Source organism: Physella acuta, unplaced genomic scaffold, assembly GCF_028476545.2.
Source record: "Physella acuta isolate Inbredline_101_S28 unplaced genomic scaffold, ASM2847654v3 ptg000451l, whole genome shotgun sequence".
In the NCBI taxonomy this organism is placed as follows: Eukaryota; Metazoa; Mollusca; class Gastropoda; family Physidae; genus Physella; species Physella acuta.
The window spans coordinates 153896-225984 of NW_026731970.1; the positions used below are offsets into that span (position 1 = coordinate 153896).

Consider the following 72089-nt stretch of genomic DNA (forward strand, 5'->3'; position numbering starts at 1 on the left):
AGTTGATTCAGACTATTATTGTGAAGCATTCCTTTTGATTCATTATATTATTGTGATGCATTTCTTTGATTCATGTAATAAAAGGATCAATAGCGAACCTGCATCTTCGAGTATCTATACTGTGGTCGATGTTGTGTAGAATGAGTGGTTAGACTCGGTAACATTTGGCGTTGTCGAGCAGAACTCGTTAACATTTGGTACTACAGGCAAATAGTCTCGTTACATATATATATATATATAAAGAGCTATAAATAATGCTATTATCTGCTGTGATGAAAGAAACCACTGATCTATGCCTGTCCTGAAATCAGATTTGCCACAAGGCTGCTCACAGAGAGATATGAACACATATGAAAGCCATATGTCCCATACAGATGGCTGGCCATCTCATGACGTCAGCAGATGGCCATTTGTTTTCTTACCTCGGCCATCAATCAAACCCTGATGTATCCTAGTCTTGACAGCCATTTGCTAGAAATTTTTGGCTGAATTTTTTTTTTTCATTTTACATATCGTAATCTGGCATTTAAAAATGTATCCACTCCATACGTCTCAATAATTTATTATCTTTTTAGGTTACATTTCAATGAAAAAAATCTTTATTACAAACATTTTTTCTTATTAAAATTTTTAAAGCTTTAAATTGTAGCTCATTTCTATTTGGAAAAATACTTAGCTTTTAAATTGAATAAAAAATTACAACCGTGTCCTAAACAGCCTAGTAGGCTGAAAGAGTGAGGTATTATGTCATACACTGCTATATCGGTCGAAAGTTACGTCCCTTGAGGTTGCGTTGAATGCCTGTTGTCTGCATTTTGACGAACACGATATTAAAATAATTTTCCTGCATTAACCTGATAAATAAAATTTTAATACAAGATGCCGGTAGTATGACAACAAAGCTCGAACACAAGTTGTATTTAAAGGAAGTCTGGTTCTCCTTGTTAAGATTATCCCTGAGCACACACAAAAAAAAAGTACAGAAATAGGTAAGGGAGACAAGTAGTGTGCATTGTCACAAAGTTACATCACAAGTAAAATAACAGGGTAAAGAATACACCCTGTTAGTATTAACTGACAAAATTTTAAAACACTGTCAGGAATTAGTTTTAATTTTTAAATTTAGAAATGTGTTCGCTTTTTATCTCAGAAAGTTAGACAAGAAACGTGAAATTTGTATCCATACTTAAATTAATGTTGTTGTTTAAGTGTAAAATATTTCTTTGAAAAAACAAAATCACCAAAATTCTAGTTTATATTAATAAGAGGGTCATTTGTTTTGCTTTGTGACTGAAGTACAGTAAAATATAGGCCTAACTCTCGACCCAGCATAACTATTAGCGAGAGGCGTGGGGGAGGGGGGGGGTGTTAAGTTTTGTTTTTAAAGTGTAGGGGAGGGGGGGCTCAATGAGCTCCCTTCTTTGACCTAGGATTGACTTGACAAGTGAGAAAGTCAATGAGTAATAAAACAAAAGTAGCCTCGGGGGGGGGGGAGGGGGGGGGGGAGAGAGAGAGAAACATAAAAAGGGAAGTAACCGAAAACAAGGAAAATAACTATTGCAAAAGTGAAATTGCTTTATTTTAAATGCATTCTCCAAACGTGTAGCAGGGCGTCTACAAACGCCGACACTTGAAACAGTCGACAGAGCGTAGAGCCGGTTTATTTTCGCGGCCAAACACCGACATGAAGAAAGATGACAGATGCTCTCAAAGTCGAGGCCGCTGGGTCAACATTGAGTAGATTTTAAGTGAGCAATGGGGCAATAAAGGGAAGCGACTCACGTAACGATGTTGCCTCCCTTTACTAAATAAATACAGAGTTGGCTGCTATTATAATACGACACACCAAAGTTACAGCGCGAGAGTATTTATTTAGCGGAGATGTGCTCTACTTAGAAGGTTCCCAGTACTGTGTTGGCCCTAGCTACAAGTCAAAGTTAGAATTTTGTTGATCATTTTACAATTTTAGAGTTGGGTTTAGGTTTGGGTTAGTCTTGGGGTTAACTTGGATCAGAGACGACATTTAGGTCAAGTTATGAAATCAAGTAGAATTACGTAACTCATTGCCATTTTTTCTATATGCTCATAACTGATCCCATGTTCGGCCGCCGAACCCACCCCCCTCCCACCCTCCCGTCCTCATCATCCTCCCATCCTCATCATCCTCCCATCCACATCATCACCCTTCCATTCCCCCCCCCCCCTCTGATCGCCCCGCCCCCACCCCAATCCCCTGCGCCACCACCCTCCCACACACACCAACACAAATCACTACCACCAAAACCCCAACCATTCACCCAACACATACCTCACCTCACGGACCGCAACCAACCGCAGACATTAACCACAGTTTTGGTGTTACATTGCTGAGGAAGACCGCAGTCTGCAACACTCCATCCAGCAAGAACTAAAGACCGCGGCAGATAACATCTAGAACCTTCTTTGTCTTGTGCCTGTTCTTTTTGTTTACGGCTACTACACTACGTTTTTTTTTTTTTGAAAAATGGGTGTGGGATAGCAGGGGAGAGAATAAAAGTACTCGTTTCTGAATCCTACTTAGATCTGTCAGTTTCATAACGCTGAGGACTAAAGGGAGAGAAGAAGAAAAAAAATGATCACAAAGGGGGATAATTCAGAATGACTTTGTCTCGACGCGACCAAAATAAATGTTTGAATTTTTTTCAAGGGGAGGTAACACTTTGTCGCGGTTTTTCTTTTATCTTGACGAGAAGCGTGCGTGGCGTAACGATTAATAACTGGCGCTGCTACAGCAGACGTCACAGGCGATGTCAGACTTAAGGAAGGACGGACAGATAATATTCTATCTGAGGAACTATCTGACGGGGTATCTGCCATGACGTCACGACACGAGTCTCCCAAAGCACCAGCCACGTTCAGACGTCACGGGGAAGTTGATCTGGCAGTTCTCCGACACACCGACACGACACAGCAACACACCGACACACCGACACACTGACACACCGACACACCTACACAGCAACACCACGACATCCACAAATTGGTACAACATCACACGGAAACTACTACACACCATCACAAACGACACACCGACACGACACAGCAACATCACGACAACCACACATTGGTACAACATCACACGGAAACTACGCACCATCACAAACGACACACCGACGCGACACAGCAACACCACGACAACCACACATTGGTACAACATCACAGGAAAACTATTACGCACCATCACAAACGACACACCGACACGAAACAACAGCATCACAACATTACGCCGACACAATAGCAACACCCAAACAGCAACACCTCAATACAACATCCCAAGGAAACTACTACACACAATCACAAACGAAGCATCAACACAACACGACACAGCAACACCACAACATTACGCTGACTCACCAACAACACCAGAACAGCCACACTTCGATACGACATCACAAGGAAACTACTACACACCATCACAAACGACACACCGACATCTCACCGACACACCATAATAAACGACACATCGACTAACAGAACAATGACACACCTAACACCAATCTGACATAGCAAACAACTTTCAATTTTTAACTATATTTTAACTAACTAGGAACATAGTAAACAACTAGCTCGTGTGTTGTCACGATTACCTCCCCCTTTTTAAAAACCCCAAGACTACGCTATGGACCGATACAAAAGAAAATCGTTATTTTTGTATGTGGTCAATATGATCTCCATTTGTATTAGTACTGAGCCAGGTTATTATATGTCTGGTGAAACAGTCAATATGTTAGCGTGTAGATGATATATGAATTACGTGCTGGTGATAAGTGCCCTAATTATTCTGTCACCAAACATTCACACAACAGTCACAACCACAACATTTTCAACATGTAAAGCATCTCTAACGACAACACACCACAAGTGCGACAACTCCTCCAGTTTACCACAGTTTTCAATTACATCACTCAGCACACACCCGACTGTACAATTACATCACTCAGCACACACCCGACTGTATTTCATACACGGATCCAACAATGTTTTATTTGAAAACCTACAAAAAATTGCCTGTCAACATTTTATCGTAACTCCCCTCACCCCCCCCCCCCCCCCACCCCATACTTTAAACGACAATCTCTCCTTCTTCTATCACCCACCTAAAGGTTCGTACATATCACCACCCGTGGGTTGTTTTTTCCAGACATCCCCCTCCCCCCAATGCTGGTCTAACGCCTTTTCTCCAAAGGGCAAAATAGTCAAAATATAATATTTAAATAAAATTACTATTCTTTATTCCCCACCCAAGAAGTTTCAACCACCCCCCCCCCCCCCTACCAGCTGGAGCAAAATATCTGAAAAGTAGCAACCTTCCCTCAAGTTGTATCAGACTCTTCCTTCTTCCCCCCCCCCCCCCCCATCCCCAACAGCCTGTAGGTGGCGCTCAACTCTATCCCCCCGTCATCTACCTACCCTCTCCCCTCCCCTCCTCACCCCACCCCCAACCCGTTTTGCCAGATTTCTTACGTAAAATGACAACAATAGCGGCTGTACCGGGCCGGCAGATATCAGGGTCGGGTGTCAGACAGCAGATAATGACACGGCTCTGGTTCCGGCAAGTTTCTCACACAGCCGCCGCTGTCGGAACTTGTTTCAATCCTTGTCTTAGTGGGGGCGCTCGGGGGGGGGGGGGGGGTAGACCACAGCCAACCTACAGTGAGAACACAACCTGCCCACCACACGACCTGACCACAACCACCCCTCAACCAGCCCTCAACCAGCCCACAACCAGCCCACAACCAGCCCACAACCGGCCCACAACCAGCCCACAACCACCACACAACCAGCCCATAGCTAGCCCACAACCACCCCTCAACCAGCCCACAACCTGACCACAACCAGCCCACAAATAGCCCACAACCAGCCCACAACCACCACACAACCAGCCCATAGCTAGCCGACAACCACGCCACAACCAGCCCACAACCAAAGCCCTTTAACCGCCCCTCATCAAATCAAACAACCTGAACCAACAGAAGTGTAGAAGAATATTTCCTTAAACCCTGCCCAAACCATTTCCGTTTAACCCCCCCCCCCCCCCCCCACTCCACCACCCCCATAAAACGATCATTGTTTTAATTTGATTATTTGAAAAGCGGAAGTCCCGTGGATTTTATTTTCTCCTTCATGGACGAGACTGGCGGTTTAAAATTCCAAAGGGAAATAACCAACAATAAAGGCGGCTCGTCACTGTGACTGAAAACATCGTAAGTCATGTAGGTGGCGCTACCACACACGTCAAACAGTCATTACCTCAACTCCCCCTCTTATGCTTTACTTAAAAACATATTTCATTCTCTACTTCTACAAGAGCTGTTTTTTTTTCTGTTTTTTTTTTGTTTGTTTTTTTTTTTGACGTAGTGATTTTTGTAATTTGTAATTTTTTTAACGTGTTTTTGATATAGAATTTCGCCTAAAACAATCTTAAACTCAATCATAAACAGAGCACATATGGACAGCAACTCATTGGAAGAGAAGAATCAAACATCAATTAACTACAACCTTGCATATTGTTCTTGAGTCAACAAAGACTATGCAGGTAAATTTGAAAGAGATCCATGCAAAAATAGTAACCAATGGCCTATATAGCATATAACACGTAAAACTTAATTATATTGGGGATGTCCTTAAATATATTATAACTAAGAACGACGAAGAAGAATACAGTGCTATTGTATATTGCAATCTTGGACGTCGCAAAATGTCCACAAAAACAATATAAAACACAAACAACACTTTTACAAAAACGACTGTGAAAATATTTCATGATGTATTATTCACCTTAAATATCATACATTTTTAGAGGTTTGTAGATAAAAGTTTGGTTAACTATACGGTATTTTTAATATGAATTAATCGTAAATATTATATATATATATATATATATATATATATATATATATATATATATATATGTTTATGGGATTACATGACAGTCCGTATGATCAGGATTAATCCCACTTTACACAAACAACCTATCGAGTCTGAATGTTTAAACTCTACCACCCAGACAGCTATTTTTCGTACAACTATTTGAATATTCATACGACGTATGGAAAAGATTTTTTTTTTCCTTTCCCAGCCCCCACATTTTGCTTCATTATTTCTTAGTTTGATACACAGAAGCTCTCATGTCCGATAACTCGCCCTGATGCGGTATAACAAAACAAGGGACAGAACCGCATAGAAACGACCATCTAAAAACGGGTTGCGAATTAATAGACAATTCCCTGTGTCGTGTTTATGACGAGATTAGGGGCTTGGTATAGAAAAACAAAAATGCTGACGGGCAATTTTTTCCGGCTGGTTTATCCAACTATCGTTAGTCAACTAACGTTGTGGGGACGAGATTAGGAGACCGAGACAGTCGCTCTAGACATAGGCTTAACGCAGATCAGAACGTGTGATAAGACTGGGAGGAATTACATTGGGAAATGAGGTAACATTTGCATAATTATTCTCTTCATAATAAACATACATCGATGTCTTTAGTATAACATACAAAATTTTAGTTCAGCTTGCCATTTTTTTTTCTCAAAATTCTTTTAAAAATATGTATTTATGCTTTTAATGCTCATTTGACATCTTCAAATTGTAGCAGCCTTAGACCCAACAACCCTCAAAGAATAATACGACTCCTATTTTGTGTGGCCAAATTAAGGCAATAAATTGAGGCATAAAAAACAGGACATTAACATAAGCAGACCAATAGGATCTGATAATAGGGTTCTTAGCTGCCCAAAATAGACATGACGTAAGTCGTACTTTTGTCATCTTTACAAATGTAAGGAACATGGAACGATGTGGTTGGATGATAGAGCGTAAGATTGCTAATTAGAAAGTTCCAAGTTCAAATCCTAGGGTTGAGTCCGTAGAACGTCCTTGAGTCCACTAAGCTATAATGAGTACCTGGCTCAATAGAGGCGACTGAAACTCTACTTTACCTGTCCATAAACTGCCAAGTTAGAAAGGGTAAAATAACGATTAATACGTTTAAAAAATTAACATAGATTGGTAATCTAATAAAAAACATCTTCAGACCCTCAGGCCTAGCCTGTAACTCTGCACCAACTGCCGTGGCTATTGTTGCTAGACACAACACTTGTTATTCTCTCCTACAAATGTTAACACTGCGCCTACTATTCTCGCAAGTTTCAACACTAACTCAATGTTCATTACGAACGTCGCCTACGAAAAACTTCAGTCAAATTTTATTTTTTCTAAAATTCTCTGAGCCAAAAAAAAAAAAAAAACTATCGAAGCCAAAACAAAAAAAAAACAACACTTTCTTGAGATCAACAAAGCAATTCTTGAAATTGTCAGCTTGAAGGAAACACCACCACCGTGTAAGAGAAGACAATTTCTATAATTAAACAACAGACAAAAAACGGGCGACCCTTTAGAAAACGTCTGGTTTCTTGACTAACAAGAAATGCCACTCACACTTATGGCACCCCTGTTATTTTGACATCAACAGTTACAATTTTTTTTTTTTTTTTTTTTTTTTTTTGTTTACGGTGATAGCCAACCAACACGGGGGCGCAGCTAGGATCCTCGCGCCACGAAAACAAATGGCCATAATTTGTGTTAATTCATGCCGATGATAATCGTTCTGTCTTCTCGGTTTATCCTTGACTTGACCCACGCTGGCCTGCTTAAACCCGGGTCCACCCGAGATTTCGTGTTGGTTCCACTCTGGCTTAGGGAGGCTTAAGACGTCTGGAACCCTGCCAGATAGGATAACTTCTTGGGTAGTTCAGCCGGTCAAGATGACCACGGACTAAGTCATATTTTTTTTAGCTCGCGGGGTTTTAGTCTAAAAAGGTTTTTGTCAGAAGATTTTTGTTGCGGTGGGTGGGTGTGGGAGGAGAAAGGAGCAGTGTTTCTTACAGACTTTTTTCTCCGGGGGGGGGGGGGCACTTGAAATTTTCGGGGGGGGGGGGGCGGGGCGGGGCGGGTAGATTATCTTCGGGGGCGGACACTGTTAAAAGTATATATTTTCTATATAAATTATATAAATTTCATTTCGTTCGGGGGGGGGGGGGGCGGTAGATTTTTCTCGGGGGGGGGGGGGGAGCAAAGAGATGCCTGGAAGAAACTCTGGAGAGGAGGGAGGAGTTTTGGGTGAATGGTGGTGGGGGGGGTGTATTTCAGGCTGCTTATGGCAAGGTTTATTTTTGGTGGGTGTTTTAAGAGAGGGTTTGAGAGTTCTTGTCGAGATGGAGAGGGGGTAAACGGGATTTTTAAAGGTGGGTGGGGTGGGTTAGCTAAAGTTGTTAATGTTGGGGTCATCCAGGGAACGTCAAAAGTTTATTTTTAGTGTGACTTCGTGACATAAATGGGTCGGGTTACAGCGGGCGCTTAAAAGTATACACGTTAGATCAAAGCAATTACGGACAAAGACATGTCAGCCTGACCTACTCAACAACAGAAGCTCCGGTTTCCTCGTTATAAACAGAACGGACTAAGTCAGCAGTAGCTGGGTTTATACTTTTAACAATATAAATATGTCAGAAATCAGTTTTTTTCTTTTTCACAAAACTTCTAGAAATCTACTGCTTAGGTGTTTGAATAAGGTAAAGCTGAAAAGTAAACATCTCCTAACTTACAGGATACAGTTTTTTAACACTTCCGTGACTCGCGAATCAGTCTGACACTACTGACAGTAGCGTCTTGGTAAATGTAGAGCCTGCTCAGTTTTGACTAGTGGTAAAACAAGCATTAGACGAAGACAGGGGCCCCAGGTAGACGAAGACAGGGGACCTCGGGACTAAAACAAACACACAATGATCGCACATTTAACAAAACAGGCAAATCCACGCTAACAAAAACAACAGATGTTTTTGCGGGTAAGACTGAGGGTAAGATATGATAACTCTTGTATGACCTTTTAAAAAAAACAGTTTTAAAAGTCTGTAAGACATTCTAGCAATGCAAGTAAATTATAAATTAAAATTGATAACGTATTTAAAAAAAAAAAAAAGATTTGAACCAACAGCCAACTAGGAAAGTAAAAAAAAAAAATTACTATTTTGTTATGCCCCTCTCTTGGTTGAGAACCTCGACAAAAATATACAGAGGAGCGGTGGAGTTTAGCTGTGGTGACAAGTGATGTGCAAGTTTGTTTTAAAATAGCGTCGTTTGTTAATAAAGCATTATGAAATAAGTTCTGGCTATAAATAACGTGAACAAACTTTTTCAAATATTCTTACAGCGGTATCTGATTCCCCCTCCTCGCCCTCATAAGATTTAAAATAAATAGCACATCAGTCTATAACGCCATGAGTGGTCTACATTTTATCTGAACAGCAGTAGAAAAGAAATGATTAATCAAAGAATGCATTAGACATGAAATTTAGATGTGAAAACAACTAGACCACATTTATAAAAATTAACAGATAATTAGCCAATTATGGCTAGTTATAAATATAAATGGACTATTCGTGAGATTACCAAAATCAAATTTTAAAATTAGTTTTTTACGTTAATTTAATAATATATCTCACTCTGTCAAATCACTATTTTTATTTTCTTTTAAATCCATTGAGAATTAATGTAAGATAATTTAGTTTAAATATTTTGCGATGTAAGGGAAACAACCATTAAATTTTGTTAAACAATAGTTATTCCCTTTGGCCTCCCTTTAACTTTTATTCATTTCTCTAAGTCGAGAACCGTAATTCATGTTATTAATAATATTGTCTATTCTGCATTGCTTTAATTCTGAAAGACTTGGAAAAAAGAATGTCAATTGAAATACCGTTTTCAAACAGTGCCACTACCTATATTAACTAGCCAGACTTGGAAATCAAAGTGAAAGTACTGAAAGCTCATAATACTAATACTCATATTGACTGAACGCATAATCGTAGCTTTAGTATTAATCTGTAGGATGTAGGCTACCTACCATATTGTGTAAGTGACCTAAGTTTTTTGGACAGAGATCAAATGAGCAAAGTACTGGCTACACAATCCAATTTGGAGTTCGATAAACACGACTTTATTCACTTTTTCTATTACAGTTACCAAAACGTCTTTTACTAGGTAAAGTTATATTTTATATGAATGAAATTATACTAAATATAAATGTTATTGCAAAGAGTAAAAAATTATGGTCCTACATGATAACAGCATAAAAAAACAAATACTTAAGATTACTTTATAATTTAATTCAGAAATAACAAAACATTTAATACACAAAAAATATGTTACAATTCATGTTTATGACAATTGAAAAAGTTGAACATTTTAAATTAACCAAATGCCTAAACTTCACTTTTATCTCAGTGAAGAACTTTATGTTGTTTAACATTAAATAACTTCACAATGAGAAAAAGATTTAAGATCACAGAAATAGCTTTTATCATTTGTGCATAACTTAATATGCAGCATTTATCAATAAAGTACATTGCAAAGATAACAACAAACATAAGAGATAATTAAACTGTTAGAACATATTTATAATATAACACATCAGAGGGTGACAGTTGTATAAAAAACGTAACATTGGTCTTGTTCAAGCATCTTTTGGGAAAACAATTGGTCTTGGAATAGATCTAAGAAAGAACAAAAAGTAGCCTTATTAAATGAAACAAAAGATAATTAAAAACATATGTTATGTACATGTTTACGACAAATTATGTATACATTATGTTAATTTGTACAATTAGAAAAAAAAGCTACTTACAGGGGTGTTATAGAAGATCCCTTCCTATCTAATCCAGTAGGTGTAAAGTGCATTCCTCCAACAGTACCTTTATTGGAAAGAAAGAAAAAATATTTTTTAAGAGCTGTTACGAATGGCAATGATGTTGTGATGTGGCAATACAGAACTGTATGTGGGTTTTTCAGTAGTTCAGATCACTGTAATCATTAATGTCAGGCTTTAGTTTGGATTAAGTTTCAGATAAAGTTAAAGATACTACAAAGAATAGCTAAGTACTACCTGTGTTAAGTAAATATTAATAGTAAGTGTTAAAAATTAGTCAAAAATATAAAATGATACAATGAAATTGGCACAGATTGACTCACCAGCATGACCACCAGAGGGTGGTGTCCTCATTAGAAGTCTGCCTGGTTGATTGAGTATATTTGATGATATTCCATACTGGGAAAAAATTGTTAATATTGATAAATAATTTTAAGTAAAAATAGTGAATACACAATATCTCAAAAGCTCAATTAACTGATAAAAATATAAGTTTTAAGTAAAAAATCAAATTCAAGTATTTGAAATATTTTTAAACAAATTTAAATAATTAGATATTATCCATAACTGATTTGAAAGAACCCACTTACATTTCTTGAATTACTCGAACCAAAACTGCTGAAAACACAAAAGTTTAAGAATTTTATGTCTATATATATATATTAAAACTACAAAGATAAAGCATCTATTTTATCTTTAACTATAGATTAAAAGTATTAGAACAAAACAATAAATGGAAAAGCCCCCTCTGTCCACTATTCATTGATATTGAACAGGCTTTTGATAGCCTAGACAGAAACAACCTCTGGAAAATTTTACAATGGCATTGTTTTCCAGAACAAATCATAAATGCAGTCAAAATCGTATATGAAGGGTTCCAATGCAAAGTTATATGTGGTAGCCATATCACAGACCCATTTATGGTTCAGACTGGAGTCAAACAAGGGTGTGTTCTGTCCCCACTGTTTTTTTACTTAGTAATGATTGGCTGATGACACAAACTATAGACAAAGTAAGTGGCTCAGGTGAACACTAATAACCAGCCTAGAAAACCAGGATTTTGCAGATGACATAACTCTGCCAGCCAGCAGTCAAAAAGATATGCAAGAAAAACTAAATAAACTTATTTATTTTGCAAAATGGATATGAGCTCAAACTAAACATTAACAAAAACAAAGTTATTAATAAGAAAAATACATCTAGTCAAGAACCTATTAAAATAAACAACACACAAGTAGAGGAAGTAAAAGATTTCACATATTTAGGCAGCATTGTCAATTATGAAGGTGACTGCTAAAACACGTATCTCTAAAACCAGACAAACATTTGCAACCAGGCAAAAACATGGGGATAGAAGAAAATCTCCTCTAAGACCAAATGCAGACTTTTCAAAAGTAATATCCTTAGAGCCCTACTGTATGACAGTGAGTGCTGGAAAGTAACAACTGCCACCAGCAGATCTCTGGACTCTTTCCAAACTAAGTGCTTGTGAAGGATAAAAAGCATACACTGGCCTTACACCATCCGAAATGATAAATTACTAGGAGAGATAGAAATGGAAACAGTTTCCAAATAAATTAAAAAAGAAGATGGCAATAGATGTGGCACATCCTCAGAATGAATCCAGAAGACATTGTAGGATTGCAGGGAAGCAGCTAGCAGAGGCAAGGCTGTCATGGGGAACTGCCAGGAAAACTGCCTGTGACCAACAAAAGTGGAGGGAGCTTTCTCAGTTCTGTGGTGGACACATGTGTCTTGGGCACATAAAGGAAAAGATAATGAGATGATGATAGATTAACTTACTGTGTGCTTCCAAATGGTGATCTATTGGGCGAGGCTGAAAATAATTTTATCAGAATAGATTTACCAATGAGATATTTTAAAATATAAAAATTTGTAAACAAAATATTATAACAGTAAGGGAGAGACTTAAAATAATGTGTTAAGAATACTCTTGCCTATGGGATATCTTACAATATAAAGTTGTGTAAGTAAAATAAACATCAAAGTATTCAAAGGAGAGGTTGAAAATGATGTTTTATAAATAAGCTTGCCTATAAGATATTGTTAAATTTAAGATTTTAATTTAAATAACAAACTATAAACAGTAAACAAACCTGAAAATGCTACAGGAGAAGCACCACTTTTACTTCTGAAAATTAAAGACACTGTATGCATTTAAACAAAAAATTTGTAAATGCATGTACAGTGTAATGTAATAGAATTAAGGCATCAATCAAATCAAAAGTAAGTTTCTTTTAAATGTTTCTTTTTAAAATAAAAATAACTGACAAATCTTTACCTTGGGTGAGAATCCTGAAAAAAAAAATAAAACATTTATAATAATGTATTCATAACAAAATTATTTTTTAAAAAGACTATTATAAAAATATTGAGTTGCTGATTAAATGTTTACTTCCAAAGTGTATCCTATAGATAAATTTTTTTAAAACGCAATATACATAATAAAACAATTACCCGTTTAGATAAGAGAAGTTTGAGATACTCATTTTCAGATTTTAACTTCATGGATTCTCTGTTTAAAAAAGTATATTAATTACACAGGGAAAAGGTTTTCAAGACATAACAAAAATATACAGAAAATTAAAGCATAACTATGTGCTGTGACTGAGCATAACAAAAATAAGTAAATAAGATCAATAAGCTGTTAATTTCATAAAGAGATAATTAGAGTCTACCAGATACCTGAGCTTCTAAAATAACAGGGTTATAAAGTGTACATACCTCTCTATAGTTTGTGCTTGAGCTATAACATTTTTCACTTCATTTATTTGAGATCCCAGAATTTTTAACTGTTAGAAGGGAAGGTGCAGTAATAATTAATAAGGGATAGACTTGTAATCTACAAGTTATTCTTACATACCATAGCCAATAACAACAAACAGCACACCAACATTTGTTCGGTAGTAGTGAATTAGTGATAGTGAATGTGTCTACTCTACTTTAGGCATAATTTTTCTACACTTAGAAATATATATATACTATCTAAAAGTGAATAGCATATGAACAATTTTATAATTACCTTTTCTCTAAGCTGTCTTACAAGCCTTCTCTGGTGACTCTTTTGGAATTCAAGAGTCTGAAAATATATTTAGTATAAATTTAAAAATTTACAATGAATTGTTCTAAGTTACACTTTCTATTTAGTCTATTGACAATGAAAAGCTAATTATTACATTATATAAAGAAAACTCATATAGTTTGGCCATACACAGAAAGCTTACAATTCATCTAATATTCCTAAATAGTGAAAAGACAAACGGTGAGAAAACCTGCTGAGCAAATTCTGGAAATCACAACTGCAATAATCAGTTGTTGCACTAGACCCAAATAAATGATGCTTAGAAAGTTGTTGTCTGGGACTTATTCCCTAGTTAACATTTTGCAGCAATAATTGAGACGAGGCCAGACGTAACAGAAAACCAGTATGGAACACAAATAGAATGATGCAGTAACCATCTTAATAGTCATAAATGCTAAAAAATTCTACAACTTGACACAACTTTAAACGTATTAATAAAAATTTGAAATTGAGAATAATTTTTAAAATCATACTTGATAAAATTGCTTTGTGAATTTCTGGTGCAGATCAATTGGATCAGCAAACAAGTTTTCAACTTCTTTCTGTATCTGTAAATACAAGTATATAGAAAGTAATAACTTTTCCCAACTTAAATTATGGCAGTAGTAAAATCTGATAAAATGTTTATATACATTTGAATGTTATAAATGATGTAAAGAAATTTATTTATACAACAAATTATCTGTTTTTTAAGTGATAATTTTTCATCTAACATGTAATTAAAAAATTACCTTTCCACCAAGTAGTAAAGTGTTGCATTGTGATCTACAAACTTTACATTTTTCTTTTGTGCCTACACCAAAAAATATTGTTAAGGTGCATTAATGTTTAACATTACTTCAGTTTAAAATTTACTATAACAATAGCTTCATGATTTAGAATACTAAAATCTATTAAATAAATGATTTTCTAACAAAAAATAATTATTCTTAAAAAATAAACAAAGTTAAAAACTTATATTTCTAATTAACATCTAAGAAGTTGATAACATTACATGGTTAGCGGAAGAGGAGGGCGAAACCTTTTGAGATCATGTGCTGTGTGGGAGGGGGTGGTAAGAAAATGTGAAAATACATTTTTCCTACCAATTAACATATTGTTCATCATTAATACAATCATGGCCATTTCATGGAGTGGGGTCAAAATTTGTGATAATAGGGTAAGGAGGTAGACGTTGGTTAAATTTTATGACATTATGGATGCCCCAAATCTTTTTATTTCTTATATTTCAATTTAAAATCTAACCTTTGAGTTGCTACAGCTACTTTGGTGTCATTATGAAAATCATTTAAGTATTTTTAGTTGGTCTATGAAGGTCACTAATGTTTGTTACATATTATCAGGATATGAATGTAGGAAAACCATGTAGGCATAATGTAATGCGCATAATTCTTTATATAGAAGCTACTTACATGCAGAGACACATTTTTCACAATAAATGTGACTGCAGTTTGTTAAAAAGAATCTTAATTCAACCCCTGGTTCTGGTTGGCAATAGCATCCATTACAGTGCATCCAGTGAGACATGTTCTCAGCATCAGAAAACTTATTTACCAGACTTAATGATGACAAATCAGGAGTAGGAACAACAACCTAGTCAAAAAAAGAAATGATTTAAATTTGTCAATAACTTATGTTGATATAAAATATATCTTTTTCTAAATTTTTCTAAAGTAAAAAAACATTAATCAAAAGATTTAAATAAGAATTGGATTATATGAAACCCGTGAATGCCAAAGGTTTGAAGACATTTGATGGGTTAAAACCCACAACATACGGCATAACAGCCACACATATATCCGATCAATCACATAGCTTCATGCATAAGGGCCTTTTTAATACAAAATGTATAAAAAACAGTCACGACTGTAAATAGCCTTAATACGGCAATTCCCAGTCGGCTAAGAATAGACACTTCATTATTATTTCTTGGTTAAAATTAGAATTGTAAACACAAATGTTTTCATAATATTAGTGACTAAAATTTTGAGTCAAATGATGATAGATCTAGATTTCTAGCTCTACTCTATTACACTCTTTGGGATAATAGGTTAATACTTAATTATAGATTTAGTGCTAGATTTAATTTAAAACATAGATTATTCTAGATCAAGGCAGGGTTCTAGGCTCTACTCAAGGTAATCCCCAGTAGGCCTATTGCATTGGTTATTATTCTGGACATGTATAGCAATAAAATTTCAGTGTTTAAAAAAAAAACATTGAACTAATTATTTTTTTAGACAAATTCTAGCAGGAAAAAGATAAGCATGCGCAATGGAGAGAAACTTCCACCTTCATTTGCAGCGATGTTTTTTATGGTACTGAGCATGCGTGTGTTTACAAACAAAACGCAAAACATTAACCCTATCCCTAACCCTAGCGCAGAGCTAGATCTATTGAGTTTTGTTCTTCTACCGATAAATCTTTCTCCAAGTAGTCACTAGATCTAGATCTATGCCACAATAAGGGAATATAGATAGATCTAGATCAGGGGTCTCCAAACTTTTCAGTCCGAGGGCCGCATTAACTATTAAATTTCAGTTCGGGGACCAGTTTCTTCCATGCATGTCTTTGATTTTTCTGCGCAAAGTTCCTCATCATCACCAACAAACAATTTTTCCTTGGACAAAAAGATCTCCGCGGGCCGGATGAGAGGACTTTGCGGGCCGCATACAGCCCGCGGGCCGTAGTTTGGAGACCCCTGATCTAGAATAAATAGACATCTTTCTAGTCTAGATTCTAGCTAGATCAAGGAAATCTAGATCTAGATTCTATACCTAGAATCTATTCTCCAATACTATTTAGATCTACGAAGTGACTACGCGTCTCGCAGGTTTGATTTGCCATCTTGAAATTGAAAATGCTTTCTTTTAACTATTATGTCACATCCGCTGTGCTTGAGTCAACTCTCAACAGTGTGCCAGCTGTAGTCTGAAGTTCATCATAGACCAGGAGTTCAGAGTTCGAACCCGGGGTTAGCTCGGCCAGGAACTAGTTCTTTTTTTTAAAATATTTTTTCATATTGAAAATATGACGTAGACTATGATTTTTTTCTTTTAAATAAAATTTCCAAACATCATCGTCACTGTCGTGATTGCTTGCCTTATGTTTACTATCGCATGAGTGGAAAATCCCACCACGGCCCACGGTCGTCGAGGTCACTGTGAGTTCAGCAGGCCTAAAGCATACGTCATAGACGTTCACACGAGATCGCCTGTCTTCACTTCTCTCTTCCTCCCAGCCCCCTCCCCCTCAAGCAAATTGAATTTTTTTTTAAGTTCACGTAGGCTAAATAATATAGACTTAGATCTACTATCACAAATGCTAGATAGATTATAGATAGCTAGGCCTAAAGGTTAAAGGATCTAATAGTTATTAATAGATTTATTAATTAATACTATCACAAGAATGACTAGATCTAGATTAAGAGATTAATCTAGAATCTAGCTAGAATCTAGATTAGATCTAGATCTAGATCTAGATCTATCTAGACTAGATTCTAGAATCTAGATCTTGATCTATAATTTTTTTTAGTATTTATTAGGTTGTCTTATTACAATTTTTTAATTAAAATTTTCTGTCACTTATCATATATCATTACAAACCATATCACTTACTGGTTAATTTGAGACCAAATTTAATGGTCTAGCTTAATTAGGGGCCGAGAAAACAAACAAAAACAAAATGACCTATTAACATCTTAAAATGCGAAACTCTTTTTCGCCATCAAAAGATATCAAAAAGTTACGTTGGTTTGTGTTTTCCATTCGTAGCATGATGTCATAGCAATTACGACAACATTGGGTATTTTAGTTACCAAAAAAAACCAAAACATTTTGTTAGAAATAAAACTTTATATTCATTATGTTTATTAAGGAAATATCAGACATATTTATTATAAATTCTATGTACAATGTACAATTTAAGACATTAGGCATTCCATGATGAATTGAACAATCAATACCCATGAAGATGACAATAAAATTAATATCCAAAACTAAAAATAGATCTGACAGAAATCTAGATCTAGTCCTTCTAACTGTAACGACAATACAGTATTATTAGGTAAGATGATAAATGAACTTTTTTTTAACTTTCAAATTAAATACTCTATAATTAGTATTCTCTTCTGTAGTAGCATTAGGTTAGGCGAAGTTTTCTTTTTTTTTTTTTTTTTTTTTACCAGCTATGCGTAGTAAATCTACAGTCCTGTAAGCTTGCGTGAACTTAAAATGACCCTAAGTTGATTTACAATTTGCTTGGTTTATGAGGGGAGGGGTGGGATTGCCCACCGACGATCTCTAACAGCAATAGTTAATGCTGTGACGTATGTATGGTAGGCCTGCTGAACTCACGGTGAACCCTCGACCGTGTCAACATTTTTCTCCCGCAGACAAGAAAATGTAAGCAGTCGATCTCGCGAGCGATGCGAGCGACGATGTTTGGAAAATTTTGAATAATTATTTTTTAAAATATTATTTCGTTCAAAAAATTTTTTTTTGAAAAAGAAAGAAAATAAAACCGCTCGTGGCATTTCCCATGTGAAACAATAAAATAAAGCACAACTGATTTACGTCGGATTCGAACTCGGAGATTCTAGGTCACCTACCGCACCGTTCTGTTTACTCTGCCACACACCACGATGCATTGGAAAATAAAATATTAGACATTTTGTATCAAAAGATTTCTAAAACTAAAAGGAAATAATTACTACTTCATTTATTGATGTCATTCTACGTAGTAACTGAGTAACTGCGTAAATTTTACACACAATTCCTATATTTTTAACTAACACAACAGCATTAACGAGGTTGACCAAGTCTAAAAATAAAAAAAATTGCCAGTAGGCCTAATTAGATCTAGCACAAAAAGGCTCGGAATGAGCATTGTTTAAAATACAATACTAAGGCCTAATTAAAAACTACATATAATTTCATATAAATTATACAGTCGGGTAGGCCACGAAGTATTAATATTAACAAGGTTAATGACCGGTCACGAATTATGTTCAATGAAACTAACAGTGCAGTCGGCCTACTTGGCTTGCAGTGAAGAAAAAAAATCAATATACTTATAAAATTACTAATACTTTAATACAATAATAATGCCCACAATTTCTGCACATGCTAAAACTGAATTATAATTAAAATACTAGACTTAACAGTGCATTCCGCAAAAAACAAAAATTAGTTGTTTCTATCTGACAACTAGCGTAACAATGGCGTAACGTTGCTAAAAATAGCAGCGGCATGGTATTTCTATGGGGAATTGGATTTTGGTTGAAGGGAAGCAGCATCATTGTAATTAATCATGGTAAATATCTCAAATATATATTTATCTAGGAGCTGTCGAGCGCTGATGCCCGGAGGTCGGTCGTTTTTCGTTGCAGTTCAGTTCCTAATGAGAGTGCTCCATAAGAAATGCTTGTATTAATTATTACTACATATCTCGCAAATGTTTCTGGCATTTTAGCCATAGTATCCATTTCCTTAGCATTTCGCATTAAAATAGTGATGAGATATTGCTAGATTAGCAGTTTTTTCATTTTTTGTATATAGGACCCCCCAAAAACACTAAAAATGCGAAAACTAAAAGAGCATGACGTTTCAGGGTCAGGTTCTGACTTCCGGTTTTGGTAAGGAGATCGACTAGTATTTATTTAGATTTAGCTAGACTAGATCTAGAGAAATTACTAAATCTAGATAGATCTAGATCTATCTAGATCTAGTCTAAATTAAAATGAAACTAAGAAAATGTGAAAAAATATATCTAGTTTCACCATTTCAGACAATATTGTGAGGTAACACTCCAAAAATACACAGCAAATGCTTGAGTGACCATCATCCGTCTGCTAAGAAATACTTCGTCTGCTAGCAGCTGCAAATTGTGGGCGTTTAAGTATCGTATCGCGTTAGAATTGAAATTGATCTAGATCCTAACAGAAAAATATAACAAAATGTAATAGTCGAATTCCTAATTTAATTGTTTTTCATTTAATAGATTATTTGTAATTAATACTATTTTATGTATATTTTAAATAATATATATATATCAGTTCTAATGTTTTAGTACAATTAGTAAGTTACCATTTAAGTACTCTTATATATTGTAATCGATACTTAATACTTCGATACCAGTTCGATCATATAAAAAATATAAGTACAGCGACAGTTTTATTCAATCGCAAAGCTTCTTTTTGCACAAATAAAAATGAATAATTTAAATTAAATTAAATTATTCAATAAAATTAGTATTATTTTATAAATTATAACAATAAATTTTCAGTTTGTTTATAGTACGTACTCATATTAATTCAATATAAATACGTTAAGGTTTTGAATTGTGACGTTACCTCGCAACAGATCAAAGAGACAAGATGGAGAACACAGAAACAATCAGCGTTATGTCTGAAGAAGATCCTTTTCAGGATATTAGTGATGACGAACTTAAAAAACTTATTGATGATGCCATGTAATATATTTTAATAAACTTAGAGTATTATCTTCTTATTGTTCCTTAATAACATTTTAATGTATACCTTATTTTAGACCTACTTCTACCTGCAACGACAACAACGTCTGTCATCTGCTGGTAGATCTAGATCTAGACTAGATTAATCTAGAAAAGAATATATTAACTATTTGAATCTAACAATTATAACTGCTAAGATAGATAATAGATCTTGAATCTATGTTAAAACAGCAGAAGTGTTCTTTCAAACATCAATAGTTTTTGTTTTGTTTTTATTTTAATATCAAAGTCTGAATCTAATACTGTAACAGTGTAAGCCCTAGATTCTAAATATTACTAGATTTTCTAAATAATATAGATCTATATCTAGCTCTAGTCAACTATTCTTTACCTTTCTAGATAAAAATGCAATCTATTGAAATATGGAATTAAATTTTGTTAGTAAGTTAAGCTATAGTTCTAATTATAAAATGAATTCACAAAACATTAAATGCACCTTATATGTTATGTTATTGACAATATTTGTTAAAGATTTGATGGATTATTTTAAATTTTTAGCAAAGCATAGTTTTTTTTTAATGACAGTCTGTTAGATTAAATAAAGTTTTGAATTTATGTGTGCATAATATTAGGCCTTCAGTTGGTGAAAATAGTAATCTTTTATACAGATTATAAATTTCTAAATTATTTGATTGCAGTATCCAATATTTTATTCAAGACATTTGCTTCAACCTTTAGTTGATAGTTTTAGTCACACACATAATTGCTGTTGATGTATGCTGAATAGAATGGCATGGCAGGGTGATAGCGTGCACAACTGCTAATCTGAAGGTGTACAGTTTTGTTCCCTGAAACATTCCAATTCCAATAAGTACATCACTCATATTAAAGAAAGTGTAGGTGGCTGAGCATAGATCCAACCACCTTATCCCTATCATGTGCTGAGGTCACAGAAACAGTGAACTCTTTGTGTCTAAAAATCAAATGTTACATCCAAATAGTTTACTATATATTTGAATTTTATGAGGTACAAATAATTTTGTCTGGTTCTTCATTCATAAAAAACATTAGAGGGGACTAAACAGCATGGTCAATATTATAGACAAAATGCCAGTGGTCTCCAAATCAGCAAGCTTCCCATGTAATTTTCTCTTGGGGGAGGAGGGGGTGTTCAAGGACTAGGGTCTAGATTTTCTGTTGGTATCTGTCTTGTAGAACAGGTTTGGCCTTTTCTGAAGTCATACCAAAAGGGTATGTGTCACTGGCACCAATTTTTATTTTCTGGAATGTGTTGCCTCATCCTATTGTGCCTTGTTTTAGTCTAAAGATTCTCATTGGTCCTGGCATATTGTCCAACATTATTAAATTGTGCATACCTACATGTTATGTGTCAGATGAGCTGGTACAGCCTGCTGCTTTTTTCCTACATGTGTTTTCTTTACCTTTTTCACTTAGGGACAAGAAAAATGCAGCAGTTCCAGCATAGTTTTCAGCTTGTTTCTTCTTCTTCTTCATTCTTAATTTTTGGAAGAGATTCCCTCCAGCACAATCAAGTATTAAGTGTCAACTTAGGCCATTGACTCTGGATTCAGCCTGCTTTTCTTTTTTGGTTTGGTTCCATAGTCTTTGTCCAGTCAAGAACAAACTACAAGGCAGTTCTTTGATTTTGGAGTTTCCTCTCCATAATGAGTGGCTGTTGCCAGCTTTTGAGCCTGATCTGCGCAGAGTTAAAAAACTCTAGACTTTCCAGTTCAGCAACCATGAGACTAACCCACCCGACCAAGCCAGTTCTCCATCATGTTTAAAATCCTGGCTTTTATCAAACACATACAATTAGTCAAGGTTTTAGATAATTAAGACACTTTATAAGCCAGCTAAACATTTTAATTAATTATTTTGTGTACTAATTGGTGAACTCATTAAAGGAAGAAGTGTTGAGGTGTGGTGGGTCTCATGGTATTTTTCCATTAGTCATACATCTAAGTTAGGTATTTTTTTTTGTAACTTCACTACACAAAACCTACTATTGCCCTTGAATAATTAATCATTTGTTTTTCTATATTAATTTTATTTCTTTTCTGACACCGAATCATCCTGCAGACGATCGAATGAGGTACTGTCCACAGAAACACAAATGTTTGAGAAATACCTCCATCGCATTGAACCGAGAGACTCTGGGAGCATACAGCCACTACAACACCCCGGAGCGGGATCACTGCATGTGGATAAAAGCCTTGCACATAGGATGCGAACCAAGATTCGACTGAGTCAGGGAGATAAATCTTTAAAATTGAACGCTGAACAGAAATGTGATATTGCACAGCGTGAGCTTGAAGAATTGCGGGACGACATTGATAAAATGAAAGAAGAATCTGAGAAGGTCATGGACACTCTAAAGGCAAGTTTCTATTTTCAGATAATAGGGCTGTGGGAAAGGTTGCTATTTAAAAAAAACAGTGCTTTAGGAAATTTCTATCAATTTCTATACATATAAATTTAAGTATGTCTGTCTCTGTGTCTGTCTTATATGCATTACTACACCTTTATCAGTCTACAACATCGGCAGTCAGTTGACCCGGGTTGCACTATGGTGTCTTTATTCATTTTAACAAGCATCATACACCAGACACATCTGGCTACTACATTCCATGATCAAACTGAACCAGGGTTAATGCCCTGCTGTAGTATAACCTGTAGCTGCCCAGAATGCCTCCAAACAACCATGGCGGTTGCCAAGGAGTGTTTTACTTCACCCATACTGAAAGTGATTTAATGTGCACTGAAGGTCTGGGATTTGTTTTTTTTTTCTAGTGCAATATACATCTTTTATTACAACAATAGTGAAAGGCAGTGGCGGAACTAGAAAAAAAGGGCCACCCCGCAAAAAAATTTTTTAGGCCCCCCCTATATATATATATATATATATATATATATATATATATATATATATATATATATATATATATATATATATATATATATATATATATATTCATATACAATAACATAATACGAACATAGGATACTCGTTGCTGTCCTGTTCGAAATTTGAAAAAAACATCAATTAAAAGATTTTTCAACATCATGTCATGTGTGTAAGTGCATTAGCGTGTTTTGTGAAAAACCAGTGTTAATTAATTTTTAATAGAAGCCCTCGTCGAAATTTTTGGTCAAAATAATATAAAACATGAAAGCTTTGTATAAGTAATGGTGTCTTATGTTATGTTTATTTTTAAGTTTTTTTTTGTAATTATATTATTAATGTTTTAAATATTATTGATTTAATACATTTCAATACATTTCCTTTTTATATAATATCATTCTTTAGTAATTACTTACAAAAAATAATAATTTAGAGAAGTAATTGCTTTTTAATTTGTTTAGTACAAATCTATTAAAAGGAGCTTATGATCACCCCTATTTGACTATTTTTAAAAAAAGGGAAATAAGTCATGGTTTGAACATTTGCTTATCTTTGATAAGTTTAATTGTAGAATAAAGACTCAGCTTTCAAAGTTGTTTAAAAACGAAGGGAAAAAGAAGATACAAGAGCGTGAGGTGGTGTCTATAGAATAAAGATAATCCAACCGCAGCTACGGTAATTTTTTACAAAACAACCATCAAGTCAAAAATGAAAGAAAATTTACTTTTTTTTTAACTATTTTAAACTATAAAAAAATGTATTATGGTCGGCTCTGGGCCCCTAAATGGCGTGGGCCCCCCCGCATTGCGGGGTCTGGCGGCACTGTAGTTCCGCCCCTGGTGAAAGGTGTGGATGTAAAATTATGTCACTCATCAAAAAATACATCAATGGTAGCAATTGAATGTTATCACAACGAGTGTCTTTGAATTTCTTTTCTTCTGAGATAGCAGCCTCACACATGATGGGTACACTAGTTTTTAAATAAGAGTACTTTAGAACTTTCTATTTAAAATATATATATTTGACCATTCCAGGCTGTTATGGAGGAAGCAGACATGCGCCTATCTGAAATGAGGAAAGAGTCCTATGAATTTGAGAGAGATATTGTCAAGGGATCAGTGAACCACAGAACCAATAAAGTTATAGCAGAGAAGTGCATGAGATACTTTGAAGACAAGCTTAGAACAAGGGTAAGGTTTTAAAAGTCTGTTCTTGTTTTGCTAATTATTCTAGCATTAAAATGCTATGTATGTTACATTTTGTTTACATTTTTGCTTATGGTTAGCACTAAACAAAAAAGGATGTGGCTATTCATGGTGAATTACGAATACCCCTCCTAAGGCTATTTTTAACTAACCAATCAGAGCAAAGCATTTTTTCTGTGATTCTGTAATCCCATTATTTATGCAATAAGTACTATTTTGCAGGTGTAATGTCTTTAGATCTAACTTTATCACTAACTCTAAACTCTAATGCCTAACTTCTTTCGATTAACCGTAATGCCTAATCCTAATGACTAACCCTATGCTTAACCCTAAAAGTAGTTTAACAAACAGCCATTATTTACCAAGTAAGATAGAAAAAAAAATAAAACTCAGAGACAAAAAGAATAAAACCCACACTTTAAAAACTACCTGCCTTGCCTGAAGCATAACCACTTCACCACAACAGTCATCACAACATCAAAAAGTTGAATGTCATATGCAAGCTAAGCTGGATATAGCGAAACTTGCCCATGTGGCATGGCCCCGGAGAATACAGACCACGTTCTTCAGGACTGTTTCCTTATATAGCCAGGCGCGATACAAACACTGGTTCCTATACCCCCCCACTCAAGGAAAAACTATATGGGGCACCTGCGGATCTGGAGACCACAGCCCAGTTCATACACGAAGTTGGACTTGTTTAAATCCTCCACCATAAATTAAATTAAGAATGCAAAAGAAGGAAGAAGAATATGCAAGCTGATCAAAATATTAATACGCATGCATGTGCAGGACAATATATTTAAAAATTATGTAATTGGTTGGAAATACCATACTACAAATAGAGTTTGAAAGCTATTGACAGTTCACTACGAATAGGCACTCTCATTTATCAAAAAACAAAATTATTCTAATTTACCATATTTATGAAGTAACTGTTAAGCTATATTTAACGTTGCTTATGTTCTCTCAGGTTTACATGTTTCATCAAAACACAGTGTATTCAGTTCTTTAGATAAACTTTTATTCTATGTTTATGTTTTTTATTAATTTAAAATTAGTTTATTTTCTATTTCATTATTTCAAACAGGATGCTTTGATTGAAAAGCTGAGGCTGAAAAATTCTCAACTGAAAGTACAAAAGAAGAAGCTTATGATGCAGCTCAGGCAAGTAAGTAGATGTAGGTCCATAACCTCATGTTGGTCTATATATATATTATCTGCAGGCATAAGTACGCAAAGGATGGGTTCATAACCACATTTAGGTCTATATATGAACAAAGGACTTGTCTGTTACCATATATAGGTCTATATGTATTATATGAAGGTATAAGTGAGCAAAGGAGTGTAAAGCTGACTATACAATGCAGAAATATAAACATACGTTATATAAGTATATTGTGCTTGGTGTAATGACTAATATTAAATTTTATATCCTACATACTATGGACAAAGCAAAGATTTTTGTTTCCTGTTTTCATAACTTAAGCAAAATTTAATTAGAGAATTAAAAGTCTTTTTTTTTAATAAAATAAAAAGGTACACAAATGAAGTAAGTTTCAATAAAAACAAAATTTTGAATTTTAATAATTTTATTTAATGTATCATTACTTTATCAGGAGAAATGTTACTTATTACCATGTTCATCAAATATATTTACCATTATGTTTCTCACAAATGAATAATTGTATAATTTTTAAATATTTTTTTGTTATGTTTAGAAAGAAGAGATGGGTGAAGTTTTGAATGAAGTGGATTTCAACCAGTTGAAGATAGAAAACCAACAGTATTTGGAGAAAATTGATGAAAGAAATCAAGATTTACTGAGATTAAAATTGATGGCCGGCAACACACTCCAAGTTCTAAACTCATATAAGGTTCTTTTTTCTTCTTATTTTGATTGCTAGGAAAATTTTATACATTTCAATAATCTATATAGCCTACTTAATACTTTTGAGTAGGATAGTGGTTAATAAACTTTAATCTTTATTGAAATTATGACAACAGGCCTACTCTCAGTAAAACAGATTTAGGATGATTGAAGATACCAATATCCAATAAAATATAGGTGTGTTAGGTTGTTAGTGGTATTGTAATCTCGACTAGTTTTATGGTTAGAAATAATTTATTAGTGTTGGGGGTTAGGGATAGGGTTAGCTAGCTATGTGTGTATTTCAGTTAAATACCTATAAGACCTCTTTTTTAAGAAGATTCATTTATCGGACACTGGTCTAAAAAATTCCCCCATTTTTCTCACTGAATGAATGCAGAATGTGTCTTCATAATTAATGCGATATAGCTACATATGGCCATTCATTGACCACACAGTAGGCTTAGGTTATTTACATTTTAAGTTATTTTGCAAATATTTATTTATCTGCAATTATCCAAATTGTTTTAAATTACAAAAAATTAAAAATTTTGTTAACTATATTAAATGCATTATTTTTAAATATTGCAAAAAATGCATTTATTTCATAGTTTTAGTTTTGTAAAGTCAATTCAAATTTTGCTTTACAAACCAAACATATCTTATTTTTTATAAAAAAAAAAGTAATTTTTAACAACAAAAAGCTAACACATCTTAAAAAGAGTCAACATTTTTGAACTGTCTAGAAAAAGCTGCTGACCTTGACTAAAGAATCAGCACGCTTAAAAAGTGAAATCAGTTTCCGTCAAGAGATGGACTCCAGGATTCAAGCAGAAACTGCTATCGTGGAAGTCGTGAGTCTACATTACTTGATATTACTTTGCAATTGCTCTTTTAACTTATTCTATACAATCTGCTCTTCTCAGCTAATTAGCCACTCTATTTAGAGATCTATTTTTTTTAAATTACTATTCTTGTGTTTAACTTTATATTTTTTTCTCTACAATGTACTGAATTTATTGGTAAAAAAAGGAATTTGATTTCATGAGTTTGTTTTATCTCTGATGATCCTAGGAGAGAACAAAAGCTGAACAGATCAATAAAAAACTGCGCAAACAGCTTAGCAACTTTAAAGTCCCTGGTGTTATGGAGTACGTGAGAGAGAAGGCACAGATGTACGAGCTACAGAAGAAAGTCAAAAGCTGGGAGAGAAAAGTGGACATAGCAGAGGTAATCTCATCTTATACTTGACATAGCAGAGGTAATCTCATCTAATTCTTGACATAGCAGAGGTAATCTCATCTAATTCTTTACAAAGCAGAGGTAATCTCATCTAATTCTTGACATAGCAGAGGTAACCTCATCTCATTGTTGACATAGCTGAGGTAATCTCATCTCATTGTTGATAGCTGAGGTAATCTCATCTAATTTTTGACATAGTAGAGGTAATCTCATCTTATACTTGACATAGCAGAGACAATCTCAGCTAATTCTTTACATAGCAGAGGTAATCTCATCTAATTCTTGACATAACAGAGGTAATCTCATCTAATTCTTGACATAGCAGAGGTAATCTCATCTAATTTTTGACATAGCAGAGGTAATCTCATCTAATTCTTGACATAACAGAGGTAATCTCATCTAATTCTTGACATAGCAGAGGTAATCTCATCTAATTCTTGACATAGCAGAGGTAATCTCATCTAATCCTTGACATAGCAGAGGTAATCTCATCTAACTTTTAATGTAAAGATGAAATAGATGGACACTAGATTGTTCCCAGCTTGATTTTTTAAAAAATAAATGACTGTCTTTTTGATTGTTCATGATAGTACTGGAACTAAATATTTTAATCATAAATTTGTGTGAAAACACAATGCTTAGATGGTCATCTATTTGTTTGTTGATGTTAACACTCAAACTGTAACTGGTTTTTGCATGTAAGAAAGTTCCTCCCTTTTAGTGTGACTGTCTACTCAAACAGTACCCAAAAAATGACATTAACAAAACAATTCATTAAATGTGATCCTGAATTTTTATACAACTGTGGCACCCTGCTATCTCAGAAGTTTTCATAATCCATTGACTAGTTCAGTCAATTTTTTTTTAAATTTCTAGTCATCATAAAAAAAAATTGAGGAAATATGTGTTATCAATTTTATATTTTTGTCATAAATATCAGTTTCCTTGATTACCATTACAGATTTATAAAGAAATTGTTCTTTTTTGCCTTGCCTGTTGCTATTTCACTTGCTTTGCTATGATTCATTGTTAACTATTTAGTTTTTAAGTGTCTTATGCTGTACATATTTTATAGCATATTTTACATAGAATTATTTAAAGGAAAGGTTGTTTCCTCTTTAGACCTAGCGATCCAAAATGTAGATGAAGTGGAGTTCATATATTTCTTTACCTCAACATATGAAAGTATGGTGTGGTTAGCATTATGCTGAGATGGCTTTACTTTCCCTATCATAAGTTGGGGTACCCATTAGAGCTGTGTGGACTCAAGGACATTCTAAATCACAAGTCCGAACTGAGATCCAAACTCTAGACCTTTGGACTAACAGCCAAATATTACCCTTCGAAAATGGTGTCCCATATCTAATTATTTGAGTTTAATTTTCCTAAAATTATATTAAATGGTCACATCAAAGCTTGTAATGCCTTCTTCTATTGTTTCTGTAAGTTTCAATTTACAGTATAAATCGAGTGCAGTTTCTCTTCTATTATTCTGATAACAACTTTTTATACCCCCTGTAGATGGCACTGCATACACACAGAAAAACCTGGCAACAGAAACAAGCAAGGAACCCAATCAGCAGCCAATGGTGAAGTGGTTTGAGGCTGACAGAAAACCAAAACATACAGGAAATGTATGGCTTCGTGAAACATCATACCTTGTCAATTGTAACATACACATTTTTTACCTCGAGGCAAAGACAGCTGATAATCATCATGAAACCAATAAAATTCAAACCAACTGCAAACGTTGCTGTGGTGTGTTTCTGTTTGTGTGAGCGGCATGATTTGTTATGCATGAAGACAAACTGTAGCGGAGAACTCCTAATATCATGATAAACCATGGTCTTTTGACTGGTTAAGATGTGACAGCGCAAAGTGGGTCTATCAAAGTGCATGATCTGTAATTCCAAAACATTCCCCTCCAGTAATTCTAACCCATCCATTCCTGTTTTGCTCCATATATGTCCCTGTGTTTTATATCACTATCTTGTTTTTTGAGACATTGCTACAGAACATGACAATTTTTAACTGAACAGTAAATTTTTTTTTACAATATTTAATGCACTTTTAATTAGTATAATAATTTTATTAGTATAATAAAAATAAAATATTTAAACATGAAAGTTTTACAGAATTTGTTAAAGGATTATTTCAAAGTATTCAATATTTTGTGTTTTATTATTGACAGTGTTTTTTTTTACACTTTTTAATTTAAACAAATTACTTTTTTAAGTTAGCGTTTGATTTAATATAGATTTAAATCAAGTAAAATATTCACTAGAAACACAAGGGTGTAATTAACTAAACAATATAATTTAATATAACAGACATAACAGGATATTTAGCTTACATGTTTGTGTTTGGTTTAAATTTTTCTTGTAAAATAAAGTGACAAAATAAAGAACGCAACATGTATGTCCTTAAAATGTTTATTGTTGTGAAGCTCATGAAATATTCAATACATCAGCACAATGCCTGCTATTTTCAATGTAAGGCACACAACTCAAAAAAATAAATCTAAAATGGATATAAAATAACCCATGTAAAATGTTTCACAAATTAAATATATTTATTATAAATGGATATGTAATCTATGTAAAATACTGTTACAAATTAAATTATTTATTAAAAATGAATATATAATCCATTTTAAATATTTCCGAAAATTTGTGTATTATTAACGAATATATAATTAGCCATTTAAATAAATTAAAACTGTTTTCACATAGCTTTATTTATTATCAATGGCTGTTAAGGAACCATGTAAAATATTTTCACTTATGCGTATGTAAATAAATCAAAACCAACTACAATAAATTTTCAAATCAGCAAGTTATTGGTACTTAAAGTAAGTTCATGTACGACCCACACTTATTAGAGGATCAAGTGTTTCACACTTTTATTTTGAATTATGAGAACCAAACTGATTAAAATCATAATATGTTTATTTTAGAGGTGTGGGTGAAAGTTTGCGAGGTCATTTAGAGAGGGGTGTGGCTGGTTGTTTCAGATGAGGGTGATGACAAAGGCAGAGACGTAGCGACCCTTCCCGGCGCCTGGGGACAAACTTTCGATTTGCACCCCCCTCCCTCAAACTTTCGATTTGCAACCCCCCTCAAGCTTTCGATTACTTTTTCCAACCCATTTTGGTGCCCACCCTAAGGTAGGTGCCCGGGGACATATGTCCCCCCCCCTGCGCCCCCCCATCGCTCACCCCTGGACAAAGGTTAACAGCTAATATTGCATGACATCATTTATGGACGACCTTCAACATGGTATTAATCACACTTCAACATAACACAGAAAACCACTAGCATTAGAACACAAAAAACCACTAGCATTAGAACACAAAAAACCACTAACATCAGAACACAAAAACCCACTTACATCAGAACACAAAAAACCACTAACATCAGAACACAAAAACCCACTAACATCAGAACACAAAAACCCACTTACATCAGAACACAAAAACCAACTAACAAAAGAATACAAAACCCCAATAACAACAGAACACAAAAACCCACTTACATCAGAACACAAAAACCCACTAACATTTATGGACAAACTTTTTAACTAGGTATTAAATGCACACTTCAACAGAACACAAAAGCCACCAAAACCCACTAATATAGCACACACAAAAATCACTAACCAGAAAATAAAAACCTACTAGCAACAAAACACAAAACCCCACTAACCACAAAACACATGAGTTAACAAAAACCCACAAACTAACTGAAAGACCATTATAGGGAGACTCAATTTTCAGCAAAAATGTCAAAAAGCCATGGCTAAATAATAAAAGATATGCATCAATGCTTTATTTTATTCTACTCTAAATTATTTGCACAGGCTCATTAGGTCAAGTTTAAACCTTATGTCTTTATAGGTTAAATGACTTAATTAGCTCGTTAGCTTTGACAGCTCACATTCAGTATGTAAATACAATTAATTGATAATGTTGATATCCTCAACTCACAACAAACACAACTTAAACATTTTGATAATGTCAGCCCACATCCAAGATGTGGATTTCCATAATTCACATATATATATATATATATATATATATATATATATATATATATATATATATATATATATATATATATATATATATATATATATATATATATATATATATATATATATATATATATTAAATGTTAGATCTAAGATTTGCACACTGCATGCACAACTAAATCTAATCTACATTTTTACTGTTATGTATAGGAACATCAACCTTTATATTGATTTTAATGTAGAATTGCTAAGGTCATTTAACTGGGATAATCACAAGAGAAATGCTTTTTAATCAAAATATCTAAGCTATTAATAACATTTCTTTGACCTATTTTATCTCTAATACTTAATTTTTTTTTGTGTGTGTGCTGTTAAATAGAAGTGAATGTGTAAATTCAGAAGTGCCAGAATTTGCACATATTTTCACAGTATATGAATTTCTATTCAGCTTTGCGTTTTGATTTGTTACATTATTTAAATATTTCTTTTAAATGAGCTCATAATAAATTAACTGCAGTTGTTAAACATTCCATTTTTTAGAATATTACAATAAATACATTTTCAAATTTCAAATCCATAATAAAAGCAGATTTTTTTAGTGAATTTAAATAACTAGCAACCACTAGGGTAGCAAATAGTTTCACAAAACCATTTTTAGTGTGTAGGTCTGGACATTAGACTGCCCAGTCACACTTAAAAACTGAAAGGACACTACAAAACAAAGGAAAGCAATTTAGAATCTATTTCTAAAACCAATATATTATAAATGAAATTAAAAGAAGATTTAAATTTTTTTTTTTAATATAAGAAGAATACTATTCCCATCTAAAATAAAAGAAATTAACATGATCAATTTATATTAAATTTTAAATAAAAATAAAAACATTATGTCAATGCATTTTTAATACATCATCAAACTGCAATATAATTTATATATTGTCCTAACAATGCCTAACATCAATCACTGTTTCAATATCATAGAGAAACTCCATCTGAGCTGTGATAGATACATCACAAAGTCAAGCCATTTAAAAACTAGGAATGGTGTGTGTACAGAAACAAAAGTAGAATCCAACCCAATAAACTGTAATACTATCTGGCTGAGTGTGAGATTAAACAATACTTTCTCTGTTTGATTTAGGTCTGGCTGGTAGCACAGCAAGCAGGTCTTCAATAAAAAATTCTGTTGGTCTTTCTGGCTCTCTGAGGGGCGTGTCCTCATCGGAGTTGTGTCCGGAATCTCTGTCATCTGACCTGTTACAAGAGCAGAGATTCTTTTATTTAAAACTTTAGTTATAAGTTTGAAAGCGAATTAGTCTAAATTAATTGAAATTTAGGTAGTTCTATGTCTCAATATTATAATGTAGACTAGTTTTAATTTGAATATAATTCTGTTTAGTTTTTAATCATGAAAATAATTATTCCTTTATAGAAATGTAGGCCTATAACATGTTAATGAATAAAAAATGTTAAACATTTTCATTATGTAAGAGTTAAAGATAAAAGTAGTGTTTGAGATTATTTATTTTCAAAATAAAGGAGACAGCATGGTTGGGTGATAGATACTATGATTGCTGTAACGAAGTACTTGAGTTTGGATCCCAAATTCAAATCTGTAGGACGTCTACCCATTTATGACTCAAATAAGATAAACCAAGGTGGCTTGGCATAGTGCTGACAACATTATCCCTTTGCATGCTACAGTCATTGAAACAGATGAACTCTACTTTATCTTCCGCATGCATCTCGGACACAAGGGGTCATCCATAAATGATGTCACGCTTTTTTGGACGATTTTTACCCCCCCCCCCCCCTCCGTCACACATCGTCACAAAAAGCCAGACCCCCCCCCCCCCCTAAAATGACAGCAAACTTAGCCTACAACCCCTCCCTCAAAATTGCATTTGAATTTTTTTTTAAACATCGATATTTTTCCAAAATCTTATCTGAACTCTGTCAAAATAGAGTACTTTAATCAATTCTTATTACAATTTATTAGAACAATTTTCTTAAACATGAAATATCTAAAATCCGTTTTCTAACATTGCTATTTTATAATGCAAAAGTGTGACGTCACACCATCTGAAACCCCCCCCCCCCCCATCACACACCGCCACAATATTACGGACCCCCCTCCCCAGAGGCGTAGCGAGGGGGGAACATATGTCCCCGGGTGCCGACCTTATTGGGGGCGCCAAATTGAAAGTTCGAGGGGGGATGCAAATGAAAAGTTCGAAGGGGGGTGCAAATCAAAAGTTTGAGGGGGGGGGTGCAAATGAAAAGTTCGAGGGGGGTGGGTGCAAATCAAAATTTTGGCCCTGGGCGCCGGGAAGGGTCGCTAGGCCTCTGCCCCTCCCCCTACAAGTGTGACGTCAAGGTGTTTTTATAAAATATGTCTAACCCTACCTGGCAGACCACTGGCTCCCACCTAGGAACTTTGTTGTGGAGACTGTAGCTCTATGGATATCTGAGGCAAGCTTCTTCGCATGGTCGTACTGAAGGACTCCGCACTTTCTCAGCAGTGCTATGCCAGGTATCCACAAGACCGACGCAAACACAAGAACACCACAAGCCACACTGGCATACCAGGGATAGCACTCTTTCTCCATTAGTGTCTACATAGGAATAGTCTTAATTAGGTAACAAGTGCAAACATTGATTACTTTGAAGAAAAATTAAATGAAATCTTAAGGAAATAAGGCCTATAATGAAGTTATACATTCATATACACATGTGTATGTTATTATATAGTTTATATAGTTCCAATTTATATAAGTAAGATTATGTGTAGAGCTATGTGTATAATAAACATTCACATAAGAGATTTTGGATATATTTATGTTAGTATTTAAAAGTTTAGTTCACACATTACCCTGTATTGTGTCACACATGCCTCTCACTGATAAAAAATTAAAAATTATTTCTAAAGCTGTGTTAGCTTTCCGACCAGTGTTTCTTTCAGGCACCTTTTCAGGGGGATGGGGGGGGGGCACTGGCTCCTCGAAGCACATCTACTACACCCGGAACAAATAGAATTTATGTAGAAAATATATACTTTTGTGCGCAACCGCCGCCCCCCCCCCCCTTCCACCTGGAAAATTCCCCCCCCCCCCCCTCCGAGATAAAAAAATTCTGAAATAAACACTGCTTCTGACATTCTGACATAGCAAAATAATTTAATTTTAATTATATTTAATTTAATTCTAAACATTAAAAAAAAACTTAGGCAAATGTGAAATTTGTGACAATGTCCAAATAAAGAATAATCAGTATTACTTAACAAGTAATCACACTCAAATAGTATAAACTAATTATAAAACAGAAACAGGAGATGAAATGACAAACCGTGACAGAGTTGTAGGCCTTGTAAGTTATTGGGGAGGAAAACATCTTAATCAATGTCCCCAGCAGAAGTGCCACCATAAAGAGAGGTGCTAGAAACTTCCATGCAACCCTCCAGTAGATATTGGGCTTGTGGCCAATCATGCACTCAATCTCTTCACTAAACCTGAAGTAGGTTGATAGTATAGGCTATTCAGTTTTTGTTTTTTTAAATAATCGACACTTGTATGATGAAATTCGGAAAATAATAATAAGGTATTAATTATAGGTTTAAAAATATTTTTATCCACAAATATATGTGAATGTATATGTGTATGTGTGTGCATATGGATTGACATGAGTATGGGTATTTGTAAGTGCACGTGTATGTGTAGGGTATAGTTTTATATATATATATATATATATATATATATATATATATATATATATATATATATATATATATATATATATATATATATATATATATAGATGGAAGTATAGATGGAACTCTGAAAAAGTGGGGATTTGTTACCTTGACAGATAAAAAAAACACATTTTAATCTCTATGGTCATGGCATAGAGTGGAACTGTGTAAAATATAGGTTAGGTCAATGATCTTGTTTTTATATGTGATGCCAGACCAAACTCAAGGGGTTAATAATTTGATGTTTACCACCTTGTACAACACCCACGTAAAACACCCTCACCTGTTTGCGCCAAGGATCCACCCCACGGCCAGGCACTCCCCCAGGGCCACCATGATCAAAGGAAAAGTTCCAGCGAAGGTGTCAAAGAGCGCCACCCAGTAGGACCCGCTGCCAGTGACAAACAGCATGCCCACCAGGCACATGCTTGTACACAGCATACCTGGTCACAGGAAACAACAGGTGGACGACAGTCAGCAGTTTAAAAAACAAATACATGTTTTCTAAAAAACAATTGATAATAAAAAGATAAAGAGCATATATCATTTTGTTTTGATTGTAATTTTTATCATGATTTATTGTGGTAGATTCTCTTTTCTTAAATAGCAATATTTTTTAAATAATACTTTTATACTTCTATTTTACTGTTATTATAAAAAAAAGAATAATAAAAACATGGTGGATTATTTTCTTAAAATAAAAATAAAAATTTGTTTAAAATTTATGTTAAAATTTGCATAAAATTTAACTACTGCTTTAAAATATATATAGTAAATATATCTGTACATTTGCTATTTTACTGTTTTACAAAACAATATGTAAACTCTACCGGAAACTAGCCATTTTTTTCTCATCCAAGGGTAAATATCCAAGTCATAAAGGGAAGTTGTCACCCCTTCAATGGTACCAAACTCACTGCCCAATCCAAGGGAGAGCAGCATAAGAAAGAACACCACGGACCAAAATGGCGCAGATGGACCAAACTCATTGATTGCTTGCGTGAAGATGATGAATGCTAGACCGGTACCTTCAACACCCTGAAAGATTTTGATCTTTAGTTCAAGATAAATTAGCCTGATAATTAACTAAGATAGAAAACACAATTATTAGACCCTTAGGAGAAAATACAAACATCCGCAGTTATAAATTAACTTTTTTATATTAAAATGGTTCTGCGCATTCGAAACAGAGGTCCTGTTTTGTTTTAATCCATCTCTTTTAAATTTCATTTGTGTCTCAGACTTCAGGATTGTGTAACATAACTCAAACAGTTGCCTCACCCGTGCTGCAACTGTAAACCGCATTTCAAGCACACACCCCAACCAGAGGCGGAACTACAGTGCCGCCAGACCCCGCAATGCGGGGGGGGGGGGGCACGATATTTAGGGGCCCACAGCCGACCATAATAAATTTTTTATAGTTAAATTTTTAAAAATTTTCTTGCGTTTTTTACTTGATGGCTGTTTTGTAAAAAAGATCACCGTAGCTGCGGTTGGATCATCCTAATTCTATAGACACCACCCCACGCTCTTGTATATTCTTTTTCCCTTTGTTTTTAAACCACTGTGAAAGCCGAGTCCTCTTTCTCCTATAATAAAACGTATCAAAGACAAGCAAACGTTCAAACCACTTTCATGACTTATTTCCCTTTTTTAAATTGTCAATGGGGGTGCTCATACGATCCTTTTAGTAGATTTGTACTAAACAAATAAAAAAAACAATTACTTCTCCTTATTATTATTTTTTATAAAGTACTTACTAAAAATTGACATTGTATAAAAAGTGAAAAGGTCTCATAGCAGAAATTAAATAAAACTGATTTTGTAAATAGACTAATGCGCTCACACACATGACAAGTTGATGTTATTTGTTTTAATTGAAAAAAAAAAACACATTTTTTTTCAAAACCCGAAGAGGACAACAATGAGTATCCTATGTTCGTATTTTGCGTTTGTAAATATATATATATATATATATATATATATATATAAATAAATAAATAAATAAATATATATATATATATATATATATATATATATATATATATATATATATATATATATATATATATATATATATATATATATATTAGGGGGGCCTAAAAAAAATTTGCGGGGTGGTCCTTTTTTTTTAGTTCCGCCACTGACCCCAACTGCCCAATTAGTATACCCTATTCATATCATCTCCTTACACTAACTGTATATCTTATTCTTAAATCATCCTGTGCACAAATTGTATAACGTATTCAAATCATACCCTCCTGCTCAAATTGTATACCTTATTCAAATATAATCTCACCATACCCCAAAATGTATACCTTATTCAAATCTATTCCAACCCCACCCCAAATTATATACCTAATTCAAATCCATTCTTACCCTAACCCAAATTATATATCTTATTCTACTCTTTTCCAGCCGCATCCCAAATTATATACCTTATTCAAATCTATTCCCACCCCACCCCTAATTATATACTTTATACAAATCTAGTCCCACCCCAAATTATATACCTTATTCAAATCTATTCCCACCCCACCCCTAATTATATACTTTATATACTTTATACAAATCTAGTCCCACCCCAAATTATATACCTTATTCAAATCTATTCCCACCCCACCCCTAATTATATACTTTATACAAATCTAGTCCCACCCCAAATAATATACCTTATACAAATCTATTCCCACCCCACCCCAAATTATATACCTTATTCAAATCTATTCCAACCCCAAATAAATACCTTATTCAAATCTATTCCCACCCCACCCCAAACTATATACCTTATTCAAATCTATTCCAACCCCAAATAATATACCTTATTCCAATCTATTCCCACCCTATCCCAAATTATATACCTTATTCAAATCTATTCCAACCCCAAATAATATACCTTATTCAAATCTATTCACACCCCACCCCAAATTATATACCTTATTCAAATCTATTCCAACCCCAAATAAATACCTTATTCAAATCTATTCCCACCCCACCCCAAATTATATACCTTATTCAAATCTATTCCCATCCCAAATTATATACCTTATTCAAATCTATTCCAACCCCAAATAAATACCTTATTCAAATCTATTCCCACCCCACCCCAAATTATATACCTTATTCAAATCATCCTCTAGACTACACGCCCGAAATGGGCGGGTTGTAAAATTGGTGAAGGCGGTCAAGTTATCCTCAAACATTTCCTTGTAGACCCTGTTTGTTATGGTCTCTGAGCTGTTGTGGCCATAGCACATGACGTCAGACACGTTTAGGTTACTGCATATCTCCCCTAGGATACCGATATTACTGTTGACAAAAAATTTATTTAAATTAACCATAATATGGAAATATATTCCACAGACATTGTAAGCTAATTGCCAAGTGATTGAAAACAAATACCAAAAGTTAGAGTACAGGTTATGGGAGTTTGATATATATATATATATATATATATATATATATATATATATATATATATATATCCGTGCTAAAGAATTAATTCTGATTGAATATCATTCGTATAAACAATATCTTGCTCCTAGGGAGAGAGAGATGAAGGGGTGGGGGGGTTGTTCTTTTGCAGCCTAGTGTGATGAGGAGGTGGGGGGGGGGGGTGAGAAAGTGAGACGAACATTTTTAGCCTCTAAAAGACGGTGTTTGATTTAAATTGTAATAAAAAATTGATCATTACACTCAATGTTGACAGAGTTCTGTAAATATTTTACATTAGAAAGAAATCGATGTTTAAAAAAAATTCTAGTGTTTTAAAGAAATTTATAGGCTGAGGTGTGACGTCAATTTAATGGGGACTGGGGTTTTTTCACAATGCGTGAGGGACGTAAGGGAGGTAAACATCGTTTTGAAGAAAAGCTTGATGTCTTTTAAGTTTTAAGGATAACCTTGTATAGGCAAGGTAGATTTACAAACATATATATATATATATATATATATATATATATATATATATATATATATATATATATATATATATATATATATATATATATATATATATATGTATGTATAAAAAATAATATATATATATATTTATATTGTTTGTTGATTTACAAACAATATATATATATATATATATATACATATATATATATATACATATATATATATATATATACATATATATATATATACATATATATATATATATATATATACATATATATATATACATATATACACACATATATATATATACACATATATATATACATATATATATACATATATATATATATACATATATATATACATATATATATATATATATATATATATATATATATATATATATATATATATATATATATACTGGCAATAGGTGATACCCCAAGAGGTTTCAAACTGGGCATTCTAAATTAAGAAACATTTGGAATAGGAACTCACTAATCAATACAGTGGTTGTACATGACCGTGGCCTTGAACCCTATGACCGCGAAGATGACGGCACAAGCAAAGATGGCGGTGCACCAGTTGGTGGCGGCACGATGACGGTGTCCCCTCTCCATGTTGTTGTGGACCGGGTTGTAGCTGGAGAAGGCGATGAGGCCACCAAACGCCAACCCGAAGGAGAAGAAGATTTGGGCCGCCGCGTCCAACCAGCAGGACACGTCCAGCAGCTCTTCGATCTGAGGGGGAGATCGAAATTTTAGTGCTCTGTAGCAGGGGCGTAGCGAGGGGGGGGGGGGGCGGGGGGTGCGGAGCGCACCGGGTGACACCATTTAGGGGGGGTGACACCAAGGCAAAAAATAGCAAAATATATAAAGAAAAACTTGAGGGGGGGGGGTGCAAATCGAAAACTTGAGGGGGGGTTGCAAATCGAAAGTTTGAGGGGGGGGGGGGGGTGCAAATCGAAAATTTGAAAGTTTGTCCCCGGGAAGGGTCGCTACACTGCTCTGTAGATCACTTAGATTGAAAATCACCACCAATTAGATTTACTCTTTTCATCCCAATCTGTCACTCTGTTAGACTTCATTCATAGCGCCCCCTTCTCCCCCCCCCCCCCACCCACTGGGTAACTTAGCAGATGAAACTGAATCTGTCCAATATATCAGTTTAACCAATCAATGCATTAAAGTATATATGGGACGACATGGTTAAGTGGTAGAGCTTACAAGTGCTAGCCCGAAATCCTTTAGTTCGGATCGCGAGCTTGGGTCTTTGGAACGTCCCTGAGTTCACCCAGCTCTGATGGATACCTAACTCACGTTAGAGAAAGTAATGCGGCTGGGCATAGTACTTACCAAACTATCCCCCAATATGCCGAGTTTATTGAAGCAGGTGAACTCTACTTCACCTGTCTCATGTGCCTTGGGCACAAACGGGAAGAGAGGATGCTGATGATGATAATGATATTTAAAGTATCTAAGCCTTGCGGCGCCCAGAAAGTGCTGAGAAAGGCCCACCCCGCACTTAAATTCATGTATGAGATAGGGGAAGTAACAATACCAAGAGGGGAAGCAACTTGGTTACAATGGGGGAGAAACGTCGATAAACACAAAATATACGTTTTAAAGTAACTAAGAACTGTTTTTAACGTTAATTTAAAGATTTAGAAAGGAATAATAAAGTTATCCTGCTCCTATATTTAAAATTGCAGTAAACAGTGACTATTTTAAAAATAAAGTAATACATCACAATATTGATCGAGATTTAGAAACTGACCTTTGGCGTGAACATGTGCACGAGACCATCAACAGAGCCCTCTAGTGTGATGCCACGGATGAAGAAAATGATGAGCACAACGTAGGGGAATGTGGCGGTGAAATACACAACCTGAGACAAACATCAAAAAACAGTGTGTGAATAGTAGATACCTACACACAAAAGATGCACATCTATCCACTCAAACACCAATTATCCACTATGTACACGCCAGTATCATGTATGAAGAACCCACTTTAAGGTTATATACGTACAATCAACACATAAGGGTCATGTACACAATATCACACACCAAGGTCATGTAACCACATACCACGTTCATGGACCATCTACCCACACACCAAAGTATTGTGCTCACTATCTACACTACAAGATTATCTATACGCACTACGGTCATATATACCCTGACACCAACGACATATACCCACACCCAAAGTTGATGTACCCACACACCATGGTCATCTACCCACACAAAGGTGATGTATTCACTATCACACACAGAAAGGTCATATACCCACTTACCAGGGTAATGTACATACACATACATACCAAGGTCACATACCCACACACCAAGGTCATGTACCCACACACCACAATCATATACCTACATATCAAGGTAATCTAACAAGGTCATACACACACACCAAGGTCATACACACACACCGAGGTCATACACACACACCAAGGTCATACACACACACCAAGGTCATACACACACCAAGGTAACACACACACCAAGGTCATATACCCACTCACCAGGGTCATGTACCCACACACCAAGGTCATGTACCCACATCACAATCATATACCTACATATCAAGGTAATCTACCAACAAACCAACGACATCTACCTTCACCAAGGTCATACACACACACCAAGGGCATACACACACCAAGGTAACACACACACCAAGGACATAAACACACACCAACGACATGTACCCAGACACTAAGTACCCACACACTAAGGCCATGTACCCAGACACCAAGTTCAAGTACCCACACTAAAGCCATGAAACCACACACTAAGGCCATGACCTACCTTCCCGGAAGACTTGATGCCCTTACAGATACACAAGAAAATGACGATCCAGGCACAGACATGACACAGCAGCAGCTTCCATTTGATGCCGTCAGGCTGGTCAATGCCAGGCGAGATGTCCAGAGCTGACCGGTACCAGAAGTAGGAAGTTGGTCCGCTAATGTCACATTCCTCAATGTTCAGTGTCTTGTTGTGTTCGTTTACATATGTGGGGCACTCGGACCATGGGAGAGTCGTCTACATACAAAATTATACATGAATATATATATATATATATATATATATATATATATATATATATATATATATATATATATATATATATATATATATATACACATATATAAAATAGCAGCATACCCGTGCTTCGTCACGGTGAATATTTTTATAAATGTGCCAATTTGGGAACAGAACAAAAGAAAACACAAACACAACACAAACACAAAGTATCGTATATATATATATATATATATATATATATATATATATATATATATATATATATATATATATATATATATATATATATATATATATATATATATATATATATATATATATATATATATATATATACATAGCTATATCTAATTTGTAAAAAAAGAAAATGTATATGTGTGTGTGAGAGAGAGAGAGAGTATGTATACGTAGACATAGATAGATATATTTCATTAAAATGATGTGACCCAAACTCACCTGAAATGAATGGAACAGGTAGAAGAAACACCACATGATGATAGCATTGTAGTAAATGGCCACTAGAAATGACGTCACAGCCGATGCGATCCCGAGCCCGCCTATAAAAGGGTGGACCCTGTTCCAAACGCCCACACACCCCGACCTCAAATGCTGACCGATGGCCAGTTCCAGATACAAGACTGGCATGCCTTCTAAGAAGAGCATCACTAGGTAGGGTATAAGGAAGGCGCCTGTGAAGAAGAATTGATTAATTTTTACTTTCTCGTATATACGAAGTATAGAGAAAGTCTTGTAATCGTGCAAAAAAAAAATCGAGATTTTTACAAATCTCGACGTTTCACACCTCACTGATACGGAAAAAACATAATTTTGCAATCTTGTCCGTATGTCTGTGTGTCTGTCTGTGTGTCTGTGTGTCTGTCTGTCCGTGTGTAAACACGATAACTTGAGAACCGTTACAGCTAGGTTGATGAAATTTCATATATAAGTATTTTATCAAAATCGTAGATCCGTATCAACTTTTGAGCGATTTCCGATAACCGGAAGTGGTACTTTTCCTACTTTGAATTTTTCAAAAGCCTATAACTTGAGTACTATTTCAGATAGATAAATGAAATTTCATATGTAAGTAAAAGATCTAATTCTCTACCTTCTATCAAATTTTGAGTCATTTCCGTTGACTGGAAGTAGTACTTTACGCTACTTCCGATTTCTCAAAAAACTAATGTAAATTTTAAAAGTAATGATAATATTGCGCACCATTATGCGCTTTTTTATTTGGCGTTCACTTGGTGTGCAATTAATTTGTCTACGAGATTTTATTCTATTTTTAAAACTTTAAGTATTTAAAATGGATTAAAAATCATGTCTATAGCCCGAGTTCCCATCCCCTGTTATTTTATATAAGAATATTCGAGAAAGTTTAGGGGAGATCACTCCCGGTTTATTTTTTCTGTAAATTGACACAAAAATGTACATAACCTATTCACAAATAGATTCGAGTTTTAAAAATATACACGTAGATTAACAAAATAATTTACTACAGCTTAAGGTTCAGAAAGTAGGGATTGACGTACTGTGCCCATGTGGCAAGGGGGGGGGGGTGAATAAAAGCAGTCCCATTGCCGACTTAATTTTTAAGTTCATTATATTTTAATCCAAGCATGAGGACCTATGCCTACAAGACCACGGGTCACTTTACAAATTGTAGCATACAGTAACAACAAACTGACAAAGTCGGAAGGGTCAATTAAATAAGCATATCTTTGAAATAAATTAAAGCTCTAAAAGGGCAACATGACGGCCCACGTGGACTTTCTCCTGGCGGACCGGTGGCCCAGACCACCACTGCCAACTAGTCTCAAGTTCTGTACACAGGCGAAAGTCGGTTGCCCGTATTTAACTTTACCAGTGTTCTTCCCGGCATTTCTTTGTGGGGGGGGGGGGGCGAAGAAAGTCTACCGCCCCTCCCTCCCCCTCTCCACGAACGAAATGGAAATCTATATAGAAAATATATACTTTTACTAGTGTCCGCACCCCGCCCCGAAAAATTTAATCCGCCCCCCCCCCCCCAGAAAATATAAAATATCAAGCGCCACCCCCACCCCCCCTACCCCCACTGGAAGAAACACTGAACTCTACCAGATCTGGTAGTAATATCTGGCTTGATATGGGGAAAGTTAAGACGGCTAGACTTAGTTGGTCTACGGACCATCTTCTTTACATCAGCTAATGTTACAGAAATAGATGAACTCTGTATTACATGGTGTAGGGCAGGGGTCTCCAAACTACGGCCCGCGGGCCGGATGCGGCCCACGAAGTCATCTGATCCGGCCCGCGGATAATTTTTTGTCCAAGGAAAAATCGTTTGTTGGTGATGGCTGATGAACTTTGCCCATAAAAATCAAAGACTTGCCTGGAAGAAACTGGCCCCTGAACTGAAATTTGATATTTAATGCGGCCCTCGGACTGAAAAGTTTGGAGACCCCTGGTGTAGGGGAACTTTAATAAAGAAAGTACTCCGATATCTAAAAACCTTGAGAACCACTGCAAGAAATTATTTATAGAGCCGTTGCCTTCAATGTGAATTCCCACTAGTGTATTGTGGAGAGAAACAAATGAAAAACAAAACCTCTCTCATTGAGACGAGCGGTCATTGACCTAGTGATATGGCTATTATAAAGGACAGACCACTCTAGGCACAACAAACAATAAACTATTCCAGACACGAACTAGAGCCACGTGATGGTGCTGGTACTGGTGGCAGACTGGACATGATAAGGGGCGGGGTCTAGCGTACATAATGAACCTGATACACCTTAGTAGCTTACGTAAGATTCATTTGACCCGAGGTACGAACGTTTCGGCTTACGAACATGCCCGTTTACTTAAAACGAACTCGGATTATGTACGGATTTAATATCCAATCCGTTGCCGATTACACGAAAAAAAATGTTCAACGTAAATACATTAATAAAAATACGAATTAATGCATTAATAAAACTGCGGCAACAAAGTAAACTAAACTTTCAAGTCTTGGTATAAATACCTATGTCATGTTAGCTGTTAATAATGAATATTATTGTGTTATAACCGGTGTATGCACCGCTCGGAAGATTTAAAAAAAAAACAGCTTCTTACAGATCAGCTGTTATAAAAACAATAAAGCATAAAATGAATAGTTTAACATTGCACAAGATCTAAATAATTTAAAAAAATGTTTTTCCATTGTGGTGATTTAATATTAATGTGTTCAAACTAATTAGCAGATGTTGTTTTAGAGCGAGCGGGTGGCATTAGCGTCACCTGATCGAATTCGTACCTCGCCCTCTTTATCGTCCTAATTGGTAGTCTTTAAACACGTGAACTAAAAGAGAGATATTAACAAATAGAGTCAAATGTCATATTTTAAAGCATTTTTTTAAAATATCAGACGAAATAATAATAAATAAATATGATATAGATTCTATGTTAAAATAACCTATATCTGTAATGTTAACATAGATAGGTCGCTACTGACCAACTAAACGCATTAAAACAAAAGCTAATTACTGACGTCACAGAACCAGTCGGAAATAGTTGGATTTGACATAAAGAAAAAAATAACTGCCGTCCGTACGATAGCCGACTTATTCGATACGGCAGTTTAATCAAACCAGACGGAGATGACCCAGTCGCCGGCCGTGCCTGTGAGCGCCCTGCGGCAGTTTGTGTTGTCTCCCTTTGAAAGTACTCACCACCGATAGCGCCGCATCTTCCAGACCCCGTGACGTCATCAGGTGTCACGTGGGCGACCGTGATCTCTGTCACGGTACAACTAGTTGAGGGCCAAACCAAAAAGGTCACGGCGGTTAATAAAAATCACGTGATCTCTGTCACGCTACAACCCGTTTAGGGACAAACCAAAATGTAGCGGCGGTTACTAAAATCACGTGATCTGTGTCACGCTACAACTGAAATCACGTGATCTCTGTCACGGTACAACTAGTTGAGGGCCAAACCAAAAAGGTCGCGGCGGTTACTAAAATCACGTGATCTGTGTCACGCTACAACTGAAATCACGTTATCTCTGTCACGATACTAGTTTAGGGACAAACCAAAAAGGTCACGGCGGTTACTAAAATCACGTGATCTAATCAAGCTACCCGTAAATCAAGTTCCAACTAATTGATTATTTTGGTAGTTTCAATAATCAATAACCCCGCTAAATGCACATGACAAATAAATTTAAAGTTTGCCCGTTTTGGGCTTAATTTGCATACTCTGCGCTCATTAGCGGCTAATGATGTCATGTAGTTTGTGGTATGGGTAAAGTTGACCTGTGTGTCTGTGATTGCGGCCAATGAAGGAATTTTATGAAAAGTGCCGAGTGTGGTAGGGTGGTAGAGCGCAGGACAACACCCGGTGTCGTAACACAACGACTTCATAAAAACTGAACTAAAACTCTCATTATTTCGGTGTAATACCAGCCCAGCACACACACACACACGCGCACACATACACGCACATCCTAGATGGGATCACTCTACACTAGAAATGATTTCTAGCTTGAATAAAAGAATGAAATGCTAAATCAAGTAAGACAAGCAGAGTTTCTCAAATTGGTGCCACCCCTTGCATGGTGTCACATTTCACCCCCCCCTCCCCCATTTCCCCCCCCCCCCCCACTTCTGATACAAGGGCCAAATCTTCTTCTATCTCAACTAAAGGGGCCCAGGTTTTGTGCTTGGATTTCCAATGTGCAGACCTCCAATAGTTAATTAAGAGTATGGAGCCGAGTTTCTTCCAGGCACCTTCTACCGCCCCCCGAACGGAATTTAGTCCGCCCCCCACCCCCAGTGTTGTTTCTTCCAGACTTTTTTCTCCGGGGGGGGGGGGGCACTTGAAATTTTCGGGGGGGGGGGGGCGGTAGACTTTCTTCGAGGGGGCGGACACTGTTAAAAGTATATATTTTCTATATAAATTTTATAAATTTTATTTCGTTCGGGGGGGGGGGGGGGGCGGTAAAAAAATTTTCGGGGGGGCTTTGCCCCCCCCCCCCCCGAAAAGATGCCTGGAAGAAACTCTGGCCCCCCCCCCAAAAAAAATTCAAGTGCGCCCCCCCCCCCCACCCAAGGAGAAAATAGTCTGGAAGAAACACTGCTACTGAGCCATACCATACTAGAGAAACTGAAACATAGTATAAAGCCGGTCTCAATCTATTCATGCATCTACCTTTATAAAGTGGTCTGCGCTTTTGTTCATCTGTTGCCTCCATCCATCACCTTTAATCAAAAGACAACCTTGACCCATATTTAACTCCCAAGCAATAACTAGGTTATATGGGTCAACCACGTGATGACTTCTCAGAGGGTGGGGCAGATTACACGGGATTACACTTCCGGTTCAACCATCCGCCCAACCGGTTTTAACACGAGAATTTTCAAATCCCGGAAACAGATGCGTCTACTGAGCGAAAGTACACAACCACAACAACATGAGATGAATACAATGTTACAAACAATAAAATCGTTCAATCATTCTTTGATATATTGAATGATTTAACCCAGAAACCAACCAAATGGTGAATTTCGTTTAAAACTTGAGTCATGAATTCCACGAAGTGATTTTAACATGAAAATTTTGACAGGGAGCTAATGAAGATTGACTTGGGAGTTAGGTTGTCACGTGGGAAAGCGGACTTTGGAACTAAACGTTGCCAGAATATGAGGCTAAACTGATGGGATTTACATTATTCAAGGCTTTGACGATTCAGCGGAAGGGGGGGGGGGGTATGTAGCGTGTAATGGCTACCTTTGGATCACGTGGTGTTCGTAATATAGCGCACTCAGGGTCATGGTGTCTAGAATGTAATGGCTACCTCAGTGTCAAGTAGGCTTAGTTTAATGGCTACCTTAGGGTCAAGTGGGCTTAGTTTAATGGCTACCCTAGGGTCAAGTGACCTTGATGTAATGGCTACCTCAGTGTCAAGTGGTTTAATGGCTACCTAAATGTCATGTGGTTTAATGGCTACCTAAATGTCAAGTGGTTTAATGGCTACAATCATGTAGCGACTATATTAGGTTTATGAGATCTGTCGTGTAATGGCTACACTTGTATCACGTGGCTAAGCCCGTTATCTAATACGTCAAGTCTAAAATCGATACACTAATGTCACTCAGCCCTGGTCTAGTAATGAGCTTTAATACAAAACCATGGACATCAGGTGTAACAACTATACTATTAACAGGAAGAACTTTCTCCAACACAATTAAGTAATACGAGTCAACCTGTTATTCGCCATATGGGCCAGTGACATCAATTCCTGGCTGCTTTGCTTGCTGGATCATCTTTCATAGCCTTTGTACAACCAAGAAAAAATTACAAAGCAGCAGTTGGTTGATTTTGAATTTTTTTTTCTCTCTTAAAGGTATCGAGCCTCATCAGCCGAGTGGTTTGAACTCGGGACTTTTCAGCAACCATGAGATTTATACCGACCCGACCATGCCAACCCTTCATTAACAGTAAAAACTAACTTTTTGAAAGTGTTTTCTTAGTAATGCAACACAACATAGAATTTTATTTTACTGGCAACTTTGTAAGCGGTTTCCTTCAATCGGAAGTGGTACTCTGAGGACTTTTCGCTTTAATACGCTTTCTCGGAAAACTGTTTGTCACACTTACCTACCACTAGAAGTGCTATCCCAATCCCTACTATTATATACGCATGTATGAGAAAGTTTAGGAAACCAGTTCCTGTATTTTTTTTCTAGTAAATTCCTCTTTAATATGGGTTTTAAAGAAGGCGTTAACATTCAGCGAGGCCAATATTTGTGTAGCTCTACACGCCACTCCCCCCCCCTCCCCACTCCCGACCAGTGTTTCTTCCAGACTTTTTTCTCCGGGGGTGCACTTGAAATTTTTTTTGGGGGGACGGGGGGGCGGACAACAATTTCCGGGGGGCGGACACAGTCAAAAGTAAATATTTTCTATATAAATTCCATTTCGTCCTGGGGGGGGGGGGGGGGGGGAGGGCGGTAGACTTTCTTCGGGGAAGGGGGGGGGAGCGCCTCCCCCCTCCCCCAAAAGATGCCTGGAAGAAACTGAAGAAACTCTGTTCCCGATCCTCCCCCTCCCCCTTCGGAAAAAATGCAAGTACCCCTGCCTATGAGATAACAAACAACCCCAACAACATAATAACCAATCATTATTTGAGCCTGAGAGACTTGAGTCACGGATTACACGTATCTAAATCACGTGATTTGTATTCCCAAACAGGATTTTTGTTGACGTCATAATGTCGAGATCATCTGCCAGATCACTTTATTTTTTTGAGATGACGTTGTGTTGCAATATTGTTTGAAATCATGTGATCTCTATTTTTAGAATACGACAGTGACGTCAGACCGTTAAGGATTTTTAGTTTTGTTAATGAACATTATAATATAAAGTAAATTATGTACATTATTCATTAAAAAGAATGATAGATATTGACAGAAATATATACATGCTCAAATGTATTAAAGACAGATTCACTCTACAAAAATAAACGTTATGACGTAAGTAATATTTATACCGATAGTCTGACTACGACAAGCCTAATCCTATAACCAGATACCAGTCTTTAGACTAATCTAATCCCACCTACTTAGCTTTATGGTAACTTTACTATCGGCTCCCGTTATACAGTTATGTAAGTACCCTTTTCGAACCTGACATGAGACAAGTGAAGTAGAGTTCACCTGTTTCTGTGACCTCGGCATATGAAGGGATAAAGTGGTCAGCACTATGCCCAGCCGCCTTTACTTTCCCTAGCCTGTCAGGTACTCATCAGAGCTGGGTGGACTCAGGGACGTACTACTGACTTAGACGCGGATTTGGGTAATCAGTCTAGCGCTCTACCACTGGGCCACGCCGTCCCACCCTCATATAACATACAGCTATGTGTGTACGGCTAATAGATAAAACCGAAAAAAAAAACATTTAAAGAACTATCCTTGTATTTTACTATTCATGATATAATTTCACTGATTAAAAAAATTAAACGCGCGGGGCGATAATCAAAAGACACATTAATTAATTAATTAATTTATTTTTAAATATTCACTCATTAACGCAGTTCATTAATGGATATCTTTGAATCTCTACAACTTTATCTTCAGATTTTCAATTCAGTATTCTAGAATATGAACATTCTAGAAGATGGCTTTTAATAACGCAGCCTACTTAGAGATTACAGAGGTCAAAAGCACGATGCAGATAAGGGGCATCTGGTCAAAAGATGACAATTTTTATCATGGCATCGCTTTCCCTGGACTCATTAATATTCCCAGTCCATTTTTTTATTCGCCTACATTCTGCTTTCTATGTCATCGTATGCACCGCTTACATAAGAGAAAATTTGTAGAAAAAACGTGTTATTGATGTCGTCTACGTCATATCCGCTTCTTTCCAATTTCGATTTGAGCCTGCGGGAAGTCCCAATCAAGCATCAACCCATAGCCTCGTCATCAAGGTTTAGAGGCTGCTTCGATGGTATGGCGAATTCGTTTTCTAATTTATATTCTTTTAAATGGTTCATTATCGTTGATTTACGGCTTTTGAAGCTAAGTGGTATAATTTTGTCTTCGGGTTTACCAGATGGATTAAATAAACGAGACAGCTCGCGGGGTTTATCAAGATGTTTATGTTGGGGTGGGGGGGGGGCATAGAAATATGTAGAGGCCTTGTCCTTGTCAGAGTTCGTTTAGCTAAAACGGGATAAGTTTTTACTTTTTACATTACGTTATGTTTTTACATAACAGTAAACACGGTTTCTTTCAGGCATCTCTTCGGAGGGGGGGGGGACGACTTCCCCCCTCCCCGAAGAAAGTCTACCGCCCCCCCCCCCCCCCCCCCCGAACGAAATAAAATTTATATAGAAAATATATACTTTTAACAGTGTCCGCCCCCCAGAGGCGTAGCGACCCCTCTCGGCGCCCGGGGACAAACTTAAACTTTCAATTTGGCGCCCCCCCCCCATATATTTTTTATATTTATAATTTAAAATAGCAGCTAAAATAAGCTTATTTTGGCGCCCCTAGGATCGGCGCCCGGGGACATAAATACCCCCCCCCCCCCCCCCGCCCCCATCGCTACGCCTTTGCAGCTCCCTCCCCCGGAGAATTATCAAATATTTTATACCCACCTAACAAACTCCCTAAAACCTATAACAGCTTATCATACACCCAATTTTAACCAGAATGAGGCTGTTTCATAGCTATTATTGAAGTAATTTAAAATATATTCCTCGTCACATTTTTCACAGCACACATTTCCTATGACATTAAAACGCCGACCACACGCCTACACGTTAACATGCTAATAAAAGCAACGTTGAAATACTAACAACAACTCTACAATACTAACAAATACACCGTGGTCCTTCATTAAAATACTACCACAAAACTCAGATGTTAAAATACTGACAAAAACCTAACAAGTACTCTTCTTCTTCGTTATTAATTTTAGTGTTGGAATGGATCCCTTCCAACACAATTAAGGATACGTGTCAACTGGCTATAAGCCATTGAGGCCATTGACTCCGATTTCAGCCTTTGTCCAGCCAAGAACAAACTACAACGCAGCAGTTGTTTGATTTTGGAGTTGTCTCTCCTAGAAGAGTGGCTGCCCCCAGCTAATGAGCCTCATCTGCCCTAGCTTTACCCACTCGACCACTCCGACCAGTTAACACGTTCAAATACTAACAAAATTACAATACGCAATAATACTACTTATAACCCATATGTCAAAAACCAAATACATTAAAACACGAACTGACCACCACAAATTAAAACACTTACAGAGAAAACCCCAGTTAAACACCAAACTTAAGCCCACACATCAAAGCACTAAAACCCCACACATTAAAACCCCACACATTAAAACCCCACACATAAAAGACACCAGGAGCCAGCATTATCTAAATCCACAGATTAACCTTTCACGTGCCACCAGGGATTAGGTCTTAAGATAGATCGCTAATCCAGCTCTCAGCTCAGCCAACAGATAACCCCTGTCCTCTCCTCCACCAAGTCTCTAAATACATTTCTGATCATCCACTGAGACGCCACACAAAGTAAAAGACACCGAATTTATAATTGTCTAGAGATGAATGAATTAAATTTCGTGTACACGGCTAGGTGAGGGTTTTTTTTTACATGCTAAAATGTCTATAAATGACGTCACGCAATTTTATCCGACTTCTTCCACCCCCATTTCCAGTCTCTCTCTTCCCCCCCCCCCCCCCCCACCCTCTCCCGTTTAAAAAAAAATTAGTCATTTACAGTGGCGGAACTAGAAAAAAAGGGCCAACCGAAAAAAAAAAATTCTGGGCTCCCAGAATATATATATATATATATATATATATATATATATATATATATATATATATATATATATATATATATATATATATATATATATATATATATATATATATATATATATATATATATATATATATATACGAACATAGGATACTCATTTCTGGCCTGATCGGGTTTTGAAAACTGTTATTGTTTTTGGGGTGTTTTTTTTTTAATTAAAACAACATGTGTGTGAGTGCATTAGTCTGTTTAGAAAATCTGTGTTTTTTTTTGCTTGACGTAATACTAACAAACCTTTAGCCGGTCAAAAGAATATAAAACCTGAAAGCTTTGTATGTGCAATGGTTTCTCGTGTTATGTTTATTTTATGTTTTTTCGGTATTTATATTATTAATTATAAATACATTTCCTTTTTATACTATGTGATTCTTTAGTACGTATTTTTTTTTAAAATAATAATTAAGAGAAGAAATTGCTTTTGAACTTTTTTAGTACAAATCTATTAAAAAGAGCTTATGAGCACCCCTATTTAACTATTTAAAAAAGGGAAATAAGTCATGGAAGTGTATTGAAGTGTATTGGTTTAAAAACCAAGGGAAAAAGAATATACAAGAGCGTGGAATGGTGTCTATAGAATAAAGATAATCCAACCGCTTTTACACTATTCTTTTTACAAAGCAACCACCGAGTAAAAAATGCAAGAAAATTAATATTTTTTTTTAACTACAAAAATTGATTATGGTCGGCTGTGGGCCCCTAAATGGCGTGCCCCCCCACCCCCCCCCCACCCCCCGCATTGCGGGGTCTGGAGGCACTGTAGTTCCGCCCCTGGTCTTTTATGAAAATTAGAAAAAGAGTAGTGGAACTTCTTTTTTGTGTTACTGTATATCTTCTTTTAATTTGTATGCAGATCAATTTTTTTTACTGTATATGTTCTTTTAATTTGTAGGCAGATCAATGGTTTGCGGTGGGTAAGGTATCATTTGATCCAGTCAGCTTATAAATTAAGTTTTACATGATTGCTCGTTAGCTTCAACGCAAATTAATATTTTTTTTATTTTTTATGAAATATCTTTTATTTTTATATTTACAAGAAATGTAACGTAAACGATACGTCACGTTCAGTGCGTCATTATCCTCGTTGCCAATCACAAGAAAAGGGATCAGGGATAAGAATAAATCGAGTGATTGGGATAGAAGAGTTATAGGAATGGTGATAGTAACTGGGATATGTTTCTGTTTATAATTATGTTTGAGTTTGAGGTTGAGGTTGTGGTTAAGGTTAGTGTTATGTATATGTTTCTATAGCGGCCATATTTACATTTGAATAGAAAACGGTATATATTTCCCAAACCGTACAGCGCCGGGTACACGTAATACAAGTTAGATAATTAATACGAACTTTAATTATTTTAAAATACAACTTTAATGTTCTAAATTATTATACTCTTGAGTTTCTTCAGTGTTTGAAAATGCATAATTAATAAACTGTTAGGTTTATTTAACACAATCGCAACATTCGGAATCAAATATCAAGTAAGGGCTTAAATGAGGATGGGGCGGCGTGGTCGAGTGGTAGAGAGTTTGGCTGTTAGCGCGAAGGTTGAGTTCGGATCTCGGATCGGACTTGTAAGTGCAGGACGTCCCTGAGTCCACCCAGCTCTGATGTAAAGGCGGCTTCGCATCGTGCTGACCACCACCCCTTTGTAAGCTGAGGTCACGAAAAATTTGAACTCTACTTTATCTGCCCAACGGATTGCTAGGTCTAGACAGAAATCTTTTTTTTTTATCTTATATGACGATATTTCAATTGGGGAAAACCTTTTTAAATTGTAGGATAGCCCTCCCTGATGAACTGAGACCCTGCCCTCTAGACCCCATATTTAAAAAGTCTAAGATTTAGTTGGAGGTCAGCCCTTGTCAGATTATTGTAGAGATAGATACAGATAGTCAGCAGGTTAAATATAAATCTTGCCAGACTTCTTGAAGGGAAGCTAAAGTCTAAAGATTGGAATAAACAGGTTGTCAATAAAAGTTTACAAAAGGTTGGTTTTTTTTTAAATTAATTTAATTAACTACTTAAGATTCGCGTGTTCATCAACATTAGAAACCAATGTAAAGTCTGATTTTGTGTTTAAAGAAAGAATGTGTAGCCCTTTTCATCATGATAGACGACAAGGCAGAAGACGTGACAGACGAAATGACGGGCGACATGACGGACAACATGACGGACAACATGACAGACAACGTAACTGACAACATGACAGACGACATAACAGGCGACTGGATAGACAACATGACAGACAACATGACAGACAACATGACAGACAACATGACAGACAACATGACGAACAACATGACGGACAACATTACGGACAACATGACAGACAACATGACAGACAACATGACAGACAATATGACAGACAACATGACAGACAACATGACGGACAACATGACGGACAACATAACAGATAACATGACGGACAACATGACGGACAACATGACGGACAACATAACAGACGACTGGACAGACAACATGACGGACAACATAACAGATAACATGACAGACAACATGACAGACAACATGACGAACAACATGACGGACAACATGACGGACAACATGACAGACAACATGACAGACAACATGACAGACAATATGACAGACAACATGACAGACAACATGACAGACAACATGACAGACAACATGACAGACAACATGACAGACAACATGACAGACAAAATGACGGACAACATAACAGATAACATGACGGACAACATGACAGACAACATGACAGACAACATGACAGACAACATGACAACCAAAATGCAAATGAAACATAGTGGATAACGATTTTAAGAATTTGTATCACATACAATAGATGTGTTTTAGTGTGTAAATAGCAAGTTTGAAGCCTACACATTTGATGTTTTAGCGTGTGAATAGCAAGGTATCTAATCACATGATAATACAGAAGAAGAATGACTACTATAAGTAATTAATGTGATAATTATGCTGGAATTGTCTGGAAGGCATCTCTTCGGGGAGGGGGGGGGGGCTACGCCCCCCGAAGAAAGGCTCCCCCCCCCCCGCACGAAATGGATATTTTATATAAAACATATACTTTTACCAATGTCCGCCCCCCCCCACCCCGGAAAAAATGTTGTTCGTCGTCGTCCCCCCCCCCCCCCCCCCGAAAATATGTTCCCCCCCCCCCCCCCCCCCCCCCCGTGGAGAAAAAAGTCTGGAAGAAACACTGAATCACATGCTTACACATTAAATACACATAACTTGATAAAACAGAAATGGCGTGCACATCGTCACTTAAAGCCTTCCAATAGGAGTTATTCTTATGTTTAAAAAATGATCTTTTTAAATCACTTTTAGTTTTATAAGATGTACCAGGCAGGGGCGTAGCGAGGGGGGGGTGCGGACCGCACCGGGTGACACCATTTAGGGGGGTACACCAAGGCAAAAAATAGCAAAATATATAGAGAAAAACTTGTGGGGGGGGGGGGGGGTTGCAAATCGAAAATTTGAAAGTTTGTCCCCGGGAAGGGTCGCTACGTCTCTGGGGGGGTGACACCATTAAGTGCCGCACCGGGTGACACCCGACCTCGCTACGCCACTGGTACCAGGTATTCTATGTATCATTTCTTAAGTCTCTACCTTCAGCTTCACCTAACTCACTGTCACAAAAGTCAGTCAACAACTTTCTTTTTTCTTTCGTTAGTTTTTAAAGTAATTTAGTGCTTAATTACAGATTACGGCCCTCATTTTTAAAATAAAAAACCAAATAAAGAGAGACAACCTATCATAATTGCCGAAATGTTAATACTAAATAATTAATGTTACTATTACCAAACATCTGCTGTCAATTCATATATTACATTAATAATAATTATTAAGTGGATATAATTTTTCTTAAAAAAAATTTAAAGTGTGTGTTTTTTCTTTAATTTTTAAAAAATTAACTGTAATGTTAGAAATGTTTCTTAACTAGTCTGTTAGTCGAATTCATTTCTATGACTTTGATAGTAATGAAATTTAAAATGCAAAAAAAAAAAAAAAAATGAAATTTAAAATGTTTAAATTTCAAATAAAAGTACTCAGACGGCATATATTGAGTCAGATATTCAAATCAGAGTGATAGCACCAAAAATAAATAAATAAATAAATAAATAAAAGTACTCAAAAAAATTAACATATAAATTCTTATAAGAAGGGGTGAGAAACTGGGATCATGATGAAATAAGTATTAGCCAAATTCCAATTCATTACAGGAACATAGCAGATTTTATGCTCATCCCAGCCTCTTTCGTCGCAAAAGAACCATATCCCCCCCCCCCCCCCCCCTGCTCCTCCCCCATATCTTCGATTGCTGCATATTCTACGTCACTCTTCCATCGATAACACCGCACAATCGAATCCCGGACAGAATGTGGCCTAGTTTGGCTAACCTATAATAGCGGGTGGAACCAAACGTTGGATGTTTACAAATTACAAGAAACCTAACTCATTACTTTATCCATCTCGAGACTCCCCAGCACCAACTGCACCAATCACAGCTCTCCATATTCGCGAGACACGGTATTTCCCCGAACTATTGTTTACGTTTGCTTCAGTTTACCTAATACAGTCTACAGTGGCTACGCTTACACAAACAACAAAACAACCTGCTATTTTCCACTATTGGTTGTTGGGCGGTATTACCGGCTTAAACACAAACACAAGAAATGGAGGGGGGAGGTCGGTGTGTCTCCCTTATTGATTGAAATTCAACCTAACGCAGTTTTTTTTTTTTTGGGTAAGGGTTAGTTAGTTCACTGCACAAAACTAGGTCACTACTTTTCCAAATATCGATGTAGGCTACAATTATTTCCAAGCAGCGATACCGCCAGTATCGATTAGTTTGGGAACAGAAATTACGCGTAGAAAGTGCACTGCTACATGTAAACTTTTCCATGCCAACTTATTATGGAATCTATTTAAAGGTGTAAAAAATATTCTTTTTTCTAAATATCCATTTTATAATTAGTTGTGTTAATAGTGGGTTGTTTTTTTGCTGTTTTTTCTTTATACTGAACACTGAACGCTCTGATTTGTAAAAGAAACTAACCATGACCTTCATCTAAAAGGTCAAGGTAACAGCGGAAACTTAACAGGCGGAGAAACACCCACAACAAAGTCTATAAATATACACGTGACATACTTTCTAAAAATAGCAGTCCGTATGACGTCGTTTTAAGTATTTTAGGAATAGTAGACGGTCACAATTCGACACAGTCCTCTTGATTAAAAACATTTTGTTTTTGAAAACACACATTTGAACACATTTGTTTTGTTATGCGTTATTTTCTTTGTGGGAACGAACACATTACGTTGATAAGACGCAATACCACCCACCCCCCCACCCCCACCTCACTGATCGTGAATTTCCGTTATCAACTTTTTTTTTCTTCTTGTCATTCACGGCATAGAACGTAGCGTGAACAAGCAACTGGCTAGAGACCGATGTCTCGTTGTAAAAGTACATCCCGCATGATGTTAACGGTGCAGCGCAAGATCAAGTCAGGGTTTCTTTTAAGCATCTCAAAGGGTTGGGGTGAAGGGGGCGATGGGGGAGGGGGTATTTCTTCTCCCTCCACGAAGCACATCTACCGCCCCACCACCCCCACCGTACCCCGAACGAAATAAAAATTCAAAACATCGAAAATATATACTTTTGTCTGGAAAATTTAGAAATGCCCCCTCCCCTACCCCAAGGAGAAACAAGTTAATTAAAAAAGTCTAGTGACATTTATGCGCAATTTCCTTATGTTATCTAAAAATAGCTCTGACGTATAATGTTGGGGTGCGTTCAAGCTAGAAGAACGATCGGTTTGTAGGTGTTTATGTAATTTTAAAATTTGTGACCGAACGAGAGGATAGTTTTGAAAACTTTCTTCGGCAATATTGTTCTAAATTATGGCAGGAATCGATTGGTACATGTTTCAAGTCGCTAAGTGGTCTGGTTGCCGAGATATGGGCCGAAAACTGAATTTTTTCGAGGTTTTTTGGCTTTTCCGGGAAATACATGAAAGAAACCCGGAATTTTTATGGCCTATGCTCATTCTCGTAACTTGCTTAACATAATTGCTTTTGGAACTAGTCATCGATATTGCTTCGTTGAGGAGGAGATACGACTTAAAGCCCGGACACACATTCATCCATACATTCATACATCCATCCATCCATTCCCAGAAATGACGAGTTAATAAACGCAATTCTCCAGAATGGAAATTGCGCTAAAAAATACACTGGACCAAGTTTTGTTTTAAAACGTCATTGCACCAAAATATCCCCATCCGTATTTTTAGATTCACCACATTTCACCAAAACATCCCCATCCGTATTTTTAGATTCACCACATTACACCAAAACATCCCCATCCGTATTTTTAGATTCACCACATTACACCAAAATATTCCCATCCGTATTTTTAGATTCACCACATTACACCAAAATATCCCCATCCGTATTTTTTGATTCACCACATTGCACCAAAACATCCGTATTTTTAGATTCACCACATTACACCAAACATCCCCATCCGTATTTTTAGATTCACCACATTACACCAAATATCCCCATCCGTATTTTTAGATTCACCACATTACACACAAAACATCCCCATCCGTATTTTTAGATTCACCACATTACACACAAAACATCCCCATCCGTATTTTTAGATTCACCACATGACACATAAACCAAGGCTGCTTTCATTACGAGGAAGACACATTTGTTATTCATGAAATCGTAACCTTTATCCCCACCATCTCAGCACTCTCCTCCTAACCTCACCCCACCCCCACACTCGTAACCTACTCCCCCACACCCATAATCCTAACCCCCCCCCCCACACACCACTTTCAGCCATCTCCCTCCCCGACACCACATTCATAACCCTGCCCCCACCCCCACACTCGTAACCTACTCCCCCACACCCATAATCCTAACCCCCCCCCCCACACACACACACACCACTTTCAGCCATCTCCCTCCCCGACATTCATAACCCTGCCCCCACCCCCACAACAGCAACCCCTCTCCCCCACCCTACAGGTGTGTGTACCTCTAGGCCAACCGTCCCCACCCTCTAAACCCCACACCTTTACCCCCCTCCCCCCCCCCACGGACCATTACCCCCATAGATAAAGGTGTTCTGCTCACCTGTCCCCACTACCAGATTACCTGCAGGAGAGAAAACTTGTTGATTACCTGCCTTAATAGCAGGTCGTTAACCAGGGACCAGTTCAACATAGGCGGCCGTGGGAACAAAACAACAGAGTAAACTAGACAAACTAGCCTGCTGCCCAACATAGACAACGGGAAAGTCGAATAATTTTGATAATTTTCCCCCATCTCAAGAAATGAAGAAATGATATGTTCATTGCTTGTGATTATTGACTGACTTTATTGTATCCCTCAGCCGTGTATAAATACACCCCCCTCCTTCACACCATCCACAAAGACTCATAATCCTACCTGCCACATCCCCTCCCCCCTCCACTCCCCTATATATACCGTGAAAAACAGAAGATACATGACGTAATAATTATCCCCCCCACCCCCGACCCCTGGAGTGTATGTCAGACTGCCACCAGACGTGAAACGTGAGTACTTTAGCCCTCACACCTTTAATTACCCGCACAACAACAAAACAATTCTTCGAAAATCGTCTCCGAGAAAACAAAATAATGACTTTCTATTATTAGCCCCAGGGTTCGGCTAGGCGATGCACTGGCAGGTGTCGCCCTTGGTAAGAATTATGAGCCAGAACAAAATAAGGAAACAACGTCATTTTTGTTTTTTTTAGAAATATCATAAATCAAATTTAAGAGACTTTAACAGAAGCAAGGAAAAACAATAAAGGCAAATAATAGCTAAATTTGCATCTTTAAAAACCATAATTTTATGATTCTGACACATTCTAACTACCTAGTTATGAACTGATTGGCCAAAAACCCTCATAACTACGTAGCTATAAAGTTGGTTCAACTTTAACAACAACCTTGAATATACTATAGTTAAACAGACACACAATATTTAACTAACTAATTGTGAAGTGTCCGGACAGACAAGTCACAACACCCTAACTACCTAGTTAATAGCTGATTGTATAGATTTACAACAACCCTTCTAACTACCTAGTTAGGAACTGGTTGAACACTTACAGCAACCCTTTAACTAGCTAGTTAGGAACACTTATAACAACCCTTTTACTTAGTTACAGATTGGTTGGACAAACACAACCTACTAGCAACCCCGCCTGCCGAGATCCACAACACCCCAGCCCATTGAGTGTTACAAGATAAAATTGATAAGAAACTTGAAGTAGATGTTGTTTTAAAAACTAGGAACTGCAGTCTGTCCAGGGTGTAAACAATAAACAATTTAAAGTTAGAAAACCATAACAATGAGGACTACTTTACAACTATGACGATAGAAGCTGTCACAACTATGAGGCAGAGGCGTAGCGACCCTTCCCGGCGCCCGGGGACAAACTTTTCGATTTGCAATCCCCCTCAAGATTACGATTTGCACCCCCCCCCCTCAAACTTTCGATTTGCACCCCCCCCCCCCCTCGAGATTTCCATTTGCACCCCCCTCGCACTTTCGATTTGCACCCCCCTCAACCTTTCAATCTATTTTTCCAACCCATTTTGGCGCCCCCTAAGGTCGGCGCCCGGGGACATATGTCCCCCCTCGCCCCCCCCCCCCTCGCTACGCTACTGCTATGAGGACAGAAGTTGAGCTGTGAAAATTATGACGATAGAAGCCATCAAAATTATGACGATAGAAGCCATCAAAATTATGACGATAGAAGCTGCCACAAATATGACGATAGAGGCTGTCACAAATATGAGGACATACAACTGAAAGGAAAACATTTTTCTCACAACCAAGAGGACAAAAGATGTCACAACTCAGAGGTCTCCATCTTCCAACGACACGAGACCGACGCGACTGTCCGACTTTCAGCCAATGTTATGACGGGAATCTAGTCGATTTGGTGACGTACATGGCTTAGTTAAAAGACAGCCCTGACAACAGCTGTTCTTTGTGTGATCAAAACTTCCAAAATAGAGACCTTTAATTTAACTTTCATCCTCGTCTGTTTCCCAATAAAGTTTCCCAATAAACGCAAGAATGTCTTTGATCACGACCCATTGTATCAATTAAGTTCTTGAGCTCGCTAATGAAATTATTTTTTATTGCAGTTCCATCTGTTGTTAATCGGTCATAAAGAGATGTGTGAATTTTGTTCCGGGGAATTCGACACAAACAAGTCCGGATCTGGATAAAAACCTACAGACTACAGGCTACTTCCACCTCACATATACAGGGACCTAACTCACAGATATATACAGGCGACGCCCACCTCACAAAAAAGACAGGCGACACATACCTCACTTAAACCTACAGGCTACAAGGGGCACCCCCTCTCACATAAACCTAGAGGGGCACCCCCTCTCACATAAACCTAGAGGGGCACCCCCTCCCCCTCTCACATAAACCTAGAGGGGCACCCACCTAACATGAACCTACAGGGGAACCCCTTCACACAAAAATATATAGGCGACACCCAGCTCACAAAAATCTATTTTGCAGGGTTCAGGGGGGGGGGGGGTGGAATTAATATAGAAAATATATACTTTTACCAGTGTCCGCCTTCTCGGAAAGTTTAGTCCCCCCCCCCCCAAGAAAATATCAAGTGCCCCCAACCACCACCAACCCAACCACCCACACTTCTCCTATATATTTCACCCATACAATAATCACAATAGGTGTAAATGTATTTAGCTAAGCTTACACCCCCCCCCCACACACACCCTCTGCACTCCCCTCTCTCACATATACTCACTCACACCAATACACCTACAACATGTACATCTATTTAGCAGCACTTACCTCCGCCGTGCATCTGAGTGAGATAGGGAAACCTCCAGACGTTTCCAAGACCCACAGCGTACGATATGACCATAAAGAAGTACTGGATCTTAGAGTCCCACGCCGCCCTGCTTTTCCGTTCAGCGCCCTCCTCGGCGGCGCCCCCGGCCTCCACGTTGTCTTCCTTGTGAGAAAACCTGGCGTCGCCATTTTCAAGACTAGAACCCTTCATGACAAACTGGTCCGCGATTTCTTTATAATAAATACTATATTTATATCACAGATTACGTCAGGCTACAACCACGTTTACTTCCCTTGGTTAGCAGAGTAGTTGCCCTTAGAAGATTTTTACGTTGACAAATCAAACATTGAATAAAAACTAGATCACTGACTGCTCTGCTCCTGAAATACAATTGAAAAAGTCTATACTTTATAAGATGCCAAGGAATGTAATAAAAGTTTAACAATTCAGTTCGTATTGATACAGTCTTATTTGGCATCTGTTCAAATACTATGTAGACTAAATACGCACTTATGGCGTAGACACGCACGTGCGGATGAGCGCTCACACACACACACAAGCGTGAGTAGTACCCAAAATTAAACTATGATAAATATAACCACATCATGGTTAGTCACGTGTGTGTAAATATAGACATGGGTGCGTGAGTGTGTGGGTGGGTGTTTGTCTCTGTGTTGATGTGCGCTCGTCCCTGTGTGTGTGTTCGTGTGTTGGTCGTGTGAGTGCAGGGTGCACGTGTTTTACGTAACTGTCAACACTGTGACAGGCCCTGCGTTGGCTCTGACACAGACATGCCCCACATTCCGCACATTGACTCAGCTCGACGTAAAACAGTAACACAACAACAGGTCAGCCGGTCACGTGACTCTGTTTTATCACGTGATGTCTAGACAACAGTGGTATAGATATTAAATATACGCACTCATTCATCTGATATTCTTTATATATATATATATATATATATATATATATATATATATATATATATATATATATATATATATACATATATATATATATAAATAGGTGTATTTTGATATAGATTGGTATATATACATAACCTTTTTGAATGTATATATTTGTATTTATGGATATATTTATTTTATATTTACACACACACATACACACACACACATAATATATAAATATATATATATATATATATATATATATATATATATATATATATATATATATATATATATATATATATATATTGTACATGACAAAAATAAATAAATTATATGGTCAGGCATACAAAACCTCAATGGCTCGAAAAAATCTTTACCTCTACAGATGGTTTAATATTTATTTCCAGTTCACCACATACATGCTCTTGATACAGGTCTGTTTTCACGTGTGGGTTAACATTGTTTAACGTGTGGGTTAACATTGTTCACCTAACCAGACCCGACCCACGTTGTTAACAGTCTATGTGCTGGTTCACTAACACAAACACAAACCAATATGACACATGTCAATACCTAGCACTAACCTTTACCCTAACTTAATGGTTATCTAATAATTTAAAAAAAAACACCAGACATCTGAATGTGAGTGTGTTGTTCCCAGTGCTCGCCTTGAAGAAAATAAAAATACCAGATCTGTTTACATCACAAAAATCGTCGTCAATCGTTAAAATTCTTCTAAAACTAAAAGCTTCTCTGCTGAGTTTTTTTTTAAAGTTTGATTCAACCAATTACCAATTTTTGCATTAAACTACTAATCTATAATCCGCAAAATTTTTACTCCTTTTTGTATAGATAACAATAACCGGATTGAATTTGTTTTAACGCGTCGAGTTTGGCGCGCAGTGTGTGAAAACTTAAATGAGAGGTGGCAGATCTCAGACTTCAATTCTCTCGCTACAACTTTTTTTTTCCTCATTAGATTGCAAGCACACAAAATGCATAAAAAAAACTTTAAACCTGCTGCGTAATTTCATTTTTTTAACCGTAAAAACTAAAAAAAAAAATCTTATTTCTACGCGCTACTTGTATCGAATAACTGTACCCACATTCACACCATCATTTTGCTCGTAATATATCAAATAATACATACCTGTTTATTAGCATTATCTTCAGCCAAAATATATTGTTTGTTATTATATAAGCCTAATCCTCTGAGAACTGTTGAGTAAAAACTGTCCTTACAGAATCTGTTTACTTCTGCTGCTGTTAACGTTGAGTGTGATCTATGAACTCTGCAGACGGCTTGTATGACCGACTCGGCAAGGAACGATAACTCTGGTCGCTGGGTTGCCTCCCTTTCGCTCAATGGAATTATTTGACAATACTAAACAGCACCGCCTGCGCTAGTGTTGTCTGTGGGTGAATAATTCGATTTTAGAATGTCATTTTTCTGGAAGAGTAGCCGTGTGTTTTTTTTTCTCTCCAGATTCATGACATTAAAAGTGGTACATTTCCGTTGTATGGCACAGTATTTATTTATTGTATTTACTGATCTATAGTACACACAAATACACACACATTCCAACACACAGACACACACACACACACACACACACATATATATATATATATATATATATATATATATATATATATATATATATATATATATATATATATATATATATATATATATATATATATATATATGAAAAGTGAAAAGGGACCCTTTACGGGACCGGCACAATTTATGAAGGGATAGTGTAGTCAGCACTATGCCCAGTCTTTACTTTTCCTAACGTCAGTCAAGTACTCACCAGAGCTGAGTGGACTCGAGGATAATCTACAACCCCAGCCCGATATCCAAACTCGAGAAGTCTGGGTTAGCAATCTCGCGCTCTACCGTTCAACCACGCCTACTTTTAAGTGGTAAAAAAATCGTAAAATGTTTTATTTTTATATATTTCTAGTGCATTCAAATTAAAGTGCGTTATTTTAATGTTTGTTTACACAAGTTTCATTTTCTACTTTTGATTTTCTAGTATCAAAACATAAAAGTAGGTGGATATATACGTTTTAAAACATTTAACTTAGCCACCCATTCATTCTTTTACTACGAATTGTACTCAATCAACTCCAAATTACACACAACTAAAAACCTTTTGTTTTAAGATCAGCATCAGCTTTAAACGTGAGTTTTCTGTGTCAGTGTCCTTATAACACCAGCTCGTCAGTGTAGTTGAGTGACAGACAATAAATTATTATTTCCGCTGCCCCCTATAAATCGTCCCAATTAGAACCGATATGATCACTAGCTTGCAGACATCTAACATTCTGGACTGTGTACAAGTTTGTAAAAAATGTTTAAAATGTTTGCAAGTCAACAAGGCCTAAAATTTTGACATGTATGTTTTATTAGTTGCAGAAAGCGTTGATAAGGAGATTGAGCTCATTTTATAAAAATACAAAAAGATGATACGCCCATGTTTTATAACACAAGCAAGTGACATGCAGATTTTATTTTATACAATAAATGGACATGCACATTTTATATTCTCTGAACCATCCCCACAGCTATAACACAGTAGAAGAAAACCACCCCTAGCGCTGAATGCATATTCCCTCGTGTAAGTCCCATGAATCATTGTTTACAAATTTCAAAGACAAATCCTAAAGATTTTTTTTATCAGACGCCTGATTCAATGAACTAAAGATGACGTCACAACCCCAGGCAGACTCATCAAATATTGACACATAATGTTGTTTGTATTGATACATCTTTACAAAGTTGCATTCATTCATCTTGACAAATTTTGTATTGATACTGGTATTAAACTGCTTAATCTGCGCAGAAATATTTGGTTCACGGGAGATAACTAAGTAATATATTTAGAGATTAATAACAGCTAAAGTGCCACCCCTTTGTTTTTGAAATTTCAAATAATTTTTAACTGCTAAAAATTTTAAAACATATCTTTTTCCCTATTCTCCTTTGCTCGCTCCCCTCCCCCACCCCTTTGCCCCCACCCCTTTGCCCGCTCCCCCACCCCTTTGCCCCCACCCCTTTGCCCCCACCCCTTTGCCCCCACCCCTTTGCCCCACCCCTTTGCCCGCTCCCCCACCCCTTTGCCCCCACCCCTTTGCCCGCTCCCCCACCCCTTTGCCCTACCCCTTTGCCCGCTCCCCCACCCCTTTGCCCCACCCCTTTGCCCGCTCCCCCACCCCTTTGCCCACTCCCCCACCCCTTTGCCCCCACCCCTTTGCCCCCACCCTTTGCCCGCTCCCCCCTTTGCCCCCACCCCTTTGCCCCCACCCTTTGCCCGCTCCCCCACCCCTTTGCCCCCACCCCTTTGCCCCCAACCCTTTGCCCCACCCCTTTGCCCCCACCCCTTTGCCCGCTCCCCCACCCCTCTGCCCGCTCCCCCACCCCTTTGCCCGCTCCCCCACCCCTTTGCCCCACCCCTTTGCCCGCTCCTCCACCCCTTTGCCCCACCCCTTTGCCCGCTCCCCTACCCCTTTGCCCTACCCCTTTGCCCGCTCCCCCAACCCTTTGCCCCACCCCTTTGCCCGCTCCCCCACCCCTTTGCCCGCTCCCCCACCCCTTTGCCCGCTCCCCCACCCCTTTGCCCCCACCCCTTTGCCCCCACCCCTTTGCCCCCACCCTTTGCCCGCTCCCCCACCCCTTTGCCCCCACCCCTCTGCCTGCTCCCCCACCCCTTTGCCCGCTCCCCCACTCCTTTGCCCCACCCCTTTGCCCGCTCCCCCACCCCTTTACCCCACCACTCTGCCCGCTCCCCTACCCCTTTGCCCCCACCCCTCTGCCCGCTCCCCCACCCCTTTGCCCGCTCCCCCACCCCTTTGCCCGCTCCCCCACCCCTATGCCCGCTCCCCCACCCCTTTGCCCCCACCCCTCTGCCCCCACCCCTTTGCCCCACCCCTATGCCCGCTCCCCACCCCTTTGCCCGCCCCCCCACCCCATTTGCCCCCACCCCTTTGCACGCTCCCCCACCCCTTTGCCCGCTCCCCCACCCCTTTGCCCCACCCCTTTGCCCGCTCCCCACCCCTTTGCCCCACCCCTTTGCCCGCTCCCCCACCCCTTTGCCCCCACCCCTCTGCCCGCTCCCCCACCCCTTTGCCCGCTCCCCCACCCCTTTGCCCGCTCCCCCACCCCTTTGCCCCACCCCTTTGCCCGCTCCCCCACCCCTTTGCCCCACCCCTTTGCCCGCTCCCCCACCCCTTTGCCCTCACCCCTTTGCCCGCTCCCCCACCCCTTTGCCCTCACCCCTCTGCCCGCTCCCCCACCCCTTTGCCCTCACCCCTCTGCCCGCTCCCCCACCCCTTTGCCCCACCCCTCTGCCCGCTCCCCCACCCCTTTGCCCCCACCCCTCTGCCCGCTCCCCCACCCTTTGCCCCCACCCCTCTGCCCGCTCCCCCACCCCTCTGCCCGCTCCCCCACCCCTTTGCCCGCTCCCCTTTGCCCGCTCCCCCACCCCTTTGTCCCCACCCCTCTGCCCGCTCCCCCACCCCTTCGCTCCCACCCCCTTTGCCCGCTCCCCTCTCCCACCCCTATGCCCAATCCCCTCTCCCACCCCCACCCCATTGCACGCTCCCCTCTCCCGCTTCCCCCCCCCCCCCCCACCACTGGCCCACTCCTCCCTCCCTATCCCCAAACCTCACTTATCCGCCCCTCCCTCCATCTTTCCCCCCTTACCTGCTGCTCCCTCCCACTCCCCCACTCTTTTACCCGCTCCTCCCTCTCTGTCCTTTTTACCCGCTCCTTCGGTTGTGGGGGGGGGGGAGTGGCTACCACCCGTTAACCCCTTCCACACCCTTTTAGCTTTGGAGGGGGACAATCTACCAATTGCAAATTCCTCCTTTGCCTTGGGAAACCCAACACCCACAATTCTCAACTCATTTACCATTGCAAAGGGGGGGGGGGGACAACCTACCACCTGAAGCTCATGCATCCCCCACTTTTGCACCTTTTTATTATTTCTTAAAAAGACAACACTCAAAAAATGTGGCAGAAAATTCTCTGCTTAACTGATTGATTTTTTTCGGATTCGATAAATATAAATTCTTTTGCCAATTTATTTTTAAGTAACATTTTTTTTTAATTTAGTATTGGAATCTGTTTAAATGAAAAGTATAATGACATCACTTTATGTTATCTTTTTTTCAAGCAACAAAATTGGCAACAGAAAATATATTTTGTGTCATATGAAAATCTCTGTTGTAGTATGTGACAATCTTCTGACAGGGGCGTCTCTGTTGTGGTATGTGACAAACTTCTGACAGGGGCGTCTCTGTTGGGGTATGTGACAATCTTCTGACAGGGGCGTCTCTGTTGTGGTATATGACAATCTTCTGACAGGGCGTCTCTGTTGTGGTATGTGACAATCTTCTGATAGGGGCGTCTCTGTTGTGGTATGTGACAAACTTCTGACAGGGGCGTCTCTGTTGGGGTATGTGACAATCTTCTGACAGGGGCGTCTCTGTTGTGGTATATGACAATCTTCTGACAGGGGCGTCTCTGGTATGTGACAATCTTCTGACAGGGGCATCTATGTTGTGGTATGTGACAATCTTCTGACAGGGGCGTCTCTCTTGGGGTATGTGACAATCTTCTGACAGGGGCGTCTCTGCTATGTGACAATCTTCTGACAGGGGCGTCTCTGTTGTGGTATGTGACAATCTTCTGACAGGGGCGTCTCTGTTGTGGTATGTGACAATCTTCTGACAGGGGCGTCTCTGTTGTGGTATGTGACAATCTTCTGACAGGGGCGTCTCTGGTATGTGACAATCTTCTGACAGGGGCATCTATGTTGTGGTATGTGACAATCTTCTGACAGGGGCGTCTCTGTTGTGGTATGTGACAATCTTCTGACAGGGGCGTCTCTGGTATGTGACAATCTTCTGACAGGGGCGTCTCTGTTGTGGTATGTGACAATCTTCTGACAGGGGCGTCTCTGGTATGTGACAATCTTCTGACAGGGGCGTCTCTGTTGTGGTATGTGACAATCTTCTGACAGGGGCGTCTCTGTTGTGGTATGTGACAATCTTCTGACAGGGGCGTCTCTGTTGTGGTATGTGACAATCTTCTGACAGTGGCGTCTCTGTTGTGGTATGTGACAATCTTCTGACAGTGGCGTCTCTGTTGTGGTATGTGACAATCTTCTGACAGGGGCGTCTCTGTTTTGGTATGTGACAATCTACTGACAGGGGCGTCTCTGTTGTGGTATGTGACAATCTTCTGACAGGGGCGTATCTGGTATGTGACAATCTTCTGGCAGGGGAGTCTCTGTTGTGGTATGTGACAATCTTCTGACAGGGGCGTCTCTGTTGTGGTATGTGACAATCTTCTGACAGGGGCGTCTCTGTTGTGGTATGTGACAATCTTCTGACAGGGGCGTCTCTGTTGTAGTATGTGACAATCTTCTGACAGGGGTGTCTCTGTTGTGGTATGTGACAATCTTCTGACAGGGGCGTCTCTGGTATGTGACAATCTTCTGACAGGGGCGTCTCTGGTATGTGACAATCTTCTGACAGGGGCGTCTCTGGTATGTGACAATCTTCTGACTGGGGCGTCTTTGTTGTGGTATGTCACAATCTTCTGACAATCATGTCTCAGTGGCGTCTCCCTTTGAACAAAAAAAGTGCATCTGTTTAGGGTACTGTTTAGACTACAAATTCATCGTAAGATGTTTGACACTATAACTAAACTAATATGCTAAGCCACAGTAACTCATTACAACCTCCGTGCTCAGTTATAATCTACCTTCCATTAACCTTCGGTTTTATGGAAATATTTTGTAAGCAGAGGAGTGGATTAGGGGAGGACAGTTTCGCTTATTTTTTTCGGAAATTTAAAACAAGCTCTTAACAACTATAAAACAAAACTCGACTATAAGAAATCAAGAAATTGAAACTTTCATTATTGTTTCGATCGTTTATTTTTTGTAGCATAATCTAATTAAATTAAATAAAAGGCTATATTCGTCTCTACGTAATTTTCAAGTTTCCTATATAAAATGAAAGGATGTCGGTGGATTTTTCATTATGCATTACTACATTGATCATTTAATCATCATGAGACTTTGGAAAGATTTTGAGAACACTCCTGGGAAGGTTTCTTTGAGAATTAAAAAAAAAATCATTTTCTGCTCCCATATGTTCCCCAAGGGCCCTATAATTACAAAAAAGGAATATTATTTTATTTTGAATAATTAAGGGAAATAACCACGCCTAGATTAGTTTGCAGAAAGAAATTAACTTGGTTCTTTCCCTTACAGATTTCTGGCATTTTAAAAAATCTGCAAACTGTTGCTTTCAGACATTTTTCCGCTGTGAAGAGGGGGGGGGGAAGGAAAGGAGGGGGACGCTAGTAAAGTACATTTTGGCGAGAGTAGAGGTTCTTCGTACTAAAATATTATATATTTTCTATTTAGGTTATATTTTTAAAAATTTCCTCCGCAATGGGGAGGAGTGGGGTAGACGTGGCATGCTTGGGGTGGGGGGGGGGGGAGGGCAGTGCGACCTATGCCTAAAACATTCTACCTGCAATTAACGTTGGGGGACAAGAGTTTTTCCCTCGTCTGTCTATTAGCACCTGGGTCCTGGGGTCAGAGGTCTGTCCACCCAGCACATGGGACAGGGGTGAACATTGTACAAGGGTGTTCGCCGCCCACGTGGTCATGTCACCAGTGGCACCCCACACCCCCGTTTATCACTCTGACACCTACATTTGTTTTAAAGAGTGCAATTAATGTGGTGGGTCACTACAATACAGCACCAAACCAAAACAGGACGGCGCCCGGGTCTACTGCGGCAGTTGGACGAGGGGGTGTTCTACCCCACCCTTGCGGTGGGTTATTTACGAACATTAGATGGCTGGGTTTTTTCTAATGCAACATTCATCTAATGTTACAACAGCGACAGCGATAGATGAGGACAGAAAATTTAGTCACGCATTTAAAAATGCATCATTGGTAACAACTGAACTTAATAACGAGTGTCCTTGAATGTCTTTTCTTCTGAAATCGCAGCAACGCACGCGACGGATACGCTAATTTGACATACATAAGCTTTTAAGATATACCAATGGGTTTCTTTTACTACTCTATATGGGTGAGTACTCAGAACGGATTATATATTAATTCATTTTGTTATTCCATATTGTTGCCAATTTTAAAAATTGATTGGGAAATGACATAAACAATTAAAAATCTATAAACTGGTTTTCAAAACCAAATAATTGAACCCCTGCACCGATCATATTGACATTTTGAAATTTTAGTCAGATTTATCTTCTTTTTTTTTTTAAACACATTTACCACACACAAAAAAATGCAATTCATATTGGGATATTTATTTTTTTCAATTAACATTAAACATTAAATTATTAATTTTCAATAACATGTTCTTTACTAAACAAGGAATATGTACACTACTAAACAAGGAAACTATACTCTACTAAACAAGGAACCAGTATTCGAACAAAGAAACCTATACTTTACTAAACAAGGAACCTAGTAAACAAGGAACATGTACTCTAGTAAACAAGGAACCTGTACTTTACTAAACTAGGAAACTATACTCTACTAAGCAAGGAAACTATAC

General features: G+C 37.5%; 3 protein-coding genes across 4 annotated transcripts; 1 reads left to right on the plus strand and 2 right to left on the minus strand.

Annotated features, from left to right (window-relative positions):
- Positions 1-10189: 10189 nt before the first annotated feature.
- Positions 10190-19734, minus strand: LOC131943301 (putative E3 SUMO-protein ligase RNF212). 2 transcript variants are annotated; one of them, XM_059303333.1, is made up of 14 exons: positions 19627-19734; positions 15260-15440; positions 14579-14640; positions 14321-14395; positions 13788-13844; positions 13490-13557; positions 13223-13280; positions 13047-13060; positions 12862-12896; positions 12548-12581; positions 11335-11359; positions 11068-11143; positions 10724-10790; positions 10190-10592 (listed from the first exon to the last, which is right to left on the minus strand). In XM_059303333.1, exons 1-14 carry the CDS (start codon positions 19627-19629, stop codon positions 10553-10555), a joined length of 795 nt encoding a protein of 264 aa, XP_059159316.1. In that variant the 5' UTR covers positions 19630-19734; the 3' UTR covers positions 10190-10552. The 2 variants fall into 2 exon arrangements, with proteins under 2 accessions (XP_059159316.1, XP_059159315.1); XM_059303332.1 differs by having other exon boundaries at positions 11335-11362.
- A 445-nt stretch (positions 19735-20179) lies between these two features.
- Positions 20180-29306, plus strand: LOC131943300 (coiled-coil domain-containing protein 113). The gene is made up of 8 exons (XM_059303330.1): positions 20180-20318; positions 22419-22716; positions 24276-24431; positions 25537-25617; positions 26168-26323; positions 27063-27170; positions 27391-27546; positions 29080-29306. The coding sequence occupies exons 1-8, from the start codon at positions 20224-20226 to the stop codon at positions 29149-29151; spliced, it is 1122 nt and encodes a 373-aa protein (XP_059159313.1). The 5' UTR covers positions 20180-20223; the 3' UTR covers positions 29152-29306.
- A 2386-nt stretch (positions 29307-31692) lies between these two features.
- Positions 31693-42944, minus strand: LOC131943304 (sodium-dependent neutral amino acid transporter B(0)AT1). The gene is made up of 10 exons (XM_059303336.1): positions 42756-42944; positions 42060-42296; positions 41018-41128; positions 39740-39981; positions 38455-38644; positions 36166-36373; positions 35619-35778; positions 34933-35095; positions 33994-34202; positions 31693-32841 (listed from the first exon to the last, which is right to left on the minus strand). The coding sequence occupies exons 1-10, from the start codon at positions 42942-42944 to the stop codon at positions 32700-32702; spliced, it is 1851 nt and encodes a 616-aa protein (XP_059159319.1). The 3' UTR covers positions 31693-32699.
- Between the last annotated feature and the right edge of the window lie 29145 nt (positions 42945-72089).

Coding starts and splice junctions, on each gene's coding strand:
- LOC131943301 (XM_059303332.1), bottom strand. Junction 14,396..14,578: donor CTTTACTACTTGGTGGAAAG/GTAATTTTTTAA, acceptor TTGTATTTACAG/ATACAGAAAGAAGTTGAAAA. Junction 10,593..10,723: donor GGATCTTCTATAACACCCCT/GTAAGTAGCTTT, acceptor GTTCTTTCTTAG/ATCTATTCCAAGACCAATTG.
- LOC131943300 (XM_059303330.1), top strand. CDS start 20,224: ATGGAGAACACAGAAACAATCAGCGTTATGTCTGAAGAAGATCCTTTT. Junction 20,319..22,418: donor AAACTTATTGATGATGCCAT/GTAATATATTTT, acceptor ATCATCCTGCAG/ACGATCGAATGAGGTACTGT. Junction 27,547..29,079: donor GAAAAGTGGACATAGCAGAG/GTAATCTCATCT, acceptor TACCCCCTGTAG/ATGGCACTGCATACACACAG.
- LOC131943304 (XM_059303336.1), bottom strand. CDS start 42,944: ATGCCAGTCTTGTATCTGGAACTGGCCATCGGTCAGCATTTGAGGTCG. Junction 42,297..42,755: donor ACCTGTTCCATTCATTTCAG/GTGAGTTTGGGT, acceptor TTTTGTATGTAG/ACGACTCTCCCATGGTCCGA. Junction 35,096..35,618: donor TGGATCCTTGGCGCAAACAG/GTGAGGGTGTTT, acceptor AACCTACTTCAG/GTTTAGTGAAGAGATTGAGT.